The sequence below is a fragment of the Budorcas taxicolor genome, chromosome 14 (assembly GCF_023091745.1).
Source record: "Budorcas taxicolor isolate Tak-1 chromosome 14, Takin1.1, whole genome shotgun sequence".
Lineage (NCBI taxonomy): Eukaryota > Metazoa > Chordata > Mammalia > Artiodactyla > Bovidae > Budorcas > Budorcas taxicolor.
The window spans coordinates 29,758,575-29,830,663 of record NC_068923.1 but is presented as its reverse complement, the minus strand read 5'-3'; the positions used below and the strand labels follow the sequence as shown (position 1 = coordinate 29,830,663).

The 72,089-nt window shown below is 44.0% G+C and overlaps 1 protein-coding gene across 1 annotated transcript; it reads right to left on the bottom strand.

Moving 5' to 3' along the window:
- Positions 1–13,460: 13,460 nt before the first annotated feature.
- On the bottom strand, positions 13,461–50,560 carry FBXO32 (F-box protein 32). Its single transcript, XM_052651664.1, has 9 exons — positions 50,236–50,560; positions 44,071–44,183; positions 43,172–43,221; positions 42,025–42,117; positions 28,381–28,474; positions 27,359–27,543; positions 20,656–20,838; positions 19,477–19,620; positions 13,461–18,798 (listed from the first exon to the last, which is right to left on the bottom strand). The coding sequence occupies exons 1-9, from the start codon at positions 50,349–50,351 to the stop codon at positions 18,709–18,711; spliced, it is 1,068 nt and encodes a 355-aa protein (XP_052507624.1). The 5' UTR covers positions 50,352–50,560; the 3' UTR covers positions 13,461–18,708.
- Between the last annotated feature and the right edge of the window lie 21,529 nt (positions 50,561–72,089).

Here is a 72,089-nt window from a genome sequence, read left to right as displayed (position 1 = left end):
TTCTCACCCTCCACCCTTCAGCCCCTGGCATCTACCAATGTGTTTTCTGACTGTGAATTTTTTTTTTTTTTTGCGAAGAGGATGGGATCTGACTCTATGAATTTGACTATTCTTTGTCATTGTTTTTCCATTGCTAACATGTGTCCGACTCTTTGCGACCCCATGGACTGCAGAATGCCAGGCCTCCCCGTCCTTCATTATTCTAGGTACCTCCTATAAATGGAATCAAACACTGTTTGTTTGTACCTACTATATACTGGAATGCATTTTTAAGGTTAACTTAATATATAGGGGGATTCTCTTTTAATGAGGTGCAGAGAAGATGGCTCAAGCCCAGTTACCTTCTTAGTGTCCACTCCATCCTGGGGAAATGTGCACGCCCTTGTGTGCCTCTGGGCACGTTGCAGGGTGCCTCGCTACCCCTCCCTCTCCCAAGCCAGTGTCGTCTCCAAGTCTGTCTTCCCCTACCCCAGTTAACAGTTGCAAGTAGGGAATGAAATGCCGGTCTTCTAGATCATTGGAATTCCTGGACTTTATGAATGATTCTCCTGGAGTTCCAGTGGGGGAGTGGGGGAGGATATAGGCTCTTCCTATGAACACTGTTCTCCCCTCTCTTCCCTCTTCCTGTTACACTGACTCAGAGGGTGGAGGGGATTCAGTTGACTCTGACCTCTCCATAAGCCCTTTGGGGTGGTGGCTGGCTCCAGCTGTTGAATTTACAGGGTCAGAAGGCTCAGTGCCATTTGTCCTTTGCACTGGCTTTTAGCTCAAGTCCTGGGACTTCATTGCAGCTTCGTTGTTCACAATAGCCAAGACAGGGAAGCAAACTAAGTGTCCATTGGCAGATGAATGGATAAAGAATATGTGATATATAAATATATGCATATATATGTTATATTATATATAATATATAAGTTGAAGCTCCAATACTTTGGCCACCTGATGCAAAGAGCTGACTCATTGGAAAATACCCTGATGGCAGGAAAGATTGAAGGCAAGAAGAGAAGGGGATGACAGAGGATGAGTTGGTTGGATGGCTTCATCGATTCAACGGACACAAGTTTGAGAAAGCTCGGGGAGATGGTGAAGGACAGGGAAGCCTGGCGTGTTGTAGTCCATGGGGTCACAAAATTGGACACAACACAGTGACTGAAAAACAAAATAATATAGATAAATATATATATTATATAAAATATATTTTAATATCCCACATTAAAAATATGTAATGGAATATTATTCAGCCATGAAAAGAAACAGAAAATCTTGCCATTGGTGACAACGCGGATGGACCTTGAGCACATTAACATTATGCTAAGTAAAATAAGTAGACAGAGAAAGACAAATGCTAGATAATCTCACTTATATGTGGAATCTAAAACAGCCAAACTCACAGAAACAGACAGGAGCTGGGAGCTGGAAGAAATGGAGAACTGTCGGGTAAATGATACAGACCCCTAGTTGTAAGATGAATAAGTTCTGGGGTATAGCCTGAGTTAACAATGTATTAGATACTTGAAAGTTGCTCAGAGAGTAAATCTTAACTGTTTTCACCACAGACATTTGAAGTGGTAATCACAGCAGGTGATGAAGGTGTTCAGTTCAGTTCAGTCACTCAGTTATGTCCAACTCTTTGTGACCCCATGGACCAAAGCATGCCAGGGTTCCCTGTCCATCACCAACTCCCGGAGCTTACTCAAACTCATGCCCATCGAGTGAGTGATGCCATCCAACCATCTCATCCTCTGTCATCCCCTTCTCCTCCTGCCTTCAATCTTTCCCAGCTCCAGGGTCTTTTCTAATGAGTCAGTTCTTCGCATCAGATGGGCAAAGTATTGGAGTTTCAGTTTCAGCATCAGTCCTTTCAATGAATATTCAGGACTGATTTCCTTTAGGACTGACTGGTTAGATTTCCTTGCAGTCTGAGGGACTCTCAAGAGTTTTCTCCAATGCCACAGTTCAAAAGCATCAATTCTTCAGCACTCAGCTTTCTTTATAATCCAACTCTCACATCCATATGTGACTACTGGAAAAACCATAGCTTTGACTAGACAGAACTTTGTTGACGAAGTAACATCTCTGCCTTTTAATATGCTGTCTAGGTCATAGCTTTTCTTCCAAAAAGCAAGCATCTTTTAATTTCATGGCTGCAGTCACCATCTGCAGTGATTTTGGAGCCCCCAAAATAAAGTCTGTCACTGTTTCCATTGTTTCCCCATCTATTTGCCATGAAGTGATGGGACCGGATGCCATGAGCTTAGTTTTCTGAATGTTGAGATTTAAGCCAACTTTTTCATGATGATGTTTAAGCCAACTTTTTTTGATGAAGGTGTTAACTAACCTAATGGTGGTATCATGTAACAATATATTGGGTTGGCCAAAAAGTTTGTTAATATTTTTCCATAACGTGTTACAAAAAATCATAACATCCAATGTATCAAATCATTACGTTGTATACTTTAACCTTATGTGACATTGTGTTGTTGTTGTTTAGTCACTAAGTTGTGTCTGACTCTTTGTGACCACATGGATTGTAGCCTGTCAGCCTCCTTGGTCCATGGGATTTCCCAGGCAAGAATACTGGAGTTGGACATGACTAAACAACAACAAGAACCACAGGAAGGAATGAAATATTGCCATTTGCAGCGACATGAGTGGACCTAGAGATGATCATACTAAGTGATGTAAGTTAGACAGAGAATGAGAAATATCACATGATATCACTTACTAACAATGCAACTGAATTTACTTACAAAACAGAAACACAGACATAGAAAATAAGCTTATGGTTATCAAAGGGGGAGCGAGGGGGAAGGATAAATTAGGAGCATGGGGTTAACAGATACACATTCCTATATGTAAAACAGATAACAATAAACATTTACTGAATAGCACAGGGAACTATATATTCAATACGTTTTAATAATCTATAATGGAAAAGAATCTGAAAAATAACACATATTTATATATAACTGAATCCCTTTGTTGTACATCAGAAACTAGCACAATATTATAAATTAATTATAGTTTAAAAATCACTTTCATGTCAAAGCACTTCGCTGTGAAATGCCTGACTAGAAAGAGGGGCAGATGCTGACTGGGAGAGGGGCGGAGGGAGCTGTGTTCACACGTAGGAGGGGAACGGGCACGGGGCTGTACTCTGTGTATAATCTTTTCTCATTACTGGGGCAAGGCTGTGAGCACAAGCCAAGAAGTTTTCCAGTTACTTGTTGGCAAGTCTCCCTCTAAAAGACCATTTGGATGTCAAGGCTAATGAAGGTTTAGCCTAGGGACCCTGGGCACCTGGTACAGGAAATATTTCACAAAGACTCTTCACATGGTACAGTGCTAGGCACTGTGTGGCAAAAGGAGCTTGCAGAGGCATAAAAGGACAGAGGTTTAGGGTCAGAGTTGAGCTTAGAACCTATCTCTGTGGTTTAGGAACGGTGTGACCAAAGTGTGTGATAGTAAATGTTTAAAAGAATCAGCTCTCCAAATAAGAAAAAAAAGTTCTGATTTGTAGTTCTTGCTGATTTCTGAGATGGAAATATTCCCACTATGGTTGATTGTAAGTTACTACATGCTACTGAAGGTGGAGTTGAAAAAAGGTGAAAGCATTCAGCTCAGCTCTTATGAGCCATTTCCAGCCTACCAGACTGTGTGATTTTGGACACATCATCTAATTTCTCTGAGCCTCCCCAGTTTCCACACTTGTGAAGTGAGGATAATATTCAATACTAGTATCTCCCTTACAGGGCTGCTATGACAGTTCAAAAGAATAATACTTTTGAAAGCATTTGGCTAAGAGTAGGATTCAGTTTATTATTGATGTTGTATCTGGGCTTTCTCATTTCTTATTACCTAGGAGTTTATAAAATTGAAAGGATTTTCATCCAAGAAAAATTCTAACTGGTGGAGGGTGTGTAAATGTCTGTTGTGGAAGTTGGAGAGAGGATGGAGGGACCGTTGAAGAAGCAAGAAATAAAACAAAAAGACAAACTAGTTTAATCTGAACTAATAAATGATTTCCTAAAATCACAAAAGGTTATATAAAATAAAAGGGACCTAGAAATAGCTAAACTAACCCATCTTCCTTCCTATTACAGATGAGGAAACTGAGTCAGAGAGTGGAAGTGGCTTCCCTCAGGTTTAGCCCAGCTGTGACGAGCCCCGAGTAGAAGCCGGCTCTGCTGATTGGCTATTCAGGACTCATTTGTGAGTCCACCTCTTTTCAGCTTGTGCTTGTTGGCACGAGCAAAGAGTGATGGAAATCTCAGTCTTCCTTTCATACTATTCAGGAAAAGTGATTTGACTCAATTATCAGAACAGTTCTTTAAACCAGTGGTCTCCAAAGTGAGATCCTGGAAGAAAAAAAGCTAAAAACTACTATTGATTTTTCTATAAAAGAGTGAGACGTCAAGCAATTATCTTCTGCCAGGGAATAATCTTGTGTGGGCAGGATTAAGGGAACACAGAAGATGCTGAGGCCCCCAGAGATGAGCAAAAATGACAATTACTTCTCCCAGGTTTGGAGAGAAGCCTAGGGATGGCTGGAACTGTAAGGAGGAAGGATACAGTTTCTGCCAGGGAACAGGGACCAGGGACCAGGGACCAGCCAGGAGAGAGCAGGCAGGAAGCACACTGAACTCTTTTTCTGCTCTGGTCTCTGCCAGCACCTCCTATTGGACAAACCCAACCAGATGCCAACTGGCAAGAGAGTCTGGGGGGTGTAGGGCCCTTTGCGATTAGCCTCCTAGGGCACTGAGCTGGGCAGAGAAGCGGAGAATGTATCTTCAGAACAACTAGCACAAAAGCCTTAAAGATGTTTAATGTCTGGTTGACAGTGGTCCTTTCCATCCGTCCATCAGACATCATTCAGTACCCAAGGCACTTTGGTCTCAATGGAGTGGAGGCCAGTGGAACCCAAAGTTGATCAGTGTACTGTGACAGACTGCAACTTCTGTATGCCCGACTAAATGGATTTGTGGATTACAGTATCTAGTTTGAAATAAGAAAAATCTCACAAAATGGACAAATGCTTTAAGAAGTTTCCTAGTTTCTTGCAAAGAAACAGCAGAGTGAAGATACTGTTGCAGATACCAAGGAACAAGAGAGTGTGAGCACTGACATTGCTCTTCACTGGCTACATTAGCTCAATGATAAGCTAATGAAATTGAATTGAAAATTGGCCCCAAAATTCATAATGGTCACAGCTATTTGGAATATGGATTTATGTCCATTATTACTAGTAATGAATCTCCTCCTGTGGGTGCATTATGCTTTGAAATATTAATTAATGATAATAGTGCCTGCCAATACTTCATAAATAGATAAATACATGTATTTTGGTTTATGCTTAAAAAATATTTACTGATGAGATGGTTGGAGACCACTGGTTTTAAATAATAAACAAAGGCTAGAATTGCGGGGGTCATTGATTTAGTTATTGTGCTTCTCTTTAGAGACAGTGAAGGCTACGTGGTTTTTCTGCCTAGAAGACATAATACAAAAACAAATAAATAAATAAAAGGGAGAGTGGGCTTGTGAATAATAATAACAAATGTTTATCAGTAAGCTTCTGTGTTAAGCACTGCTTTAACCACACAAAATCCATGTAAAATGCATCAACTCAATTACTCCTCACAGCAATTCCATGATGTAGGTACTGTCATCATTCCCATTTTAGAGATAAGGGGACCGAGGCAGGTCAAGGTTTTAGTACAGTGTTTGGTACAGCCACGAAGAGGTAGGGCGAGGTTTGAACCTGGGAAGTTGACTTCAGATTCTTTGCTCTTGATCTCTAGGCCTTGCTGCCTCTTTGAAGGAAGTAGGGGCTCCATGGAGTAATTTTGAAATGAAGGGAAAAAATTGCAAAGTAAAATCAAAACAATTGAATACAAGTTTTAAAAGTACAGAGACAGGAGAGTCACTCAAATGCGCTTTTGTGGGTTAAGAGTGACTATTTCCTTGTGCTCTTTGGCATCTGCCAAATATGATTTTCAGGATGTGGTGGCTGGCTACCTGCCTCTGGCAGCCACTAGATTCCACTCTCCTCTGGGTTTTCCCTCTTGCCCTCTGAAGCTTTCCTCTAGACTTGCCTTGCCCTTGTTCTCTTTCTAGGAGCTCGTATTTTTTAGGGTTCTCCAGAGGAATAGATAAGAAAGCCTTCCTCAGCGATCAATGCAAAGAAATAGAGGAAAACAACAGAATGGGAAAGACTAGAGATCTCTTCAAGAAAATTAGAGATACCAAGGGAACATTTCAGGCAAGGATGGGCTCGATAAAGGACAGAAATGGTATGGACCTAACAGAAGCAGAAGATATTAAGAAGAGGTGGCAAGAATACACAGAAGAACTGTACAAAAATGATCTTCATGACCCAGATAATCACGATGGTGTCATCACTCACCTAGAGTCAGACATCCTGGAATGTGAAGTCAAGTGGGCCTTAGAAAGCATCACTACAAACAAAGCTAGTGGATGTGATGGAATTCCAGTTGAGCTGTTTCAAATCCTGAAAGATGATGCTGTGAAAGTGCTGCACTCAATATGCCAACAAGTTTGGAAAACTCAGCAGTGGCCACAGGACTGGAAAAGGTCACTTTTCATTTCAATCCTAAAGAAAGGCAATGCCAAAGAATGCTCAAACTACCGCACAATTGCACTCATCTCACATGCTAGAAAAGTAATGCTCAAAATTCTCCAAGCCAGGCTTCAGCAATACGTGAACCGTGAACCTCCTGATGTTCAAGCTGGTTTTAGAAAAGGCAGAGGAACCAGAGATCAAATTGCCGACATTCGCTGGCTCATGGAAAAAGCAAGAGAGTTCCAGAAAAACATCTATTTCTGCTTTCTTGACTATGCCAAAGCCTTTGACTGTGTGGATCACAATAAACTGAGGAAAATTCTGAAAGAGATGGGAATACCAGACCACCTGACCCGCCTCTTGAGAAATCTGTATGCAGGTCAGGAAGCAACAGTTAGAACTGGACATGGAACAACAGACTGGTTCCAAATAGGAAAAGGAGTCCATCAAGGCTGTATATTGTCACCCTGCTTATTTAACTTCTATGCAGAGTACATCATGGGAAATGCTGGGCTGGAAGAAACACAAGCTGGAATCAAGATTGCCAGGAGAAACATCAATAACCTCAGACATGCAGATGACACCACCCTTATGGCAGAAAGTGAAGAGGAACTAAAAAGCCTCTTGATGAAAGTGAGAGTAGAGTGAAAAAGTTGGCTTAAAGCTCAACATTCAGAAAATGAAGATCATGGCATCCGGTCCCATCACTTCATGGGAAATAGATGGGGAAACAGTGGAAACAGTGTCAGACTTTATTTTTCTGGGCTCCAAAATCACTGCAGATGGTGATTGCAGCCATGAAATTAAAAGACACTTACTCCTTGGAAGAAAAGTTATGACCAACCTAGAGAGCATATTCAAAAGCAGAGACATTACTTTGCCAACAAAAGTCCATCTAGTCAAGGCTATGGTTTTTCCAGTGGTCATGTATGGATGTGAGAGTTGGACTGTGAAGGAGGCTGAGCGCCGAAGAATTGATGCTTTTGAACTGTGGTGTTGGAGAAGACTCTTGAGAGTCCCTTGGACTGCAAGGAGATCCAACCAGTCCATTCTGAAGGAGATCAGCCCTGGGTGTTCATTGGAAGGACTAATGCTGAACCTGAAACTCCAGTACTTTGGCCACCTCACGCGAAGAGTTGACTGGAAAATACTCTGATGCTGGGAGGGATTGGGGGCAGGAGGAGAAGGGGACGACCGAGGATGAGATGGCTGGATGGCATCACGGACTCGATGGACGTGAGTCTGAGTGAACTCTGGGAGTTGGTGATGGACAGGGAGGCCTGGCGTGCTACGATTCATGGGGTCACAAAGAGTCGGACATGACTGAGCGACTGAACTGAACCAAACTGAGAGAAATAGGACCAACGGGAGGTATTGGTCTCTCTCTCCATCTCTCTCTAAAGATAGTAACCCCTTCCCCAGATAGATCAATAGATATGTAAAAGATTTTGTTCTTTAAAATCTATCTATACAGATTTACTTTTTCATTTAAAACTTATGTGACCATTGTTTTTTGGTTTTCTTCAAATCAGTCAATCCTAAAGGAAATCAGTCCTGAATAATCATTCAGTTCAGTTCAGTTGCTCAGTTGTGTCTGACTCTTTGCAACCCCATGGACCGCAGCATGCCAGACCTCCCTGTCCATTGCCAACTCCTGGAGTTACTCAAACTCATTTCCAATGAGTCAGTGATGCCATCCAACCATCTCATCCCGTTTCATCCCCTTCTCCTCCTGCTTTTAATCTTTCCCAGCATCAGGGTCTTTTCAAATAAGTCAGTTCTTCACATCAGGTGGCCAAAGTATTGGAGTTTCAGCTTCAGCATTAGACCTTACAATGAATATTCATGATTTGCTTTAGGATGGACTGGTTGGATCTCCTTGCAGTCCAAGGGACTCTCAAGAGTCTTCTCCAACACCACAGTTCAAAAGCATCAATTCTTTGGCTCTCGGCTTTCTTCAGAGTCCAACTCTCACATCCATACATGACTGCTGGAAATACCATAGCTTTGACTAGACAGAGCTTTGTTGACAAAGTAATGTCTCTGCTTTTTAATATGTTATCTAGGTTGGTCATAGCTTATCTTCCAAGGAGTAAGTGTCTTTTTAATTTCATGGCTGCAGTCACCATCTGCAGTTATTTTGGAGCCCAAGAAAATAAAGTCTGACACTGTTTCCACTGTTTCCCCATCTATTTGCCATGAACTGATGTGACCAGATACCATGATCTTAGTTTTCTGAATGTTGAGTTTTAAGCCAACTTTTTCACTGTCATTGGAAGGACTGATGCTGAAACTGAAGCTCATTGGAAAAGACCCTGACGCTGGGAAAGATTGAAGGCAGGAGGAGAAGGGAATGACAGAGGGTGAGATGGTTGGATGGCATCACCGACTCAATGGACATGAGGAGCAAGCTCTGGAAGTGGGTGATGGACAGGGAAGCCTGGTGTGTGGCACTCCACGGATCACCAAGAGTCGGACATGACTGAATGACTGAATTGAATATTTATTTAAAATTTTATTTATTTGGCTGCACCAGGCCTCAGTTGTGGTACACAGGCTCTTTAGTTGTGGTGTGCAGACTCTTAGTTGTAGCATCTAGTTCCCTGACCACCAATGGAACCTGGGCCTCTGCACTGGGAACTCAGAGTCTCAGCCATTGCACAACCAGGGAAGTCCCTGAGCTCACAGTTCTGATGGGCTGCTCCAGTGCCCAGGACACTGCGGCTTCATAAACACAGCTTATTGGAGAGAATTTGAAATGCTGGGTCTCTGTGATGCGTCTTGGGCAGAAGCATGATTGGCGTCAGCCTCAATGAAGCCCATGTAGAGCGGAAAGGAGGCAGCTTCACACCTGCCCCCAGCAGGCGGAGCCATCCGGTCCAGCTTTCGCAGGTTCATGTATCAGGGTGGCCAGAGTGACTGGGTGCTGACTTAGGCTCTGCCTTTCATGGCAGACAGATTCCCCACTCAGCAGGGGACGGGGGACATGGAGCAGAAGGATGAGTGGGAATTTATCTGAAGGGGCAGAGCTAGAGAGTCTGCTCGGTTCTCTGTCTTAGCTTCCTGTGTGGCTGTAACAAGTTACCACAAACTCAGTGGCTTAAGACAACACAAATTTATTAGAAGGCCAGAAGGCTGACACAGGTCTTTCTGGGCCAAGATCAAGGTGTCAGCAGGGCGAGGTTCCCTTCTTTAGGCTCCAGGAAGTGAAGTCGCTCAGTTGTGTCCGACTCTTTGCGAGTCCATGGACTGTAGCCCACCAGGCTTCTCTGTCCATGGGATTTTCCCGGCAAGAGTACTGGAGTGGGTTGCCATTTCCTTCCCCAGGAGATCTTCCTGACCCAGGGATCAAACTCAGGTCTCCCGCACTGTAGGCTTTCCGACTGAGCCGCCAGGGAATTCCATAGGCTCCGGGGGTGGATGCTTAATCCTTACCTTTTCCAGGTTATAGACTGATCTCGTTCCTTGGCTCTGCTGTTAAGCCGCTTCAGTCATGTCTGACTCTGTGCGATCCCATAGACGGCAGCCCACCAGGCTCCGCCGTCCCTGGGATTCTCCAGGCAAGAATACCAGAGTGGGTTGCCAATTCCTTCTCCAATGCATGAAAGAGAAAAGTGAAAGTGAAGTCGCTCAGTCGTGTCCGACTCTTAGCGACCCCATGGACTGCAGCCTACCAGGCTCTTCCGTCCATAGGATTTTCCAGGCAAGAGTACTGGAGTGGTGTGCCATTGCCTTCTCCGATTCCTTGGCTCTTGGGGACCATTATTCTGCCCACCATAGTAGCCTTATGCTTTCCATTTTAAAATAAACTATTGGAGAGGGTGTGGAGAAAAGGGAACCCTCCTACACTGTTGGTGGGAATGCAAACTAGTACAGCCACTATGGAGAACAGTGTGGAGATTCCTTAAAAAATTGCAAATAGAACTACCTTATGACCCAGCAATCCCACTGCTGGGCATACACACCGAGGAAACCAGAATTGAAAGAGACACATGTACCCCAATGTTCATCGCAGCACTGTTTATAATAGCCAGGACATGGAAACAACCTAGATGTCCATCAGCAGATGAATGGATAAGAAAGCTGTGGTACATATACACAATGGAGTATTACTCAGCCATTAAAAAGAATTCATTTGAATCAGTTCTGATGAGATGGATGAAACTGGAGCTGATTATACAGAGTGAAGTAAGCCAGAAAGAAAAACACCAATACAGTATACTAACACATATATATGGAATTTAGAAAGATGGCAATGACGACCCTGTATGCAAGACAGGAAAAAAGACACAGCTGTGTATAATGGACTTTTGGACTCAGAGGGAGAGGGAGAGGGTGGGATGATTTGGGAGAATGGCATTCTATCATGTATACTATCATGTAAGAATTGAATCGCCAGTCTATGTCTGACGCAGGATACAGCATGCTTGGGGCTGGTGCATGGGGATGACCCACAGAGATGTTATGGGGAGGGAGGTGGGAGGGGGGTTCATGTTTGGGAACACATGTAAGAATTAAAGATTTTAAAATTAAAAAAAAAAAAAAGGGAAAAAAATAAACTATTAGTGTAAGATATGATTTTTAATGGAAAGGTATGATAATTTCACTAATTTTATGAATGCTGAAGTTTTTCTTTGAGAGAATTTGAGATATATTTATGTTTAACTTACTAAATTTATGTTATTAATTAACTTGGGAATGTTTTGCTTATTAGGATTGAAGCTTCTGTGAGCAGGTATTTGAAGTGCTTACTTTAAAAAAAAAGCAAATGCATTAGAGTTATAACTGCAGTTTAAAAACATTTAAAAGAATTTTTATCATTTGTCAAAGGGACTTGTTTAGTCTGTTCAATGTGAGTTTCTCAAAGAATAATAAAAGGCCCTCTTATTTCATGTGAAAATTTACTAGATTTCTATTTACTTGAATGTAAACGTTAATGAACACTAGGTCTCCACATTTGTTACTTTTTCAACTACCATTAATTTGTAACCAAGATGCTAGAAATAGGTCTATGCACATAAACTCAGGCTGATACTTATTCTAGTCCAGGGTAAGTCTATGGTCCTAAGTGAGACTTTCAGAAGCATTTTGTGAATGTATGTTTGGATTTATTCATTCATTTGGCCCAGGCACTATGCTAGGTACAAGTAAGATTACAGTATAACAGAAAATATAGTGTTAGTCAGAGTCCTGTCAGACTCTTTGTGACCCCATGGACTGTGGCCCTCCAGGCTCCCCTGTCCATGGACTTCTCCAGGCAAAAATACTGGAGTGGATTGTCATTCCCTTCTCCAGGGGATATTCCTGACCCAGAGGTCAAATCCGTGTCTCCTGCATTGCAGGTGAATTCTTTACCATCTGAACCACCAGGAAAGCCGAAAAAGTGATTCCAGAAGATGAGATTTACTCAGTTGGAGAAAGCTGCAGCTAGGAAATGGCCCTAAGGAGCAATGGATAATTATCAGACAGAGGGGCTGGGAAGAGCATTGTAGGAAGATAGAATGGCCTGAAAGAAGACTGCATGGCATGTGTAGGGGATGGTGAGATTTTGTGATCCTGTTGGGAGTTTTAAAAAAGTTCTAATTATTCTCAGGTGACTTTTATGTCAATTTCTGATGGAGAGTCAGTGTCAGGATCAGGGCATGTTCCAGAGTAAATGTGTTGAGTAAATCAGTCACCCCCGTGATAGTCACCGGAGCAATCACACATAAGTAACTGGGAACACAGTGCAATTCCTAGCCTGATTCTCTTGTTGCTCAGGGAATCATAACTGCTAACATTTATCGAGCTCATATTATGTGCCAAGCTCCAGGCACCTTATAAGCATTAGCTCACTTAACCCTCATAGCCATAAGAAATAGATTTATTATCAACAGAGTTGAGGAAATTGACACAGAGAAGGGTTAAGTGACAAAAGCCACACGGCATGTGAGTGCCAGGACCGTGATGTAAACCTTGCACAGGCTGTTTCCCCTTTCTGGAGTGCTCGTGCCCCCATCTTTTGAAGCCAGCTCTTATCTTTCAATACCACTTTCTCAGATGGCCCATTTCCTCCCCACACCTTGTTATTCTGCACCTGAGTCTCTTGCTTTTTTCCCTTCATAGCACTTATTACAAATTAAATTTGTCCCCTACTTATTTTTTTGTCCCCTACTTGGACTGCAAGATCAAACCAGTCAATCCTAAAGGAAATCAACCCTGAATATTCATTGGAAGGACTGATGCTGAAGCTGAAGCTCCAATACTTTGGCCACCTGATGTGAAGAACTGACTCACTGGAAAAGACCCTGATGCTGAGAAAGATTGAAGGCAGGAGGAGAAGGGGACGACAGAAGATGAGATGGTTGGATGGCATCACTGACTTCAATGGACATAGTTTGAGCAAGCTCAAGGAGATGGTGAGGGCCAGGGAAGCCTGGTGTGCTATGGTCCATGGGGTTACATGGAGCTGGACATGACTGAACGACTGAACAACAACTTGTTTTTTTCTTTCCCACTAGAATCTAAATTCCATTAAGATACAGACTCCATCTGTCTTGTTCACCATCTTATCCCCAGTGCCTTGCACAGAGTCTATCATGGAGTAGCTGCTCAATAGATGTCTGTTGATGAGTAAATTAATACTGACTTTAAAGTTCATTATTCCCTAAGCATTCTATTTTATGAACAGTAAGTAGGAATATCCCATTTAAGCATAATACTGTATTCAAGTTGGTACTCAGCAGCAAGCTTAGTTTTCTGTGTATTCCTAGAAAAATTTACAACAATGTTAAGTTTCTGAGAGAAGGAATATAAGCCTCACTCAGCAAAAGGTAAACAAACTCAGTTTGAAAAAAACCCAACTTGAATTGACATGCACCAAAAATGCACCAGTGTGTGTTGTTGGAAAAACATTTATTGCAATTCAGTGTCAAAAAATTTTTACAAAAATATGCCACCGTCTGGTACAAACAACTATAAAAAAATCAGTTCGTCATGCAAGAAGAGAGTGCAAATAATTTATACAGAAGGACTCAGTTCACACAATATTAAATAAACATCTCTGCATGTAATTGGTCTAACCTTATACTTTTAGTTAAAATGTTCAATCCCCTATAGCATTTTCCATTAAAAAAAGTACTTGAAAGCTCCTAAGCTTAGGATATGGACTTTCACATACACCTCCTCTAGCCAGGATGATTGGCAGTATCGGCAGAATAAAGATGGTGCCAAGTGTTCTCAAGTGCAGAGCACAGCTTGGCACCTTCTGTTTAACAGCCTTGTATATCATTAATTAAATAAACATTTCCATACTCAAAGACAGAAAAAGTCATGTTCAAACTCCGGAAGTAATGTTGCAGCAGATGGAGTTTCAAGCCGTTCAGTGTTTTGAAGCAGCCATCCATTTTTGGCCAAATGGAGCAGGGCCTGAATTTTGAGAGATCTCTCAGAAAACTTTGTTTGCTGAGTTCAAGGATACTTTGAAAAACGTCTGGCAGACAAAGTCATGAATATCCTGGTCCCTTGCTCCTTGCCGCCTCATGGACTAATCCCCCTTTGCTTGTGAGGTTTAGCAGAGAGTGACCTTCCATTGGTAGAAGCTCATTGGGTCTCACAGCAGGTACCAGAGGACCAGGAGATGGAGGGATGGGGTAAATGAACCTCTTAGTCTAAGAAGAGAGGAAACACCTGCTTGGTTACCATCAGAATCTCAGTTTCTAGAAAGCAATCCAGGTGCTCAGCGGTCATCTGTCTCAGGGGCTACCTTTACAATTAAAATCTGAGTACCTAGGGAAAAATTAATTTGTCAACGTAGGCTGGTAACTTTATGGCAAGCAGGTTGTACTCACTAGTATGCCGTACCCACAGCAGAGTCAGAGTTCTATAAAAACGTTAAGAGGCTCCTTAACTTCTCTAGGAAGAATCAGGGACTTCAAATGTTTTTTAAAAGTTAACAGCCAGACACCTAACACTGGACCACCAATGCGGAAGTCTTGAGAGGACTCAGCTCTCGTGTCACGTGTGTCCAGCCACAACAAAAGGTGCTGGGGTACGGGGCACAAAGTCAAGGCTCACAAAGTCCCAAGTTTATACTCAGGACCACTGCTGAGTAACAGCTGGGTTGAGGCATGTCTCCCAAATATTCTGGACCCACTACCTCACCTGGAAAGGCAGAAGGCATGCCAGACTCCATCATCACTAACCTTCCTCCCAGCACTAAAGTCTAGGAGAGGAGTTTCCTTCCTCTGGAAAACCACGAGACGACTCCTTAACAAAACAGAGAAGAAAGTGTCTACAGAAAACGTGGAGTTGAAAGGAATTACGATCTTGTTTGTTGAAGACATCAAGGGCCCAAGCTATATCAAAGAGCCCCATCTCTGCATTTGCCTAGAGGTTCGGGAGTTTCTGAGGTCTGTTTAAACACTAATAGGATTTTAGGCCAGCATCCAGTCAGAGGGATGGTTCACAGACTCTGAGAGTTGGAAACAGATTAAAACAAAAAAAAAACACAAAAAAACAACAGATGTCAACATGGAAAATGATGATAGAGTTTAGTTTAAAAAATTCACACATAAAATTACAGTTAAAAAAATTCACATATAAAATAGTGTTTGCATAGCAAGATGTAATTGCCCTACAGCCTGGCAGAAATATATAAACTCAGGTGCATATTTTATGATAAACATTGTATTGAACACTAAGCATGATATACTGTTGAAATGACTGAACTTCTTGCAAATCACACACTTGTTTAGACAAATCAGATTCCAAGCCCCTTCTCTTTTCCCACATAAAAACAATGGAAACAAGGAGCCTCTGTTAATTGCAAGCTCCCAAACAGTTTTTGGAGAGAGAACTGTGGCAATAAGGTAACCACACTTGTCACCTTCCTTCATCATTGCCAAGTAAACCCCGTTCTTGCGTTGACAGTTTTGCAGTGTAAATCCAGCCCACCTAAAATATCTCCTCTGATCTACTTCAACATAAAATGGATCATGGCTAAACAGAGGTCATCTCACAACTGACCCTTTTCATCTCAAAACTGGAGATGTTTTCACATTGTAGTTTCTGCTGCCATCCTCCCACGTGACTGGTCCATCTGCTAAAAGTAACAGTGTTGAGTCATAACGTGATCTACTTTAAAATGTCTGGATCTTGCTATAAATTGAGTCCCACGTAAGCTTCACATATTCTCCTTTCCTCAAACGCTGTGCCTTCTTCTCAAGAAACTCTAGGGTTGTTGTTCAGAAATGTTTGCATAGAAACAAATCATTACACTCGCGTGGATCAGATTCTACTGTCCTGGACAAAAACTCTTTCCTTCTCTGGAAGTCCAGATTACTCTCATATTCGACATCAGTTTTGAATCCTCTTTTCCAGAGTTGCGGTGGGGATAGGTAGGTACAGCAAAGACAGTAGAGCATTCTATCTTTTCCAGCACTTTCCACTGTCATGTCCCTTCTGGCTTTTTAGGCCAGCAGTTCTGAGACAGAGATTCTTTGTTTTTTGTTTTTTAGGTCAGGTTGTCCTGGGAGGGTTTGCCAAAAGAAATTCTATAGACAATCAGTGCCCAGGGAACAAGCATTTTCTTTTAAACTTTTGGGTTTTACTTATATGAGAGGCTCTGGCCACACTTCAGAGGTACTCCGTGTCACCAGCAGAGATGCTGATACTGCTGTGCTCTTTGTCCCCCCGCCCGCCCCCCGCCCTTGCACAAACCACAGCATCAAAGACACCCCACTTCTGTTCCTTCCCCTCTCCCTCGCCACCTGCCATTTCCTTCCTTATTCTCTTCTTCCAAAGAAAGGGAATCACAAGTATTGGTTTCTTTTTTCTTTTTCCTTAAAAATTTTCCTTGACTCTGTCCACACCACCTCCAGTGATGTCAAAGGAGATGGGGAGAGTTTGGAGTCACGATCTGGGTAAACATTTCAGAAAACTGTAAGTCTGTCCCTTGTGGTAGGGTCATTTTGCGTAGGTGTTCTTGCTGCCTGGGGCATGCGGTGTGGTCTTGAGCACCTCAGACAGTCCGAGTGACACTGGTTCCCCAGTTTCGTGCCGACAGTCAAAGCAGGCGACATTTCTGGAACTGTGACCCTGAAGGTGCTGAGGAGTCTCGGTTTACTCCATCAGCACGAAGGCGCTGAGAACAAGTTGGGGAGAAGATGTGAAAGGCCACGAACGCCCCAAATTGCCAGAGTCAAAGGTTCCAGAGCCCTCACCGCAACAACAATCTCAGCTCTACTCACATCTTTAAGGAGGCTGAGACCTTGGAGAGAACCTGCCTGAATTAGGGCAGGATGAGCCTTTGATTCCATAGTCTGGACCTGCATTCTTCATGTGACCTTGACTGGGGTGGGCGGGATCCTGTGAGGTGTCACAGTGGTTTGTGACCCTCCAAAGCTCAACCTTAACCAACATGATCTTATTCTTTAATATCTACTTTCCCTCAAAATTGAAATACAGTTTACCTTTTTCTTCTTAGGGGGGATGATGATGAAAAAAGATATTGAGAAACCCATAGGCACACACCTTGTACAGTGAGGAACCTCAACTAGTGCTCAAGCTCTTTTCCAGATACTGGTACTTGGGTTGTGCTTTGAGAGAAGGGCACGAAGGGGCCCCTCGTCACTAGCTGGTCCCTTGGCTTGTTTCTGTACGTTCTTAACCATCTATCCCCATTTCAGGTCACCCCCAAATAAATCCCTAAAAATGCACTGTTGCTCAACATAGATGTGGACCGAGTTCCTATTTCTGCTTCACTCATTGGCCAAGATCATGGAGGGTGCCCACTTTACATACAAAAAAAAAAAAGGAAAGCAAATACAATTGCAAAAATATATACACTGTTGTAGAAAAGCAAAGTTCTATAAAAGGTAAAAAACAAAAACATTCCCCACTCCCCCCCAGGAATATTGACTGCTTAAGTCCTGAGATTTCCTTCTTCCACATATAACTACCTGTTGGTATTTGTCTAGCAGGTTCCCCTGGGGTTGAACTCAAAGTACCCCCATCCACTCCCTGTCTGGCTAGAACACCAGGCTTTATCAACCTCGTAAGAAGCCCTAGCTCAGGTTGACTAAATTTCGGTGCTGGATGTAAAGAAAACTCATCACCCATCAAGAAGAACAGCAGCTGATATGTAAAACCTGTTCTACAAGTCTTTATCAGGCCTCTGGCTCCAAACAGTCCCCAGAGACAGGCTTATCCATCAATATACCCTAGGAAGCCCAGACAAGCCAAGAGGTTAAACAGGAATAAGAAAATCTTCATGGCTATTGGGTGACTCATTCCATCTTTCCTGCAGCAGGATTTCCTCTGGGACTGCTTTTAATTGGCCTTATGTTGCACGAAATAAGCTACAACGTGAAAGGGAAAAAGGCATACGTGCTTTGGGGTTTGTTCTCAAAGAGAAGAAACCTCAAAGAGTGTCCCATTCATCTAAAAGGGAAGCCTGAAGCATGAGGAAGGATGCCTCCAATCTCTCTTCCCGTTTCACTTTTGATGAAGACGTAAAACAGACAGAGACCCGTCTACTGGGCCGTGCGGTTTGTCAGAGCGAGCGCTGCAGCTTTCCGAGGTAGACTATTGTGCGGTGTCTTCGGAAGATAAGGCCCTATCTATACCCATGTGGGTTTAAGATGAGTGGTGCTTCCATTGCCTTTGCCAAACAAACCCCAAATCAAAACCCAAAGCCCAGGGGTTTCTCACATGTAGTTTTTCTTCTTCTTTTTTTTTTCCCCAACAAATCTTCACATTGTAAACAAAGAGCGTTCTATTTTGTATTCGAGTTTTGCCCTCTCTTCCACAACTCTACGCAACTATCAAGGAGTTGCAATGAACTTCAAGAGGATTCCATTTTCACCGATGAAATAGAATTCCTGCCTTATAGTCTTGCTGGCAAATTGTTAGGAAAAAAAGTTTATTTACAGGATTTCTGTTTTCCATACCAATTCTAATGAGAAGTCCATATGCTTAAACTTCCAGCCAGCAGCTGTATCTCTCCTCTCCAGTGTCCCTTATCTCAGAAGTTTTGAGCCAATGTTTAACATGTACACTATTTACAAATGAAGTGTCCAAACTCTGGATTCCCAACCATCCTTTCATTAGGGGAACCCTTCTGAAGTGCTGTCATGTGCTGGGATTCAGAACTTGAACAAGTTGATAAAGTCCTGGGGTGAAAGTGAAATGGAACAGCTCTCTGGGTTATTGGCTGTGCACGGGTGATCGGTGCCCTGGAAAGGAACATCAAGGTTAGGTGGGCATTCTCCACAGCATCCCATTGGCTTGTGGTATCCTAAGGAATTGCTGCTGCCACTGTTCAGTCACTCAGTTGTGTCTGACTCTTTCGCGACCCCGTGGACTATAGCCTATCAGGCTCCTTTGTCCATGGGATTCTCCAGGCAAGAATACAGGAGTGGGTTGCCATTTCCTTCTCCAGGGGATCTTCCTGACCCAGGGATCGAACTCATGTCTCATGCATTGGCAGGTGGATTCTCTACCACTGAGCCGCCAGGGAAGTCCTATCCTAAGGCATTGCCCAACCTTAAAACAACATTCCTCTCTCAAGAACACCCTGTGTTATGCAAAAACTACAGAATGGGGGGTGGGGTGGGGTGCGTGCGTGTGTGTGTGTGTGTGTGTGTGTGTGTGTGTGTGTGTGTGTGTGTGTGTGTGTGTGAGTGTGTATGAGAATTTGGGGGCACTGCAGGGAAAGTTGACACAATGGGGTAAAGGAAATGAAAGTCTTTGAAAGTTTCTCTCCCCAGGGCCTGCATCAGTCTTACCTTCACCTTCACCTGGGAGCTACAATAGTGAAAGAGCAGGAGAGCATTTGGCAACTCCGTGTGGGCGTCACTGGCTCTTACGGGCTGGGCTTGGGGGTGTGTGGCCACCACCTCTGAGACACATACCTTCCAGGAAAGAATGTGGCAGTGTCTGCAGAGCTGAAGGGTGTCTCCATACTGCTCTTTCCGTGGGTAGCATCGCACAAGTTTAAAATACATCTTCTTCCAATCCAGCTGTCCTTTGTCGGACAAGATTAATCGCTTGCGGATCTAAGTATCAAACACATAAAAGTTGTTCTGAAAAGTTCTGCTCCTGCCCCCTTTCCCCACCTTTTTCATCTATACCCTGATGATAGCCAGGGAAAGAGTAGCAGAGAGATAAAAATGTCGCTTCTGATCTCTACCCCGTGAAAGAAACAATAGCTTTTAACCAGTCTTAAAAGAAACAGGTGGCTGGTGACACCTTCTGGTGTTGAAAGTTTAGGTGATCTCCATAAACAACTTCAATCTTTTCTCTGCTACAGACTTGAGTGATTATTTCCAGGGAGATGCGGTGACTGTTTGGCACAGTGGCTCTATTTTATATCTAAATATTACTGGCTTCGTGAACAGACCCTGTTGAACTCACACTTCTATATAAAGAAGTTGGGGGAAAAAAATCTGAGCCAGTGTGCGGAGGGGAAAAAGGCCTTGAGCTGGTATCTGAAGACCCAAATTCAAATCCAAGGCCATTTCCCTCACCTGGAGAGCATGCCACTAATTTGGATATGTCATTTAGCCACTTGTGGCTTCAGTCCCTCCGTCTGTTTAAAGCGGGCATAATAGGCTCAGTTGCTCAGTCATGTCCAACTCGCTGCAACCCCATGGACTTGCGGCCCGCCAGGCTCCTCTGTCTGTGGGATTTCCCAGGTGAGAATACTGGAGTGGGGTTGCCATTTCCAACTCCAGGGCTACCTTTCCCTGCGTTATCAGCATAAAATGAAATAACATCAGGAAAATCCTTTAGCTGTAAAATGTCATAAAAATGTAAGTTACTTTGTTATAGAAAAGAAGGGCGATTGCCAATTTATGAATTGTTTTCAGAGCAAGCTGTATAATAGGAATGGGTTAAAAATATGTTTTTTTTTTTCCTTCTTGAATCACATAAAAGAAATCTCACAAGTATTATTTAGAAACTCCTCGGACTGCTTTCTAGTCAAACTAGGGAGCCCCTCAGGGTGGGTTTGAAAAAGATGCCAAGGAAGCTTGGCAGGGTGGTGGGCAGAGTGGGAGAGAAGGAAGGAACGGCCGCTGGGCCACACCGACCTGCCGCTCGGAGAAGTGGTACTGGCAGAGCTTCTTCCATAAGAGCCGGTCCTCGCTGAGCACGTGCAGGTCAGGGGCCACCTGGCCCAGGCTGACCAGGTCTCGCCCGTCGCTCAGCCTTTGCATGATATTCAGTTGTAAGCACAAAGGCAGGTCTGTGAAGGTGAGGCCCCTGAGGGCAGGCTGCGGGGAGAAGGACGGTGTTAAGTTGTAGAGCAGGCACCAGGCAACACCCTCCAAGGATGCAGCTGTCCCCTTGCCCTCCAGCCTCAAGCTGGTTTATTGATCAGAGCAGCCATTCTCCCTGCCCTGAGTACAACACAGGACCCATGGCCGAGATGCACGAAGAACCGCCTGGAGCAGCTCCGGCCAATGGTGCCAGAGAAATTTTCCTAAGTTGCACAAAACTTTATGCTTAAAAAATAAAAGGAAATGTAGTTGACATACATATCCTGTTAGTTTCAGGTGTACTGCAGAGTGATTTGATATTTGCATATGTTATGAAATGACCATCCAGTGAGTCTAGTAACCGTGTGTCCCCATATAAAGCTATTGCAATATGATTGACCATATTCCTTATATTGTATATTACAGCCCCAGTGGCTCATTTGTTTTATAACTGGAGGCTTGTACCATTAATTTCCTTCACTGATTTACACTTTTACTGTGAAGTGCTAAGTTGCTTCAGTTGTATCTACCTCTTTGCAACTCTAAGGACTGTAGCTCACCAGGCTCTTCTGTCCATGAGATTCTCAAGGCAAGAATACTGGAGTGGGTTGCCATACCCTTCTCCAGGGATGGAAGCTGAATCTCTAATATCTCCTGCATTGGCAGCCGGGTTCATTACCACTAGCACTGCCTGGAAAGAATCTCCTAATAGCAAGAGTTGGATTCCTGTGCTTTTCTTAATTACTATTGTCCTGAAGGACTCACTGCCCCAGTAGGGCACCCCTCAGCCTTAGATCTCACGGCCTGCCTCCTTGTGACCACCGATCCCCCAACACAGGCTTTCTCACTGGCCCCCAAACACTGCACACAAGGCTGTCACTCTGTCCAGGCCTCTGCTCGTCTACAAGTGACTCTTTTCAGATCAAGTTTAAATCCATGCATGCCAAGTCACTTCAGTCATGTCCAATTCTTTGCAACCCTATAGACTGTAGCCCACTGTCCAGAGGAGCCCATGTAGGCTCCTCTGTCCATGGGGATTCTCCAGGCAAGAATACTGGAGTATGTTGCCATTCCCTCCTCCTTCAGGGGATCTTCCCGACCCAGGGATCAAACCTGTGTCTCTGAAGTCCTCCTGAATTGGCAGTTTTTTTTTTTTTTAAAAACCAGTAGCCCACCTGGGAAGCCCCTGTTCAAACTCACCTCCTCTGAAAACTGCTTTTGTGTCTCCCTCAAGTCTTAGGCACTGCATCTTTCTAGAATTCCTATGACCTCTTTCAGATACCATTGTCTTTTTTGGCTGCACCAAAGGGCATGCAGGATCTTAGTTTCCTGACCAGGGATGGAACCGAAGTCCCCTACACGGGGTATGTGGAGTCTTAACCACTGGAACACCAAGGAAATCCCTTCTTTCAGAAACCATCTCTAAAAGAAAGCTTAATGGAACATTCCTGCTAGGATATAAGCTCCACAGAGGCAGAAATTTTTGTGTTCTTTCATTGCTATGTCTAGAAGAGTCTAGAAGTGTGCTAGCTTATAGTAGGCACTCAATAAATATTTGTGGAATGATGAAAATAAAATAAATAGGTAAAAACAACCACAACAGAAAGACTCTGTACTTGTGTGTGTGTGTGTGTGTGTGTGTGTGTGTGTGTGTGTGTATATACATGTATGCAACTTTGGGAAGGGCTGGTCAAGAATCTTTCAGTCTAAAGATCCATCTGTTCGGGAATCTCTATTGAACCTTAGGCTCCATGGAACATTTTGAAAACTACTGATCTGTGGAGAACACATTGGTAATTAATCGTGAGCTTCTCCAGAAGCTTTTTCTATTATATCCTTGCATTTATATTTAAGCCCTTTATTGTTTAAATTTGGATGAGCTTATGTTAGCCTATCCAGACCTAGATTCTTGAAGCCAAGGTCTAAGCTTGTAACGCTTGCAGATCTAGCATAAAAACCCTCTTCTGGCACTGGAGTTGCTGCAGGGGCGAAAGACCCAGAAACGTAAGCAAATCATTGGAGAACAAAGGTTAAATGCCACCAAGCAGACAAGCACCAAGTGCTATGGGAACTATCTGTCCAGAAGGTACTCAGTAGTACTGGTTGCTATTTCTTGAACAGCAACTAGCTTCTGCCATCTGGATAAGAAGTCAGCACAAATCGCTCGAGACCAAGACTGTGGTTCTTTGTCCTTCCCATGCTAGTCCTGCGTGAGCTCTTGAACTTGAAATAGTGACATTTTTAGCTCAGTGTTCTATCACCTCTGGAGGTCACAAGAGGAAAAACACACACACACACACACACACACACACACACACACACACAAACAGGATGAAGAAACTTTCCTTAGCTCAGGGGAAAATATCCTGGGAATGGGTATTGAGTTCCCTCCTTGAAATTTTAGCTAACTAAACTCTGTATGAGGCATGTCAAGGCTGGAACACATAGAATTCCAGGGGAACACACAGTGGCAGCAGTCTCCCCGCACTCCCTCGCCCTGCCGTCTTTGCAAAGCAGGACAGGCGTGTAGAGGGAAGGTGGGCAGTCACAGGGTGCCTTGGGACGCTGGATGATGGAGGAGAACAGGAGGTGGCGTGGGAGGACCATGGGTTGGAGAAGCAGCAGATCGAGATCCCATGGGAAATCTGGGTCTCAATTTCTGTGTCTGGTAAAGGAACTGCCTGCAATGCAGGAGACACAGGTTCAGTCCCTGGGTGGGGAAGATCCCCTGGAGAAGAGAATAGCAACCCACTCCATGGCCTGGAGAATTCCATGGACAGAGGAGCCTGGCAGGCTATAGTCCATGGAGTTGCAAAGGCTCAGACACGACTGAGCGACTAACACTTCCTTTCATACTTCCTTCGTGTCCAAAATGGGCAGGCTTAGAAGTCTCTGAGGACCCCCTCCAGCTCCAACCATCTCATACTTGGAGTAGCATCAGCTTCCTAACCTGTCAGAAGTGTCTCTGACTTGACAATTTATACTGTTCAGGCTGATGGGCTGAACTTTCAATTGTTTGCAGAATTCAGGACTTTGCTGGACTGCAGAAGGTCCTAGACCCATTTGTCATTTATCATCTGCGGCTGATCATATGAGCCAATAAAACTGCCATGAGATTTTCTTTTTGTTTCCAGCACTTCAAAGCATCTACTTTTTTGGTTAAAACTCCCAGGCCAATTATTACATGAACTCCTATTAAAGTCCACTTGGCAAATTCACTCTCAAATTTTCAAACCTGAACTTTTCCAAAATCCTTGCCCAGACCCCATGCTGAGCCTTTACTCCTGATAAATGATTAACTGCTTGCGTACCTTCTTCTATTTGAATATAAACATATTAAAGAAAAAGAAGTCACTCTTGCTCCCCCTATCAAGTATTTGGCTAAAAATCCTTTTATATTCACCCTGCTCCTCTATGCTTCCAAACTCTGCCTTGCTCACAGCACACTGTGATTCTGTGTGATTCCCCCCAGCCCCAAGCCAGTTCTCTTCATTTTTCTCCCTTTTATTATTTATTATATTAATTATTTTGCCAATAAAAATTGGCTCCATAGAATGAGATAGGAAATTCTGAAAGAAAACAAGATCATGTGCTGGGGAGATACTGATAGAACTTTGGCAAACAGAAAACAATGACTGTAAATGTCACCTTAACATTTTCATGTAATAAATAACATTCTTCTCTTTGGTCCAAACTGTTAAAAAGTTTTAAAATACAGTCCACACTGAAGTAATTAAGTCCCTTGGGCTTCCCTGGTGGTTCAGATGGTAAAGAATCTGCCTGCAACGCAGGAGACCCGGGTTTGATCCCTGGGTCAGGAAGAGCCTCTGGAGAAGGGAATGGCAACCCACTCCATTATTCTTGCCTGGGAACTCCATGAACAGAGGAGGCTGGTGGGTTACAGTCCTTGGGGCCGCAGAGTCGGACACAACTGAGAGACTTTTTTTTCTGCCCATCCCCACTTTCTCTCTCTCTGTCCATTTTTCTTTCCTCTGGAGACGTGGGCATTTCTGTGAAAAGCACTTCAGAGCTCCATGGGTTCCCAGCACTGCTATCAAAATAATGTAGCTCAGAGCCGTGGAGGGTTAGGAAGGAGGGCCTGAGGGAGCAGAGACTGATGGGTATCTTAAGCCTCTGCAGACAGGCCTGGGTTCAGCCCACATCTTACTGGTGGGGAGGCCCTGGCCAGATTATTCTTAACCACTCAGTCTGATTTTTCTCATGAGACAATGCCTAGAAGTACTGAGCACAGCGGCCAGTTAATATTAATTTTATAGTGACCCCTCCTTACAATTAGTCACTAGATGAGTTAATTAATACATTAGAGGACTTTGAAGAGTGCCACAGAGTGAGCCCCTCAAAACAATAATAGCTGATGCATTTACAATACTACATGTCAGGCTCTGCTCTATTAACTTATTAAATCTCATACCAGGGCTATGAGATAGGCATGACTGCTCCTATTTCCCAAATGAGAAAAGTGAGGCACAGAGATGTTGAATACCCAGCCCCAGATCTTGCAGTTGGTAAATCTTCATCCTCATCTGTAATACAGGGCAGTATTTTGCAACTGTATTCCTCTGAACACTGAGCAAGTTCTTTAGGTAGGTGTAGGGAGGAGAGTTGCCTTCAGTCATTCATTCATTCAACTAATGTCTACTGACTGCCATCTGCTTTGGTCCAGGGACAGGAAACAGAGCAGGGAGCCAGATGGTACTCTCCTTTCTTTGTGGATTTTATAAGCCAGTGGATGAATATACGTATCAGATAATTTCAGTTCATCATAGTGGCTCTGAGGACAGTAAGATGACAGAGGCTTCAACAGACTGGATGGTCAGAAGCAGCAGCTATCTTCAAAGCCCCAAGGTAGGACCAAGCTGAGAATAGCTTGGCCTGGCTGGGGTGCCATGAGCAGAGGGGAGACTGAGATGAATTTCAGGGTCTGATCCATCCTGTGTGAGATTTCATTGGATTTAAAAGGTTTGCAAAAAGCTGAATCACTGAATACATAGTTGGAAGAAAGCTGGATTGAAAAAATTTTGGAAACCACTGATGCTAAAAAGCTTTGCCATTTTAGGAATAAGAAGCTCAGGGTTCTGACCTCAGCTCTGGCCTGACTGCTGTGTTACTTGGGAAAGTCACTGGGCTTCTCTGATCCCTCCTCGGCCCTCACTCCATGCAGGGTAATAGCAACTACAGTGGGTCCCAAGAGAGTCTGTAGATCAACTAAGGAGGGCTTTGGGGACAGTAGACGCATGAAAGAGGGCAGATGTGGCCAAGGGAGGGGGCGGCTCCTGTGAGGGAAACAGAGAGAACAGAGGCAAGTTCCGGGCAAGTGGGACCATCTAAATGGGTGTTCCAAGTTATTGGAGGGAAGATGCCCTTGAGACTAATGGGATTTGCTCATTTATATCATTGACTAGGTATCACTGGTATTATGTAGTGTGTGTGTGTGTGTTCATTGATTAGGTATCACTGGTATCTATGTAGTGTGTGTGTAGTGTAGCCTACGTAATTCTAAGGAAGTCATAGAACTCTGAGGTTTCTAATTATTCCCTCTGTTTCTGAGTTAAAAAAAAAACCCAAGACACAGAGAGGTTATTAACTGTAAAGTCAAGGACACTGCATTTTGCAAGCTTCATATAGTGAAACACTTAAAAGAGGTCAAAGAAGTTTTTTTTTTTTTTTATGTTTCATTCTCAAGAGACAAGGCAGACCCTAACTTTATCAGCCTGGGTCCCGGAACCACTTAAAACAGCCGTGGTGAGTGATTAGATAAGTCAGCCAAGTGCTACGTGAGCAGCCTAAGTGTGTCTGTCCATTAGGGAGCCTTGAGAGATTACACCAACATCTTTCTCCCATTTTTCGTGTGTCTTGGTCCTTCTGCTCACTCTCAAGAGGACAAGAGCAAGGGGGCCAGCTTATGTTTTAAAAGACAGAAGAAACTACTGGTAGTAGTTAAGCTGGAAATGTGGTGGGGGGTTTGATTTATTTGTTTGCCTTGAGTGAGACTTGCCCATCTCTTTCCCCACCTGTATGCTTACAGTCTTTACTCAAAGGCTTCCTTTCCTTCCAGTTAATAACTGGAACTAGAGTTTTAAAAGGCTGGTACCACCAGCTCTCCAAGCCACCGCCATCATAGCTCCTTTGTATTCCAGGCAGCATCTTAAAGCTATAAACGAACTTGTACTTGAAGAGGAAACGGGCAGAAATCTCCAGATCCCACTGAAGATTTCAGTGGTATAGCCAACATCTGATCCAAAGGTCAAGTTTCCAGTTTTTCCCACCTTTCCATTGGTTGTCATCCTCTGTCTGCTTTGATCCTGCTCTGCCAGGTTCTTCCCACCCTCCCTTTATCAGCAAGTCCCCAGCCCACCCTCGGCACCCAAGACACAGTACGCGAGCAGAGCCGTCTAGACTCTTCCATCACCAGAGCGGGTTTAAAGTCCTGGTGAGGCTGCCCAGCATCTCGGCAGAGGAACTGACTGCAGAGGGGTTGTTCCTGTTGGGAAGAAGCCGGGGGCTCCCTGCTTACCCTGGTGATTTGGATGTTGTTCAGCTGCTGCTGCCAGTGCAGGATCGTCTCCATCCGATACACCCACATGTTGATGTTCCCCACCAGCACAGACTTGCCGACTCTTTGGACCAGGGTACATAAGGACGTGTAGAGGGTCTGCAGGAGCTCCCTTATTAGTCTAATGTTTTGCTGGTCTTCAAGGACTTGAGTGGGGGGAGAAAAACAGTAGGAAGAGTTTGTGAGACTAGAACACTCCATAATTTTACAAGTGGTCCTTTCTTCTGCTCTATTGTGCTTGTGTTACCCGGGTACACCCACGGGGGATATGGTCTTTTCTCACTGGTGTTTATCCTACACTTGGCTAAGCGTCTGCATCCGAGGGTATGGGGTAGAGTTTCCATTATCTAGGTCCCTCTTTGTTCTGTCCGTTTTCTAAGACTGTTTCTCTTTTCACTGGTCCCGCCAGCACCATGGGCTCACCTGATCTGAAAGCAGTGTCTCTTGCCCAGCAGTGATGTGTCTTTCTGATGATCAGTGGTAGAAGCATGGGTCTAGGGGTCAGGAACTTGGATTCCCATCCAGTCTGGCTGCGTCTTTGTGTGACTGTGGATAAACCACTCTTTCTCTCATGTATACAATGAGTCAGTTGAGCCAGAGACGTCAGGTTTTTTCTAGCTCAGAGAGTCTGTGAATCTATCCTGCCTTGCACCCTGCTCACTTTTCTAGGAATGTGGAATCTAGAGGTTTGGTAGCCAAGGTTGGGACATGTGCCTCCACTGAGAAGCCTGAGAGGCAGACAGCAGGACAAATGGATGATTCCAATACAAGGACAGGATGGTGATCATCTCACCCTTTGTCATGTGCACGAATGGCCCTCCTTTCTCAACTGGAATCTGGCACCCATGAAATGCATCTGGAGTCATTCATTTCCATCCACTCACTATTCCCTTAAATCCAGTGACATGTCCACTGCATTGGAAAAATCCATCTGTCTGGCCCCAGGCCTATAAAAAGGGGTGAGAGAGTGGGAAAGAGCTCACCTTTCAGTACCACTTTTTCCAAAATGTTCATGAAGTTCTTCTGGGCAATGCCACTCAGGGATGTGAGCTGTGACTTCGCTATCAGTTCCAACAGCTGTGGATAAAAATAGAAGTTGCCAGGCTTAGACTACAGAGATATTTTTCTCCTCTAATCTTCACTTTTGAGTCATGTGACACATAGATACGGATTGACGGGGAGAGATAAATGGCAGACAGGGCCACAATGCAATAAAAAGCAGATGCTCTGAGTGAAAGACAAATGGGGGTAATCCAAAACCTCGGCATCAAGCTGAATATTTAATTGCTTTTTTTCTTTTAAATAGAAAGAGCTTGGCTTCAGTCAGGGCTAATTCATTCTACTTGTCCTACTTCAACAAGTGAAGCTGAGGTTTTCCAAGGGGAACAAACCCTCCCATGACCTGTGATGTTGGAGTTCTATATAATCACTCCCAGAGGGAGTTCTTCTACCCTGACTTGAACTTCTCCCCATTGGCTGGGACTGCTCTCAAGGCACCAAAAGCTCAAGTTCAGCAGTGATGTGCACTTTTCAAGGAAGGGGCAATTCTTATCCAGATATTTCCTGCTTATGCAGTTGTTCAATAAACATGTCCATTAATTAGAATCTTTCATCATGCTTAATCTTTGTAGAAAGATGCCAATGCATGACTGAATCCCTTTGCCGTCCACCTGAAACTATCACAATATTGTTAATTGGCTACGTGTGTATGTATGCTAAGTTGCTTCAGTTGTGTCTGACTCTTGGTTGACTCTATGGACTGAAGCCCACCAGGCTCCTCTGTCAATGGGATGCTCCAGGCAGGAATACTGGAGTGGGTTGTCATGCCCTTTTCCAGGGGATCTTCCTGACCTAGGGATTAAACACACATCTCCTGAGGCTCTTGCATTGCAAGCGGATTCTTTACCACTGAGCTACTGGGGAAGCCCCCAATTGGCTATACTCCAATATAAAATAAAAAAAACAATATATGATATAATAAAATTCTAATAAAAACTTGTAGAGTGAAAAAAAAGAGAGAAGCTAATAATAGGAAAAGAGACCTTTAGGGATGTATAGTGTATACATCTCTTTCTACCTAGAGGTTAGGATCCTTGTAGTTCTTAAAAGTATGTGCAAGTCTTGCTTTGACTACTTATTAACTCTGTGACTCTGGGCAATTTCCTGGATTTCTTGGTGCCCCAAGTTTCTTTATCTGTACTTGTAATACTAGAGTCTTCAGGACTGGTGAGAGTGGTAAATGAGGAAACACACATAAAGCCATTAGCAGAGCACATGGCATAAATTAGGTAGAAAATAGAGGTTGGTTGGTTTATTGTGGGAGTTTGGTCCATTCCCACCACCCATGTTATCACTAAACAAAAAGGAATAAAGATAATAATTTAAGTTGATGCACCCTTAGCATAATCATTCTTTCCCTCAAAAGCAAAATTCTTACAGATATGGCAAGATTTTTTTTTTAATCAAAAATTTTGTCATTGAAAAAATGAAAATTTAGACTGAAATGCGGTCTTAGTGATCATACAGTTCAACCCAGTTAACAAATGAGCAAAAGGAGGCTCATGAGACTAAACTTCACCAACTACACCACAAAGAGTGAAAGGGATCATCAGGATCTTCTTAACACACTTCATGCTTTCACAGTTATTGAACAAAAGAGGTTGACATAAAGGGAAACCCAGAACCCCACCAGGCAAAGGAAAACTGACTAGTCTCACAGCCACTCAATTACATTTAGAGAACCAAGACTCCCCTTTATGTTAAAGCTTGAGTCTCTGCTCCTAGGGAACTTTCCAAAGAAGTTTCATCTCCTGGGCCAGGCCCCAGCCCAACTTCACTTCAGGTCAGTAATCACCAAGTATGACACTGTGCTGGGTGCTGGAATCCAGGCTCAGGGAACTAGCAAAGTGACATTTGAAAAATTGGGCTGTAGAGAAGAATTGAAACTTTTGGATCAAAACCCCAGGCAATTCAAAGAACCTCTGCTTCCAAGGCATTTGTTTAAAAATTTTGTCCCCATGAAGCTCCTTAGGAGCCTGTCGAACCCTGCACAGACTTTTAATTTCCTGAAAATAATTTTGCTCGAAGTTAAAAATATGCTCGGGCCACCTGATGCTAAGAGCCAACTCAGTGGAAAAGACCTTGATCATGGGAAAGACTGAAGGCAAAAGGAGAGGAGGGCAGCAGAGGATGAGCTGGTTGGATGGCATCACCGACTCAATGGACATGAACTTGGGTGAACTCCAGGAGGTGGTGAGGAACAGGGAGGCCTGGTGTGCTGTAGTCCATGGCGTCATAAAGAGTCAGACACGACTTGGTGACTGAACAACAACAACAAGACCCCCAATCCTTCCCTGCCTGGCTTAGGTATCTCTCACACATGCTGGGAGAGATGCCGTCTTTGGGCTAGGGAAGGATGGTGAAGAAAGGCTGGTTTGCTAAGATCAGTACTGGGGATCCAAGGTTGGATGTCAGAACTGACCAAATGCCCATGAGGAGAGGAAAGAAGTCAACACATCAGCAGAGGCCGCATCCCGGGGGGTGGGGGGTGATCAGACTGGATGTCCTCTGCATGTCCAGTTCAGCTCTGTCACCAACCAACACGTGACAGTCAAGAGAGGAGTGAAAAATGGCACAAAGGGACTGGCCAAACTTTTCATTTATCTCCCTGACCAACAACAAGACTCAGAAGGCCAAGACCACAGTCTATTAATACCCTGAGCCTCACATGACCAGCACAAAGCAAGATGAAAGAAAACAACAGTCTTGAGGTGGCTCTGGGAAGGGCAGTCGGCTGTGAGCCATGACTCATCACGGGGTAGGAGGTGGGGCAGGAGGAGGGTAGACAGAACTCTGCCTGAAATCCATCCAAAAGCCCCATTCCATGTGACTGCCATCTCACGAGGGCGTCAGCTTCAATCTTGTCTAAAATTGCACCAATCCTAAGAACACAAAAATTCTCAAGGCTATGACTGTGCATTTAAGGGGAAACAAGAAAAACCCTTTGGCCTGACTGAGATGATCGTTGACTAAGGAAGAGCAGCAAGATAGAGCAGCAAAAATCAGTCAATTGGCAGAAGAATAACATGTCAACCACCCTCTGTTTATTCCTGTGTCAAAAGAAAGTCCTTCCCTTCACTGCCAGGCAGCCTCGGGGTCACGAGAGAACCCTGGAACAGGAGGAGACCGGATGCTCTAGCTGGGTGACCTTTGCAGCTGTCAATCACTTAGCAAGTGTTTTCTGCAGGTCAATTCTGTTCTAGTGTTGTGGTAGGTGACATGGATTAAGACACACGATCCCTAGACTCAGGGGGGTTACCATCCAGTCTGTGATGTAAATCATTTTCCCTTCCAGAACCTCAGTTTCTTCATTTCTGAAGTGGACATTAAAAAAAAAAAAAAAAAAAGACTGCCTGGGACTTCCCTGGTGGCCCAGCGGTTAAGAATCTGCCTGCCAATGTAGGGGACACGGGTTCGATCCCTGGTTCAGGAAGATCCCACATGCCTCAGAGCAACTAAGCCCATGTGCCCCAACTACTGAAGCCCCGGAGCCTGGGGTCTGTGCTCTGCAACAAGAGAAGCCACCACAGTGAGAAGCCTGCACACTGCAACTAGAGAGCAGGCCCACTTTCCGCAACTAGAGAAAGCTTGTATGCAGCAACGAAGACCCAGTGCAGCCAAAGACAAGTAAACAACTTAAAAAAAAGACTATCTACTTCACAGGTTGTAATGAGAATTAAATGAGATCAGTATATAGAAACCAAATACAGGGCATCGTTACAATAAGGTATTCTTTCTTTTCCTTCCAAATCCCAATCTTTTAGTGAAGTTTAAAGTTGATTATCAAGGGTTATCATTTCCATAAAGCTTTTTCTGTAAAAGGCTAGATAGTAAATATTTTTGCCTTTGAAAGCCATAAAGTCTCTATTGCAACTACTTACCTCAGCAATGGTAGTACAAAAGCAGCCCTGGACAGTATATAAATGAACAGGTGTGGCTGTGTTCCAATAAAACTTTATTTATAAAAACAGACATGGGGGGCAGATTCGGCTCCTGGGCTACAGTCTGTCAATTTCTGATAGAGTATGGAATTTGATATATATATTTATCACAGTTCAAGAGTGAGGGCAGAGCCAAACTGCCAGCCTCTGTTTCCCTAGCTTAAAATGTACATGGTAACAGCACCTACTTTAGAATTGTTGTGAAGATTAAATGCATCCATAAAGCACATAGAACAGTGCCTGATACCAAAAATATACTCAATAAATTATATTTGTTTTTTATCATAGCACAGAGAATATTACTAGGTAAAATTATTGCCAGGGAAGGCATAGTGAATTAGTAGGGTAAAATAGAGCTGGTTTAAAGACCTTTAGAATCGTTGTATTTCAACTTTATATATTGTCAACCAAATGCTTAAATTCTTTCAACTTCTCATATTCCTTTCTATCATTTTTATTATAGTTCTGATACATTTAATAGCTTCTTGTCTGATGATAAAAGTTAATGTTGATACATTCTGTGACTCACATAGTTGCATCTACCGTGAAGTCTCATTTTGTTAACACTAACTGGTGGTTGCCAAATGCCAGTGACTGTGCTCAGTACTTTACATGTGTGATCTTATTTCACCTTCAACGGCAACCCAATGAAGTGGGTTCTCCACTAGTCAAAAGAGGACTGTGGCCTCATCTGAAGACATACAGCTGTAGCAAGTGGAGGAGCCAGGACTTGGGCCCAGATATGTCTAACAGAGAACATATTTATTTATTTATTTATTTTAACTTTTTGGCTATGCCAGGTGTCATGTGGGATCTTAGTTCCCCGACTAGGGACTGAATCTGTGCCTCTTGCAGTGGAAGCACTGAGTCTTAACCATTGGCCCACCAGGGAAGTCCTGAGAACAGGTTTTTCTGATAGCTTAAGGACTTCAGTTTCTCAAGGCTAATCAAAATTGCATCTAGGGCCAAACTTTGAAAATAGTAGTAATATCATGTATTGCTATGTTCTAGGAAACAGTCTGAAAACCTTATATCAATATTACCCTGTGATAGGTAATCAGCTTGTAACATTAAGGAAGAAATAATATCCAGAAAGGGTTAATAACATGTTTGTGTGTGTGTGTGTGTGTGTGTCTGTGTGTGTGTGTGTGTGTGTGTGTGTGAGTTGCTTTGTCATGTCTGACTCTTTGTGACCCCATGGACAGCAGCCCGCCAGGCTCCTCCGTCCATGTGATTCTCCAGGCAAGAATACTGGAGTGAGTTGCCACGCCCTTCTCCAAACAACACATTTGTATGTGTGTTAGTTGCTCAGTTGTGATGAGGCAATGTGTGTGTGTGAAAGTTTCCCAGTTGTGTCTGACTCTTTGTGACCCCATGGGCTATACAGGCCATGGAATTCTCCAGGCAAGAATACTGGAGTGGGTAGCCCTTCCCTTCTCCAGGAGATCTTCCCAACCCAGGGATCAAACCCAGGTCTCCCACATTGCTGGCAGATTCTTTACCAGCTGAGCCACAAGGGAAGCCCAAGAATACTGGAGTGGGTAGCCTATCCCTTCCCCAGCGGATCTTCCTGACCCAGGAATCAAACCGGGGTCTCCTGCATCGCAGGTGGATTCTTTACCAACTGAGCTATCAGGGAAGCCAATAGCTTTAGGTAAATCACGTAGGTCTGCTTTCCACATCAGTATAATTCTACAGATCCAGAACCAGTACTGTATGAAACTAGTAGCAAGGAGGACAGAATTGATTAATTTTACTTGTGTCAAGGGAGCGTGTGCCTAGGGGTGTAGAGCTGTATCTAGCAATTTATTTACCAAGATGACTTAGCCAGTTAGATTCTTTGCCTCTGGCCACAAGAGAAAAAGCAGAGGAAAACGGACTATTTGCAAATGGCTGTTTGTTTTCTGCTGGGCAAATTTTAGTCCAGGTGCCAGTAATTTGTGGCTATGTTTAAAGAGGCGGGGGCGGGGTGGGGGTGAGAAGAGGGTTCTCATTCCAGGGTATCATTACTGCTGGGCTGCCTGGGGATCCAGTAGGATCCTCAGTGACTAGCTGTGGAGTAACAGGACCGGTTCTGGGTTCCCGGAGGAAGGGCTGGTGGTCACTGCGTGCCGAAACCACATCCTGCCCTTTGGTTTGACTCCTGCTACTCTTAGACACACTGAGAAGAAAAATCTAGTTGCAAGCAACATCCTACAGCCAATCTCGGAATGGATGCCAACCACAGCTTGAAGGGGTGTGGGGAAGATGAATGGGCAGAAAAGAGACTGCCCTCATATCTCACTTTGCCTGCAGAAAAAGTAGGTTTCTATCGTCTCTTCCGTTCAGTTCATCATAGCATTCAGACTTTTTTTTTTTTTTTAGCATTCAGACTTTTAAAAATAAATTTGCTCGAGTCACTTCTCTGCTTGAAACCCTCAAATGCCTTCCCTTAGCCCTTAGAAAAAAATTCAGCCTCCTGACCATGACTGGCTAGGTCCTCCCTGACCTGGTCTTCACTCCCTGTCCAGCCTCATTGTGCCCAGTCCTTCCCCAGCTCACTCCGCTCTGGCTCCACAGCCTGCCTCTGGTTCCCTGAACCACCTTCTAGCTCATTGCCACCTCCCAGGCTTTGTCCCGGGCACATCTTCATGGGCAGCTCCATTCAGGTCTCGGTTTCAATGTTGCCTGCTGAGAGCTCAGAGAGCCCTTTCTGGACTATCCTAGATCTTACTATGGTTTCATTGTTCTTCATCATTTCATTTGTACATGTCTGAAATGATCTTGTTTACTTGCTTGCTGACGGTCTAATTGGAATAGAAACCTCCAGACAGAAAGGGTTGTTTTGTTTACCACTCTATCCCAACCTGCTGGAGAAGACTCTTGAGAGTCCCTTGGATGGCAAGGAGATCAAACCAGTCAATCCTAAAGAAAATCAACCCTGAATATTCATTGGAAGGACTGATACTGAAGTTCCAATACTTTGCCACCTCATAACGAAGAGTTGACTCATTGGAAAAGACCCTGATGCTAGGAAGGATTGAGGGCAAAAGGAGAAGGGGGCAACAGAGGATGAGATGGTTGGATGGCATCACTGACTCAATGGACATGAGTTTGAGCAAACACATGGAGATAGTGAAGGACAGGGAAGCCTGGGGTGCTATAGTTATTGGGTTGCAGGGAGTTGGACACAACTTAGTGACTGAACAACAACAACTACCCCAACCTGGCACATGGCAGGCACTCAACTATATATATATATTTAACACATCTGTCTTTTAGACTCAAGGAGTAGTATAGCTAGAGGGGGCCTGGATAACAGTTTATGCATATTCCCTCCTGCTTTAGAAGAGGTGGCTCAGGGGGGTCAAATGACATAATCAACAGTAGATGGTATGGACTGTCAGGCTGGTATTCATATGGGGTCTGTTTCCAGATTGATACATTACTTTTAATGCAAATACATCATTAACGCTTTCCAGGAAGGCAAGCAGCTGAGATTTAAAGGAACACCAGGCACCAGGCACAAACAGAAAGAGCAGCTACTCGCCTTGTTGGTTCGAGGTTAGCCACGCAGCATGCATACCCAAACATACTCTGTCTTGCATAGAATATTGTTAAAAATGTAGTTCATCCCTAAATTCCTCCTTTTCCTACGACAGTAGGCTCTGAGGTTTAAAGGACATGCATGTCTGGTTAGAAAACATGCCAAAGGATTCTCAAAGGTAGGAAAAAACTTTAAGAAGCTTGGAGAAGCCCCTGCCGTTTCTCCCATGCTCAGTACCCAAGCTAGGTGCCCACAGGAAAATTATGTCTTCTGCAATAAACCTTTGGTTATATTCGGCAGTGCCTCTGTGTACTTCCAAGACCCTTATTTATTCAATAGACAACCTAGATTAGAACCTGGAAAGTTTTGTCCTGACTTTGAGCCTGAACACTGACAGGTTGGAAGAGGGAGCATTTTGGCTACATTAATAAGCTCCAGGCATGTCAAGATTGGGTAAATATTATTTGCAAGTGAAACATCTCTCTAACTGAGGGCCAAGTTTATACAAATCAATTGTATTCTCAGCCGAGAGCAACTTGCCTCTCTGTCTTCTATCCATCCCAGAAAATTCTGAACTTAAGAGTGATGCCCTGTTCCCTGTTGCATCGACCTGAGCAGCTCTGTTTGCCACAATGAGCCTGCTGAAATCAGGCTCCCTGTCTACGCAGCCTCTTTACTGCTTGTACCAGGTTCACTGTCACACTGCCCTCGGCCCCTGGCCCACCATTGCTCTCTATTTCTCTTTTTTCCATCTCCAGTTTGGGGCTCATGCCATTTGTCTCTGCAAAGCCTTCTACTGTCTCTCCACCTGGCCAAATCCTGGCCTTCCTTCAAGGAAGGAGACTCTCAGGTTCAACCTCTTCCAAGAATCCGCCTCCAGTGTTTCTCCATCTCCAAAGTGGGATGTGAAAGAAAATCAGGTAGGAAAATCAGAAAAAAGACAATCTCTATATTTTATTTCATCTTTAATTTCTATTTTCATGTATTTTCTAATGCCTAATTACCACCCTAAAGATGACAATAGTTACAGCAACAATGGATGTACTGTTCAAAGGCATTTCAAGGGATTAAATTCAGTTTAATTTTGTAGCAGCAGGACAGTAGTTACCATTATTAGCACCTTTTAGAGGTATATGGGGCTTCCCAGGTGGCTCAGTGGATAAAGAATCCACCTGCAATGCAGGAGATGCAGGAGACATGGGTTCACTCCCTGGGCTGGGAAAATCCCCAGGAGGAAGGCATGGCAATCCACTCCAGTATTCTTGCCAGGAGAATCCCATGAACAGAGGAGCTTGGTGGGCTATAGTCCACAGGGGAGCAAAGAATTGGACATGACTGAAGCAACTGAGCACGCATGGATGCATCTGTATATGATTTACAAATGATTTATGAATATATATGGAGAATATGTGCTTAAATTATTAATGCACTGTCAGGTGTCCATGGTCAAAAACACCACTGTTCTGGTCTTTCAGCCTTCCTCCATTTTTGGGGGTGCCCCCACTTCGGTGGGTACCCCCTACTTCTGCAAGTATACTCTGTTACTTCTGTCATTGTGTGGGCACCCCCATTTCTTCAGGTAGCCCCCTACTTCTGCATGTACTCCTCCAATTCCGTGGTCATACCCTCAAGGTCTGTGAATGTCCCCCACTTCTGAGGGCACCTAGAAATTGCACGATCTCCTTGCCTACATGCTTAGGACGACTGAGAAAGCTAGGAATTCTGAGATGCAGCACTGCTTGGTAAAATCGCCAGCACCCTAATCAGCATTCACTTTAAGCCTAGCTCGGGACCCTCACTGCTAATACCCTACAGTGGATTCTCCCAGTTCCCAACCACTTCTGCCATCATTTTCAAATGGGCTTAGGGCTCTGCTCCTTTGATTTTGTTGCCATTGGGAGGGCTGGCCTCCTTCCCTCCATCTCTGTTTCTCAGTCTCGAAGGAAAAAGATACCACCAGTTTTAAGACCCAGGGGGCAGGACTCGAACTTTAAGCAAAGGAAGGCTGTGCACCACCGGATTAATCCAAGGTCACTTGGGCAGAGGGACCCGGTGCAGGGCCCAGCTGCCCGCACACATCATGACCCACCAGGGGCTTGGCAACAGCACGCCCTTTAATTGAAGGCATTGGGTTTAAATTTGAGTCATCATCGTGCCATATTTCAGAGTTTTGTTTGCCAAACCGCCAGTCAACTTAAACTAAAACATGTTTTTGGAAAAAGATTTTTAGGGGGTGGTAAGAAGTCAGTAACTTGCTGGAAACATTCAAATGGACTTAGGGCTGTAATGCAGAAAAAAATAAAAATGTGCATCGGTTCAGGTTGTGGATGTTCTCTGTGGCAGAGGAACAGAGAGAGTGCGGTTGCAAACTTTTTGTTTGTCCTTCCCCAACTGTTGCACACCAGGGTCAATTCATTAAGGTCACGTGTGTGTGCATGCTAAAATGCTTCAGTTGTGTCCTACTCTGTGCGTCCCTATGGACTGTAGCCTGCCAGGCCCCTCTGTCCATGGGATCCTCCAGGCAAGAATACTGGCATGGGTTGCCATGCCTCCTCCAGGGGATCTTTCCAACCCAGGGACTGAACCTGCATTTCTTATGTCTCCTGCGTTGTCAGGTGGGTTCTTTACCACTAGCGCCACTGCAACGTGGGAATCCCCTTCATCAAGGTCAGGAAATTGCTACTCAAGGTTCTTCCTGGTCTAAAGGCAGCATCTAGAGTTACCAGGTACTTGGCCACATTCTCATGCCATAGAGAGAGCTGGGAGGACCAAAGATCATTCTGGCATTAAAGTGTTAAAGTCCTCTCTTGCACTCATGTCTCAGTGTGTCTTGTTTAAAAACTTATTATGCAAAATATAAGCTGGGCTCCCAGGTGGTTTCTGGGCTGGTTGGCAAACTTGAAAACACACTAGCATCAACTGGTGGATAAACTTAAGTAGCAATGCCAGGGTACCACCTTCAGCTGATGAACTCGAATGTGCTAGAGGTGGGCTTTCTAAAGAAAAAAGTTTCACAGGTGATTCTAATGTGCAACTGTGTGTCTTCTGGAGACCTACTTTGCTGGCCTCTCTGTGCCCTGGATGGGTTAGTCAGCACTTGTGTTTGCCTGGTTACAGTTCTAACCCCACCACTGGCCCATCTCCTGGAATCTTCACCGGCTCCCCAGGGGAATTTCCAAAATGTGTTGGTCTTGAGGCATGGTGTAAACCCATTTTTGAAAAAGTGACCTTTCATAAGTGGGTAAGTTGCTGCTTTTAGAGATTTTAAATCATCTTTAAAAACCACAGTTAAAACTGTGTTTAAGCCATTGGTGGTATGGAGAGAAGTGGGGAGAGGCAATGAGTGTAGCCTAAAGCCAATTAAACAAAGGTACAAACGTTATACAAAAACCCTCCAATTTATCATCAACTTTCTGAGTCTAAAAGTTCCACAAAATTTTCATGCTATCTGATAAAAATCATAACATTGAGATAGGAGTGTTGGCCATCTTTTTCATTCTCTCTGCCTGTCTCTTTTACGGGGATTGATAGCTAGTATGAACATGATCCATTTTTAAAAATGTACTTTGTCTTTAAAGAGGTTAAACAAATTTGAAGGCTTCAAAGTTGATTCTTCTGGTACTGAGGAATCATTGTAGTATTAAGAAATCATTAGGCCAAAGCAGTAAGATGAGGATAAAACACTGGCAAGCTACTCTGCAAAGTTGCTTTAAGGATAAGAAGACTATTTGAGAACAACTTAAGTGTCTTAAGTTCCTTAGAAGAAAACCCTCAAAATGTGGTGCCTATCATTAAAATGTTTAAGCTCTTTATAAAAATAACATTTCTCAAATTACAGAGGACTCTAACAGTGAAGAGGAAAAAAAGATTATTCTTTCCAAAATAGATATTTTCCCCCTCTTTCTGAACCTAATAACAGAAAGCATTCAACAGTTTCTTTAACTTAAAGATTAGGAGATTGTGCCCATACTGTTAGACACAAGTTCTTCATGCTGAGTTTTAATCAAGAGCAAAGGACATGATTCTCCAGATATTTTTTTTAAGTAGAAAAACATTTTTTTTATCAACCAAACTGCAAAGGTCTTTCAGGGAGAATAAACAAAGAAGATTTAATAGTCAACTAGTCTAAAAATTAAGTCTGGAAAAGCTTACCAATTATAAAATCTTGTCATTATAATCAAAAATATTAATTGAATTCCCAGAAATAAAACTGCCTTGTGTGATCAAATTAGTTGACTCTTATAAACAGTAATTTTGATAGGTAGGTAATAACAAATATTAGTAGCTGACTTTGACTAACATATTCCAGTCTGCAGAAAATTTCCATGTACGTTACTGAGTTTCACAGCTACTCTGTGAAGTTAGGTTATTCTAAGTCCTTCTTACACTTGGGAGTGTGAGGGTGAAACAACGTGAAAGCAGTGGAGCTGAGATCTGACCGCAGGCCATTTTACTTTCAGTCCTTTGCTTATATGGAGCTCCTCCTTGTAGCAGCTTAAGAGTGCGGACTTTAACTGCTGGTTTCAGATTTGGGTATCTTTGCTTATGCAGCTTTGTGACCTTGGACAGGTTATTTTGCTTCTCTATACCTCTCTATTTATGTAAACAGAGAATAAAAGTACCCACACTTTACACGGTTAATGGAAGGCCAAGAGGTATTAGTGCACACAATTGCTTGAAATAGATCTCCACAATTCAACTCCTTTGTTCCTGTGCTTTATCTTATTTCTTGGGGAAAGGAGAACAGGTAGAAAGGAGAACCATCTAAAAATTAACCATATGCTGATCAGTTTGGGATCAAGACATCAGATCTGGGAGACTGGAAACTATTCACTTTCCTAGCGACAAGTTCCAGGTCTTCCTGGGCCTGACTCCAACCAGCCTGCACTGAGTTGTGGGCCGAAATGACCTCCCAGAGTCAGCAGAGTCACACTGAATGACATGAACATTTCATCAGGAAGGTCTCTGATTGTTATCCCTTTTGGTCTGGAATAAGGGTTCATCTGAAGAGCAGACAGATCTGATTATGGGCTCAGCTCAGAGCTTCTAACCTACAAGAGGCCTGGGTTTGTGTGTGTGTGCGTGTGCGTGTGTTTTAAAATCAGGTCAGTTGGGACAGCCAGGCCTGTATCTGCCCAGATGACAGGTGAACGATCCAGGCCTCAAGGGGGCTTGAATGTCATCGCTCTGGCTGGGTCTTTGCAATCATCTGACTCATTGACATGGCACTGAGAAGCACAGCAACCCAGGAAAAAGAAAATAAAAACCCGACCGACCAACACCCATAATGGGTAAACTGCCTCCTACTTCTGATCCTAAAACCCAAACAGCTGCTACCTCCTGGATGGAACCGCTGACAACAACACGCAAGGGAGCTCAGGGGAAAAACAGCCACCGAGCAATTAAAAAGAATCAGTGACTTGAAGGTCATGGTTAGGCTTAACTTGTTTTACTACCTTCATCATTAATATTTTGCTAAAGCTCATTAATTTTTTTTTTTTCCCCAATGCAGGGTTTAAATAGGAAGCAACTGACCCAAGCAGGTAGTTTCAGGCTTGCAGTGAACCTGGGACTGAATATTGTCCTCACGTGGTGGTGGAGGGGTGGGAGAAGGGAGTCAGGGAAACAAGGTTTCAACATGCCTGAACACCCAGCTTTGAGGCTTAAACCAAAAATGTCTTAAGTTCACCCAGAGTCAGCTAAAGTTGGGCAAGGAGGAAGGCCAGTGAGAACGACCAGAGGGGCATAAAATTTTTAAAACAACCCAAGGTGCTTTACAACTTGTTTTCTGCTAAATTCTCTCTGGCTAATGTTGCTGCCAGAGCCCATGCTGCCTGCCCTGTGGCTCACGTGAGGGATTATGACGGTCCCTGTCTGGGGGTGCCAATCACAGGGACATCCTAACAGGATCCATACGGAACCGCAAGTCCATCTGGGGAGGGGGAAGTTGAGGAGTCCATTTTCTGCTTTCCTCAAGATGCCCAGGGTCCTAAAGAGTTACTTTTATTCTTATCATGCAGGGGTGGGGGTGCCTTGTCTACTTCAAGACAAGCTAAAGAGACACTTCAACTTGAGAATCTGGGTAATCTACAGAGACTTACCCTTACGACATAGTTAAATCTTCTGGAATCCAGAATGGCAGTTGAGAAGTCCAGCCTGTTGAAAGCTTCCCCCAGAGTGCAGTACCCATGGCGCTGAATGTGAAAACAGGGGGTGCAGAGGTCAAGTTCTAGAATGATCTGCTGGGACTCTGCCGACTAGCTGGGTGGCTGTCTAAGGTAACCTGCTGCTTCCCTGCACCATGATCAGCTCTTTCTGGGAAACTCCACCCCCCTACCCCTCAACCCCGTGAGCCACAAAGATGGGTGGTTCAGCAGGCAGTTGCTTTAGTCAGTGACTGAAGTCATGACGTGTACCCTGTGGGCCCTTGTCCTCCACAGGCCCTTGCTTGTTGAGGAACAGTTGGGAGATGGATATGTGATATATGTTGATCATAGGAACATACTTCTGGGGGGAGAATTAACCCTGCGTGTGTTAGCTCTGTCTGCCACCCTGCCTCACGTCTCAGGGCTTTTCTCACTGTGATCATCAGAAGCGTTTTTAAGGCTTCACGAAGAAGCCAGGAAGTTTTGATCTTTCCCCTGTGAATGCACAAGGCACCGAGGGTGGAAACCCCTGACTCACAGCCCCAGCTCTACTCCTGGTACCTGGGTGGTCTCGGGTATATCGCTGTCTCCCTCTCAGGGCCTCAAATCACAGAGGGAACTAGTTCTCCGAGGTCCCTGACAGTGATAGAAATTCTATCAATCTGCCATGCAAATTTAGATATTACAACGTCGTGTTCTCTTTTGCATCTTGTTTGTGCAGTGTTGCAACAGGCAGGCAAAAAAACGTCTGCTGTATTTAGTAAGTAGACCTCCAGGGCTAAAATGAACCGAGTTGAAGTCTAAAACTGATGTTAGAACAAAAGGGAAGCACTGTCCTGAGGGAAAGGCTGGAACTTTATAACATTACTTTTGAGATGGGAATATTCATCTCCATAAAGCACTTTTACAGTCATCATCTCACTGAACAACTGGGGAGTCCACCTAGTGACTTTTGCCTCTATCTCTGCAGCCCCAAACTCTGATGGTTGGCTAGGTAGTGGGCTGCAAGCTACCACCACCCACACCCAAGGGGACAGTCCTATATTCTCCTAGGGCAGGTATAAAACTAAGCATTCTCCTTAACAAACAGATGAGTGCTCACCTCTTTAGTACTTCCTTTGTGAACATAGATCCATTTTTCCTGGTGGAAATCTAAAAAAGACAAACAAAAAACCTGATAGCTTTAAAATTTACAACATGCCCAAGATTTTGCATTTATTTTTCATTTATTCCAAAGCGTTAACAAGTTTTGACAGAAAATACAAAGACTCTGCTGACAGTCTAAGGGGATGCAAAAGCCTAATTTCTGCAGTGTATAAATACCAGAGTTATAATTTACTTTGTTGAAGGCATTTCAAGTCTTTGATACTCAGATCGAGTATACCAAAGCTCCAAATTAAAGAAAAAAATCTAATATCCAAGTACAAGTTTGTGTTAAATGCCAAGCCTACAAGTTAAACAGTAGAAATAAAACAGATAACATGAAGAAGCCAAGCAGTACAGATGGAATCAACCAAAGATCTGTAATTCCTGCTTATTAACAGAAATTTAGACTCTCTGTTCATACATCCAGCATCTAGAACTGTTACTAGTATTTATACAAGGAAAGAGGGGGAAAAAATTTACATTCAAAGCTTCAAAACCCAGTTCCAGATGAAAGCACACACTGGTAGTTCAGCTGACCATATCACTGAATAATAACTAAACTATGTCAAATATAAGTGACAAGCCGGGGGAAAAAACACCCCAACTAGCAACTGACTTATAAACACAACTATAAAGAATACATTAATCTCACTCATAAAATGCACAACCAGGTTTCTGAGTGCAAAGATCCTGGTAACCTCTGTCAATGACACAGTCAATGTGAAAACCAGTGCCAACCACGTGAGGTGTGATTCCCGCCCCCCACCGCCCCCGACAGCCCCCGCCCCACCCCAAGAACCAATCAAAACGATCTATAGACAGCTTTCTTTCTTAAGTTCAAAACAAACAGCTTACACTGAGTTTTGGTTTTGCTATTCAGCATGTCCTTCTTTCTCTTCTTGGCTGCAACGTCATAGTTCAGGCTGTTGAAAAGATTCTCCTTATTGTATACTTCCTTGCTGCAGTAACTAGGAATAACAAGACCAGAGGGGATGAGCTGTAACAGTTACACTTTAACATGAGCTGTTTCTATAAATAACTCACTGCAGTTATAAAACTCAATCATATGTGCTCCTCAAACAAAGCAATAAAATAATCACTCAAAAGTGATTGGGGTTGCACAGGCCCAAACTTGCCTCTTTTAGGAAGAAAATAGTGTCAGATCTCTATGGAAGACAGGGATGGGGACTTCTATTCGTTTTGAATGCCCAACAGTGTTTGCCATTGTATTAGATACATAGTTCTGCACTCTTTAAGAGCCACCCAGGGTACAGCAACATTATTTTAAGCAAAAATCATGAATGGGTGGGGAGGGAGGAAGAGGAAGGGCTACTGGTATCACTATAATATACAATATTTTCATTTTGCAAAAATCATCTACCTCAAGCTGCTTAAAAAAATAGCTTTATGGAGATATGATTCACATACCGTATCTTTGACCTTTATTTATTTTTAGTTGAAGGATAATTGCTTTACAGAATTTTGTTGTTTTCTGTCAAACATCAACATGAATCAGCCATAGGTGTACATGTGTCCCCTCCCTCTTGAACCTTCCTCCCATCTCCCTCTCCATCCCAAGCTGCTTTTAACTAGCATGCTCCCCTCAGGTCTTTAAAACATTTACAGAAGTCTGACTTATAGACTGTATTTCTAGGAGGTATTCAGTGTATAGTGTTAGTTATGTTTCGTATCTTTCCTTGACTAATACTAGGCATCATGTTGTGAGGTGAAGACCTTGAATCCTAAATGAAACAAGCTGAATTTACAATTCACACATCTATTAGGGCTGAAAAGACAGAACTGGCCAATTCACAGGTCACTAAGCAATGTACAGTTTCAACTTGGGTTGGGGCATGTTTCCTTCAGTAAGCTTAGCTGTTTTTGGGGGGCTGATGGAGTTCTATTATGTAATGGGACTTGAGAGTAAATCTCCAAAGAGTTTCCACAGAAGAAATGCAGGAGAAATATTGAGAAGATACAATGAAAAGATCCCCTTACCCCTACCTCCCAACCCCCATGGGGTATGCATATGCCAGGCAAGATTTTAATTTTTTCAGGCAAGATTTGTAATGTCAACCAGTAAAACATCAACTAGGTTTTTTTTTTTTTTCTTACATCAACCATATATTAGAGCCCTTTAACTTTCTGAATTCTTTTGCTGAATTTAAAATATGATTTGATTTATATCTTGTTTGGACCAACATCTGTTGGATAAGATGAGGCACGCCTGCACTTCTCCATGTTATAAGTATTATGTAAAAGAGAAAAGAGGGCTTGAAAAACAATCTCCAGGATCCTATTACTATCAATACAATGATCTCTCCAGTACTTCAATAAGTACAATAAGTATCTTGCTAACATGCTTACACGTGACAGCACCAACAATATACTCAGTGTTTCTGGACCCAGAGGGATAGGCTTGATGGATAATCAGTCATTTGTTAATCTTCCCTCAGGAGGCCAAGCTTAATACCATTTATTGAACTTCCTAATATCATTAGCCCTCTCCTTCTCATCCCGGGATACAGGATACTTTGAGGTTTCAGCGGGTTTACTGTAGAAATGCCCCGTCTTAGGGAACACTAAGTCTTACTGAGCCCAGGGTGAATGTTTTGGGCCTGGCTTTGTATCACACGTGAGTGTATATTTGCTTGCACAGCTTTAGGGGCACAAAACCACTGAACAGCCAGCTGCCCAGTGCCAAGTTCAGCGGGATAAGAGGGGCAGAAGAAACAGAGAGCGGAATTCAGAGTCCTTAGAGCTAATTTAAGAAATTTCTGTCAACGCTGAGGAGAAGGGAGGAAAATGGAAAGTCACTTGACTGGTCCATGATGTACCAAAGCTGAGAACAGCTTTAGAAAACAAAGTTGAGGCCATTTTGTGTAAAAATATCACACGAAGACTTATTTTTAAAGGAAACACACACTGGCACCATGAGCAGACACCTACAGCCTGAATTCCACATAGAGAGCACCGCAAAATGAAGCTGTCTTATTCTCAATCACACATTTAAGGTTTAGCAGAGCATTTTTGGAGCCTGGGCCATAGATTGTGACCATTCCTTAGCAATGTTAAATATTTATCTTTCATCTTATTCTTTTCTAATTGAAAACATTCCTCAAAGGAATTTGAGCATTTGCTTTCCTCACAGAAATAACAATAACCTGCTTTAAGCCCGAGTGACTCATTTCCAAAGCTAGTTTAAGAAGAATTTGACATAATTGATGACGCTCTCCCACTGGAGAATGTAGAAAAGCTTTAACCAAAGAGAAACCCTGCACTTTTCACTTAGGTTTTGGACATCAGAGGTAGGGCCTGGAAGGAAGGACTACGGGGTTTATTTCTGTTGCCTGCTTATATGTTTTCTTTTAAGCAATAATATATTCAGTTAGAGGCTATTTTGAGAGTTCAATTATGTCCATTTCAAGAAAACGCAAAGCCAATGGAAAATTACAACTGAAATTTTGAACAAGAAAAGCCATCATCATTTAGGAATCATGACTTTTTTTTTCTTAATAAGCAAAACCATTTAAAGAAGCTGTCTTCATTAAATGCAACAGTAACCAGTAACTTGCTATTTTATAGTCAGTTCTAATAATAATCTTGATTTTTATAGGCACAGGCCTAGAATAAGAAAAAAAAAGACCTCTTCCAGCCCTGTACTGTCATCACACACATACCAAGATACTTAAAGACAACTTTAGAAAAAATGAAAGATTTCAAAATAAGTGCATTTGGCAGCAGAGACAAAGGGAGGGAAGAAGAAAAAAAAAGAAGTCCTATTTCTCATTTCATTTGTAATAGACCATTTGAAGAAAGCTGTGGCCTACTCCTAAGGGCTTAGTTGTAGATTAAGGCCAATGAGAGTTCTAGGCTAATTTGCTCCAATACATACCCAAATTGTCAGACTCACAGGGCGAGAACCCCATTGTTGTGGCAAAACAAACAGCCTAGTGTAAGAAGCCCTGAGAACACTGCCTTGCACACAGTAAGTGCTCATAAAAATCTTAACCATTATTTTATTTGCTTATTCACTATTTTATTTGCTTGTTTCCATTTGTGCATCCAGGGCACCGGGGTAAACGTCCTGCTTCCTGGTTCAGCCTCAGCTGTACTTTTGGAGTTTTCAGAGGCACCACTGCAGGCTTGCAGAAGAGTGGCCCAGGCTCAGGGAGCTGAGATTACTCATCTGGGGGGGTGGGGCAGGGCAGGGCTGGGGGTTATTGGTGAGCAGGACTGCTTGTGAGGTGGCTCAACCACCAGTTCCTTGAAGCCTTCTTGGATCACCCTAATTCCTGCTAAACTCTTTCCTTGAATTTTCTTCATCTGCCCAAATGTAACACTTGCCATTCCTCTTAGGTAGTTTCAACTTTTTTACAGGGCGCCTCCTTGAAGCTTATCTGAAATCCTCCCTTGATCTCAGTTCAGGGCACTTAGCTGTGATGGGGTTTTGGAACATTCTGCTGCTGGAAGAAGACAGGGCCCGGGACACAGAGAGAATGGCCAGCAGGGTCCAGAGAAGGTGCTCTGGGCAGAGAAGCTGTGGTCCACACATAAAAAACACCATGGTCCCCAGGCTGCAACACATCAAGGGCACCCTCACCCCCCGCTGCCCACCCCCCCTACTCTTGTCCAGGCAGCTCACAGAATGGGAGGTGCAATCAGACTAAGAGCCTGAGGCCTCTTTCGCAGGCCTCTGTTGCACATCCACCCCCCTTCCCTCTCTTTCAAAAGGGCCTGCCTTTTGTTTTCTCCTAACAGGAGAGGCATTCAGCTTCACCTGAGTAGGCAGACTGGCAACCCAAACCTGACATCACAGGGCAACATCACCAGGACTGAAAACAGGAGGGATATTTGAGCCTGTAAACCCGGGTTTCAGAAGGCCAACGGCTTTGAAGAAATTGGCAGACTTCTCATGTGAAGTAGGGAAGGGATTGTTTACAATTGCTGGGAGGAAAAAAATACTCTGCAAACAAACAGGCAGCTGCTTTGCTAGAAGCTACCAAATGAGTCCTCAAATCTGACTCATCCAAGAGCCCCAAGTGGTCACTAAATGGATCACCATTTGTGATGATAGTGGTAGGCTGGCAGTTCTAGCTAAGATGGCCTGAAAAGGGAGGAAAGAAAGGAGGTTCAGGATGGGGAGAGAGAGGGGTAAACTTTCGTGGTTAAGGTAAACCTGTCTCCAGGTCTCCCCTACTATGGAGAGAGAGGCACCGCTATTCTAAATAGGAGTGACACCAGCTTATCTCCCAGAGCAGATTCAGTGTGAATGTGTATGCCAAGCAGAGCCTCTGATTTGGAAACTCTCCTGCTGAACCCACTGGTCTGTCTCCCACTAAGGAACATCCTACGCTTGTACATGCGTGAGCTGCTGGGACACAGCTAAGCAGACCATGGCTGCACCTCCCTAGGAAGAATCCAAACTGCTACCTCAAAATGAAGTCCACAACATTAGATCCTCACTTCTTAGGAATAAGGAGGAAGGAAGGAAGGAAGAAAGGAAAGAAGAAGCTTCCATTCTACTATACTAAAAAAGAAGCTTTTAGTCCAGGGAGAAAAATTTAGGCCAAATAGGCAACCAGAGTCCCTAAAAGAGTCTAGAGACAGCAGTTGGTCTTTTCATTTTTCTGTAAATTTTCTGAGTTTCCATAAGTAAGATTTCTTTAGAGTGCTTCCCAAACTCCCTAGGGACGACCTCAAAGTATCTTTAAAGTAAAGGTCAATGTGCTCTTGTCTTCCCTGGCAGACCCCCAAGATGAATTACTTTTATTTTTTTCCACTGGAAAACAAAAAGTGATGCTTCACAAATCACAAACAGGTGCAGGGCCCTGGAGGTCAGGACGCTGAAATAACCATATTTCCTTGATAGTTTTTGTAAAATGGAGTGCCAGGGGCTCAGCCACACAACCACTGGTAAATCTGAGTGGGAAGCTGGCCCTTGTACAGGATTCTCCACTGAAGTCAGTGTAAGGGCTGGGGGGTGGGGAGCAGTGGTTTTCACCAAAGGCCACGGGTAAAGTCAACCAAGGGTGAGCAGGTTGCACTGATCCCCTCTGGGCCAAATGGCAGCGATGTGGATGCCAACTGTGGTGATGAGGGCTGACAGACTCCAGGCCGTCTAACTCCTTAGTCGCTGCTTCTGTGTTACTAAACGGGGTGGGGGTGGGGCTTCAGGCTCCTCGGAAACTCAGATTTTCCACCACACTGACAGCTCAGGTGGAACTTGACTCCAGAGGCTCACCCAAGCCAGGCGGACTCTGCAGGGGATGGGCATCACTTGAAATGGGGGCGCACTCACTATACAAAGAAAACGACCGAAAGGGCCACTGAGGAAACAGGTGCAAAGACTCTGTCCTCCCACAGGCCGAGGGCTTGGGTTTTCAGCCCGCCTCCCTCCCCTCCTTCACAGCTCTGCCTCCTCGGGTCTTTACCGACGCTCCGCCAGCACGGATGCCCCAGGGACCATCTGGTCGCCCCTTCCTGGTTACTCATCCTCCCTGCCCACTCTGTGGTCGTCTGTGCGTGGGAAGAGCCTGGAGGCGCGGCGGGCGGGACCCGCGTCCAATCCTGTCTCAGACTTGTGCTCAGAGCCCCGCCACCCCAGGGTCCACCCCAGGGTCCCCCCCAGGTGAAGGTCATGCGGCCCACTCGCCGGCGTTCACTCCCACCCCCACCCCCCACGCAAATCGCACGACGCTGGTGTCCTTTAAGGCAGTGGACCCCTTAAGTTGAGTCTAAGTTTTAGCGTTTGGGGATAAGATCAGTTTCTCAGAGGGACCAGGATTCTGTAAGAAGTGCCCACTTGGAGACGCTGACCTTGAACAATAAGAGAAACCAAACACCCGTGCTCTGGCGACATCTCTGCAGAAACCCAGGATAATTCACTTCCATCCTTCTGGTCCGGGGCTCCCTCCTCACCCTGTTCCGGCCTGTCTGCGTCCCATTCACCCGCCCCCCACCCCGAGAGGCCAGCCCGGGTCTGTCCACCGCAGCTGAAGTTGGTGGCGACCCGCTCACCTGCCGAGGTCGCTCACGAAGCTGCCGCTCTTCTCGTCCAGGAAGCGTTTCCAGCCATCCGCCGTCTTCACCCAGCTCTGCCCGGGCGACCGCCAGTCCTGCCCGAGGAATGGCATGGCACCGCCGAGGGATGCGACGGATGGACGCGACGGACTGATGGACTGGGACCTGCCCGGCGGCCTCGGGGGCGCGCCTGCCCTGGGCGGCTGCTTGGGGTGCTTGGGGGCCGGTGAGGGAGCGGCTGCGGGATCGGGGTGCGGAACGAGGTGCGGGCGCTCGCGGAACGCACGGTGGAGGGTCGCGGGGCGCGCGAGGCTCGCTGCAGTGCAGCGCTGCGGTCTGGGCCGCCGTATTTATCATGGGCCGCCGGCCGCGGCTCTTTGTTGCCGGAAGAGCCTCCTGCTCTTAGCCCGGCCCCCCCAGCCCGGAGGCCACGTGGCTTTGTTTATAGGCTCGACTTGTTTTCCGAGGCGCCCGCGGCTCCAGCTCTTCTGGCTGTTGCACAACTGCTCGCCGATGGAAACTTGAAGCCGTGCTGCGGGGCCGAGGCTCCCACTGTCCCCTCCGCCCCGGGCCCCTCTGCCTCCCTTCCCGCACGCAAACCGCGCAGCTGCTGCGGCTCGAGCGCGAGGCCGGGCGCTCGGGGAAACTGCACCGAGTCCTCCTGCAGCTCCCGGCCTGGCGAGGTGCGGGGAGGACTAGGCCCGGGCGGCGTCTGGATCGCTGCGGAGCGGGGGTGGGGTGAAAGGAGGCTCCCCGCCTCCCTGCCCCGAGCTGTCACTGTCGAGCCCCGCGGTTCCGAGCGGCCTTGCGGGAGCCGACCCGGCACTGCGCAGCCCGGAGCCGGGTAGCGGGGCGCAGCCTCCTGGCCTCTCTCACTGCCTAGACCTCGATCTCCTCGGCGGAGGAAGGGATCCGCCGCGAGGCGCGGATGGGGAGGAGGGACTCCTCCCTCTGCCCTCGAACTGTTGAAGAGTCTGCTGTCAGACCTGTCCCCCGGGTGGCAAAGGAAGGAGGAGGAGGCCGGGATTCGGCTGGTCCCCGGGCGGTGGGAGTGGAGAGCAGGGACCGTCCCCTATCCCACTCTGCGCGCCCTAAGCGAGCGGCGCTGGCTGCTGCGGCGCCCAGCCCCGCACAGCGCAGTCGGGGAGCAGGTTAGGCATGTTCTAGCTCCGCTCACTGCCCGAGCCTCCGTCTAGAGCTCCGGGGCCTGGGCTTTTGTTCTGAAGAACCGCTAAGCCCCTTCCCCTTCCTTGGTGTTTGGTATCCTCTGGGCTATTAGGCCCTTCTTCGGGAAAAATCAGGCCAGGAGTTTTGTTTTTGTTTTGGTTAGAGTTTCCAGAAAGCCCCTCCGCCCGACTGATGGGTACTGAACGAAGTTCGGTCAAAGCCCACAGGGAGGAGGCAATGCCTCCTGAGTCCTAGACCCTCACAGACCTCAGTTTATTCATCTAATCCTCCTAACGGCGAGCAGGGGGTCCAGTCTGGCATCGATCCAGCCCCTGAGAAAGGTTAAGCCTGCGACTTAGCCAGGGTCACAAGGCTTGTTTCTTCACAACCCACTGTACAATCTGAAATCACCCTGTTTGCTCTTTGGTAATAAGCTACCACTCTTGCAGAATGTAACCTCGGGGGGAGCTCCAGCGTCTTGTTTGGGGAGCATCCCAGCTCCAGCACTTTGCCAGGCTTGGAGAAGGCCTTCCATAACTATTTGTCTATGAGTAGGTGAAGGCATATGGGAGGCTGCTGACCTCAGGCTATCATCTTGCTCTTCATGACTTCTAGCTATGGTGCTTTATGATCTGTTCCGATTGGTGACTGGATTGCAAAGAGTGGTCACAGCAGAGTAAAATCTCCATGCTCAAGAGTTAGCTTCCGCTTGATTCCTTGATTCCTCCCCAATCCCTCCCCTGCAGCCACCAACTCTGCCATCTATAAGGCTCAGAGTAGACAGATTGTGTCTTGAGAGGGGTACGTGTAGGAGGGGAAAGGAGATGTTTTTAATAAAGTCTGTTTTCAAGTAGCCAGAGTTTTCTGATTCAGGTTTTCCACCATAAATAATTTATTAGTGTAGTAATAGTAAAAATAGCTTGTAAAAACACTGCAGAAGGTCCCAAACAAATGATAGTCACTATGATCCGGCTCATAGATGAGATAGTGTTGGGTCTGGCCTGTGTTGGAGAGAGCTGATACCTGCAAGGGAGCATAATTAAGGGATGTGATTATTAAAGATGCACGCTAGCTACACGTCAGCAAGCTATAGCTCTGTAGAAACTACAGAAGGCAGAAGATTTGAATTCTAATTCTGCTAGAGCAACATATTGTCTGTCTGACCTGGATGAATGACAGATTCTGGAGGCCCAGGTTTCTCAGCTGTCAGGAAAGAACAGAGTCTATAAATGTCTACCTTTCAGGATTGTTTAGAAAGTATTTTAAATGGGATTATTGTTACCGGTTCTTTTCCCTTTGGTTGTGTAATGCCCTCACGTGGCACATGGCCTCTTAGTAATATGTAATTCCCTGATTCTTTTTTAAAAGTTGAAATATCGTTGACTTATAATATTATATTAGTTTCAGGTGTAGAGCATAATGATTCAGTATTTTTATAGATTATACTCCACTTAAAGTTATTACAAAATAATGGCTATAGTTCCCTGTGCTGTACAATATATCCTTGTTGCATATCTATTTTGTACATGGTAGTTTCTATCTCTTAATCCTCTACTCCTATCTTGCCCCTCCCCCCACTATTATCCATTACTTTGTTCCCTCTGTTTTGTCTGTTTCTGTTTTGCTATAGATATTCATTTTTATTTTTTAGATTCCACATATAAATGATAAAATATTTGTCTTTCTCTGACTAATTTCACTAAGCGTACTATTTTTTAGGTTCATCCACATAGCTGCACATGGCAGATTTTTGTTCCTTTTCAATGACTGAGTAGTATTCCATTGTGTATATACACCACACCTTCTTTATCCATTTGTCTGCTGATGGAGACTTCTGTTGCTTCCATATCTTGACTATTGTAAATAGGGCTGCTATGAACATTGGGGTGCATGTATGTTTTTGAATTAGTGTTTTCATTTATTTTGGATGTATTGCCAGGAGTGGGATTGCTGGATCATATGGTAACTCTTATTTTTAGTGTTTTGAGGAACTTCCATACTGTTTTCCACAGTGGCTGTACTAGTTTACACCCCCACTAACAGTGTACGTCCATATCGTCATCAACATTTGTTATTTTAGACTCTTTGATATTAGCCGTTCTGATAGGTGTGAGTGATATCTTATTTTTGTTATTTGCATTTCTCTAATAATTAGTGATGTTGAGTATCTTTTCATGTGCGTGTTAACTATCTGTACATCTTCTTCGGAAAAATGTCTACTCAGATCTTCTGCCTGTTTTTTTTTTTTTAATCACATTGTTTGTTTTTCTGATATTTGAGTTGTATAAACTGTTTACATAATTTGGGTATTAACTCCTTGTCAATAGTATCATTTGCAAATATTTTCTCTTGTTCAGTAGGTTGTCTTTTCATTTTGTTGATTTTCTTTGCTGGGAAAAAGTTTTTAAGTTTAATTAGGTCTCATTTGTTTATTTTTGCTTTTATTTCTTTTGCCTTAGGAGATAGATACAAACAATCTTGCTACCATTTATGTCAAAGAGTGTTCTGTCCATGCTCCCTTCTAGGAGTTTCATGGTTTCAGAATTTACATTCATGTCTCTAATTTTGAACTTGTTTTTGTGTATGGTGTGAGAAAATGTTCTAATCTCTTCCTTTTACATGCGGCTATCCAGTTGTCCCAGCACCACTTATTATTGAGACTCTCTTTTTTCCAGTGTATATTATTGCTGCCTGCGTTTGTAGCTCAATTGACCATAGGTGCATAGGTTTATTTCTGGGCTCTCTATACTGTTCCATCGATTTGTGTGTCTGTTACTGCACTACTATCATGCCGTTTTGATTATTGTAGCTTTGTAGTATAAGCTCAGTACTTCCCTTATTCTTAACACTGACTTTGGCCATGTAGCTTGCTTTGGCCAATGGGATGCCAGTGGATGTGATGTGAGCAGAGGATATCATGTGTGTGTTTGTCTGACTGGGCTTGTCTTCTTGTACTTCTACCAAAACCATGGCAAGAAAATATTCAAGTAGCCACTGCTTCTCAAGCCTTGGTCCTAGGATGCAACACATGAAGCAGACACCCCACTTGTCCCACAGATATGGTAGCAAGAAATAAATATTTATTTTTGAATGCCACTCTGATTATTGTGGTCTTTTATTACACAGAATTCTTGTGTCAGTTGCTGACTAGGTTTGAGTAGATAAAACTCTATGGAAGTTTTAACTTAAAAAATTTAAGCACAAGTAGGAAATCACAATTTTGAAGTCCTTGACTTTTTGGCTAAGAACTGATCTCAGGAAGCTTCAGTGTTTGTCTCTAGTCCTTTGGCTTTCTCCTTCTGTGACTGTCATATCTTAGCTCTGCCATTACTAATGTCTGAGTGACTGCTTTAGATTTCCCACACCATTAAAAATCCAACTTGACACTTTTTCCAACACATAGTTTCTAACCAGGAAGCCTCGTAATGCTGAGTCCTTCAGTATAAAGAATGTACTCGGCCATGTCTAGACCAATTACCTTGACTCTGCAAAGGCTGTGAAGTTGGAATCCTTATCATGACTGAGCAGTTGAGAACCACAAAGACAAAATGTTAGTGTGATGCCTGTGGACTCAAGATATAGAAGCAGAAGGATACTCTGAGAATTTCCCAAGGCCCAGTCTGGGGAGGAGCATGGCCTAGGGGCTTGAGCAGTTCACACAATGCAGGTACTGTGGCTGAGTTCCACTGCACAGATATTGAGCCTCTGCCTCTGCTGAACAGCTTTGTGCAACAGACTGACCAGATCGCATACTGAGTATTCGGTTATTCATCTGTGTTTCTCCCCTATGGGCTGGGAGCTCCTTGTTGGCAGGGCTATGTCATCACAGTGCCTAGCATAGTGCTTGGTACATAACAGATTAACCATAAATAACACAGTGAATGTTGAGCTAACCCTGGGATGCTGGTAGTGCCGTGTCTTTACCTACTGACACCTTATTATTTCTAAGCACATGCAGAATAGGGAGGTAGGAGAGTAACGTTCCCTAGTCCTGCCCTGCATATCTGAATTTTCCAACAATGATGCCTTACCAGTTGATGAGGCAAATAGAGAAGGTGGTGGCTTCCCTCAAAATGATGTTTTCATGTGCTTGTTACCTTGATGGCAGATACTAGCCATACTGAAGATAGTGTGCCAAGAGCTTTGCAAATGTAATCCTGCTTAACAATCCTCACAAAAGCCTGTGAGCTAGGTACCATTATTCCCATTTTATAGACAAGGAAACTGAGGCTCAGAAGAGTTAAATAGCCTGCCTGGGATAAACCAGCTAGTATGTGGTGGAACCCAGGCTGGTACCCAGATCTAACTTCAATTCCAGCTGGAGCCAGATTGACTGGATTCAAATCATAGTTCCCTCCTGAAATGGCTGTGTGACCTTCGGCAAATTACTTAACCTCTTTGTGCTACTCTTTCCTCAATTGTGAAATGGGAATGATGGCAGTACCTACCTCAGAGGGTATTGTGAGGATTTATTGAAGTAATGTGTAAAAATAACATATAATAGTGCTAACATCAGTAGTAGTTATTATTTTCATGCAAAATTTGCTTAAGTCCATTTATGCCATTTCCCCACCAAATTTTAAGTGTTGAGGACATGGAGCACAGCTCACTTAGCTATTTTCCAGATATGATTCAATGTGTCTATTGGAGCAAACTGTACAATGAAATGATAGTTTACATATTGTTAGTAATTATTTATTGCACTTGAACTCTGGAAGTGGGCCTTATTCTGTTCCAAAGACTACATTTTCAAAGTTAAACCTGGCACAGTTGTAGCCTGATTACTACCATGTAAGGCTGTTTAGAGAAACCGTTTGTAGAGAGAACTGTGAAAAACTTGGTAAGTATAATAAATATGATAAATATGTTTCTAATTCAAAATGACATATTTTTATAGCTTTGGCTGAGGGACTGACTTCTTCTCCCTGAAATGTAATGATATTTTGATTTTTCATAGTTTCTCTTTCTAAAAGGGTGTTTTTTTCTGTGTGTGAAAAATACTTATCAGCAGTAATTGTGAGTTAAAAATAGCTTGTTGGGTTGGGCGGGGGCTGGAATCAACAAGTTTGTTGGCTCAGCCTGTTCAAGTTAGTGTAAATTCTATAAAGGAGGAGTTAGTGTGTTTTCAGCCTGCTAGTGTTGTCACGAGGAATGTATGTTTAATGCTACAGAAATTTGCATATGACCTTGTGCCTTGGCTGTCTAGGGTAGGGCATCCTTGAAACAGTGTGAAATATGTCTACTAGGTGTGTTTGAGCAGGAACTGCCAGCTGTGTGTTATTTCTGGGTCTCTGGCTGCCAGGAGTCCTGCCAACAAAATTAAAGTTGGTCAGACACATGTCACTGCAAATATTCTCATTACTTTAATGAGAATCATTTGCTGTTCTTCAAATGGGGGTTTGGTTCTGTTTCTGAGAGAGGGTCAAGGACATTTTGCTATAATCCTTCTTTTATAGGTCAACTTTAATGGAAAAAAAAATTTTTTTTCTCTTGATAAGTAGCAGAAAGGATTTGGAGACAAAACTACTAACTTTTGTATAATATAGGGAAATAAATGAAACTGCAACATTTATACCAATAGCCCAGACTTCTAGTGTCTTTTTAAAAAATCCACAGATTTAAAATATGTGAATGTTAAATTTTGTTATATTAAAGTTTTATGTTACATTTGTAATGGATATAAAGCTTTAAGTACAGTATGAGTGCTTGAAATTGGTTAAAACTGTCTATAATTCTTCAAATAGTATCTTGAATGGTTGAGTAGCAAATCTGAGTTCTGAGATTTCTCCTATGCAAAAGTAGCTCAAACTAAAGTTTGCCTAGGCTTTGTGTCTGTGGTTCACTTACTTATCAGCACTCATGTTCACATAACTTTGTGAGGTATGTGATTTATTCTGTGAATCCAGATGAAGGTGAAGAAACTAATGACCCAGATGAAGAGACTAATGCTCGGGTATGTTAACCACTTGCTTGAAAGTCTGCTTATAAAAATCAGAACCAACTTTTAGAGGTTACCTAGTCCACTTCCAAAGGAAAGAAACTCACTCAGGAACACAGAACTAGTTAGTAGCAGTCCTGGGAACTGAGAAACATGATACCAAGCCAATAGGGTTAGAATATTCCATTAACCTTTACGTACTGACCACTGTCCCTGAGAAAAGTAAAATTTGAAATAAAATTCAAATCTTTGCTTTGCACATTCCAATGATTGGATTTTATCAAGAGTTTCATCAGTGAGTTTGGTCCAAAGAATAGAAGAAAAATGGTCACAGGTATTTGAACCCTTAAAGAGACTCCTCTTCAAAGTTAGGCTCCTGAAGAAACAGCACATTTGAGAAATCAAGTGCCTTGTAAGTCATTACTTCAGCATCAGATTGAATGCAGATGTATAGCTTGTTATATTTTGACAAATCGTAATCACTGCAGGTTTGGGCTTGTCAACCCTAGTGATTGGAGAGAGGGTTTATGAATTATAGAGAGTGTGTTTCCTCATATGAGTCAGCTACTGATTTGTCAAGTCCTGGAGAAGTCACTTAACCTGTTTGGTGTTCAGTTTTCACATTTGTGTACACATGCATGGAACAGACTTGGTTATACAATTCTATGACATCATTGGTTGAAGGGTGATCAATAACAATCATTATAAATTTTCATTGGGAAATAGGAAAACAATTCTCTGCTGTGCTTTTTCTTGGGTCAGTTGTCTATCTTGTCTATCTCTGTCTGTCTTAGCCATGGTTTTCCCCAGAGTCTATAAGTGAATTTTCTTCTCTGATGTGTGCCCAATGCCTGGTGCATAGGAGGTCTCTGTGTATGTACAATTGAATTTCTAAGTCATAGTCTAGAACTGTGGTCTCTGAACTGAAAACCATTTTACTGTTTGCCTCAGGTGATTCAATGAACCCATGATTTCTTTTAAACAACAGTACATTCATTTCAGGAAGAAGAAGGTAATTTTAAAAGAAGTACAGAATGTTCATCTTTCCCATTTTGATTACTGCCTGAGAAATTCAGTCCCTTAAGAGACATAATATTTTCAACCAAGATTTACTGTTGATAGTAATTTAAGAAATAATTTAGTCTTTTAAACACCTGCTTTGCTAAAAATGGTATTCCATAAAAGCTTTTGCTAAATGTCTTCAAATGGTGTGTTTATTAAAGAGATGGTACGTAAATTAGATTGTTTCTTCTATCAACCAAGTAAAAGGAGTGGTTATCTTTCTTCTGTTTTTTGATCATCTTACAGGCTGTAGAATTTATGATAGAATGTCATTCATTCATTGTCTCAGCAAGGATACATCACACCTTTGCTATGTTCCTGGTCCTTTTCTATCTAAAGCAGCTTAGAGGACACAGAGATAACCATTTACTCTCAGAGGGTGTATAGGCCATAGGGAAAGAGAGACACATAAAAATACACTCCTAAAACTGTGTGATATGTGCAGTGATTGAGGTTTACATGGAAGTCATTGGGACATCCACAGGGAGGGATAAATCACTGAAGCCAACCTAGGACAGTCAGGCGAGGCTTCCTGGAGTTGCTCCTGGGGTGAGTCTTAAAAGATGAGTAAGAACTGATGTGGGAATTCCCTAGTGGCTCAGTGGTAAAGAATCCACTTGCCAGTGCAGGAGATGCAAGTTGATCCCTGGGTTGGGAAGATCCCCTGCAGAAGGGAATGGCAACCCACTCCAGTATTCTTGCCTGGGAATTCCCATGGACAGGAACCTGCTGGGCTATAGCCCTTGGGGTCACCAAAGAGTTGGACATGACTTAGCAACTAAACAACAACAAAGAGCTGATGAAGCAAAAGGAGATAAAGATGGGAGTGGGGTGGCTACATAGGTAGGGGAGACAGACCAATGACAAGAGGAGGGGAATGGCACTGGGTGCAGCAGAGTTCAGACTGTGAAGCAGGGACTGAGGAGATCTGGTGATGGAGAGCTTGGGGTGGGGGTGGGGGGGCATGGCAGAGAGCTCAGTGAGGATTGTTGGAAAGCCTGGGCTTATTGCTCTAAGTGGTGGGAGCCAGGGAAGAGCTGTCAGCAGGGGAATCTCATGGTTGATGGTGCTGTAGGTACGTATCTCTTGGGTGTCAGAGGGATTAATGGAGAAGCATGTGGACAGGAGACAGGGGACAAGTTAGGAGGATGTCTCCAGGCAGCAGCTGATGAGCATCAGAGCCAGGAGAGAGGCAGCTGGGGCGATGAGGAGGGGATGGACTTGAGAAGTGTGTAGGAGGTAAACACTGCAGGATTTGGGAATCGATTAGATGCAAAGGATGAAGACGGAAGTGCTGAGGAGGGCTTTCAAGATTCTAGCCTAGGTGAAAGGAAAAGTGAATGCTTGGATGGGAGGCTGAAGACTAGAGTCTCATTGTTTGAATGAGGCCTCACTTTCACTGGTTTAAAGTCGAGAACAGAACAAACTCTGTGTTTTCTTTGTCTGGGGGTGGGTAGGGGAGATTGCCTGTGTTGCTGGAAGGACCTTTTCCTACTTGCCCAGACCTGCCCAGAAGGAGGCAGGAACTCTCTTTGAAACAGCATCCAGAGGGGCTCTTCTCTTTTGCCCTCCCCTAGCTATCTGGTCCATATGAGATGGCTCTTCTCTGCCAGTGGTTGCAGCACACAGCCTTGAACCATAAAATGAAAAGCTCCCTTTTCACAGGCTGTGAAAAATGTTACAAATATATATAGCGCTATTTCTCACTGCAAATAAGTTCTAACAAACTTTCTTTTAAACAAATAAGCCAAGAATTATAAAATGCCTAAAACCAAGTGAATGCATGTGTGTTGAAAATTTGTTGTGTGTATGTGTTTACCATCTGGTTAGTAGCACCCTACTGCTAGCATCCTGATTTAGGGGGGGATACCCCACTGTGTCTTGGTGGGAGGTAGTGCTTATTTCCAAATATAGGACCTGAGGGGACCAGATTTTCTTGCTCCCTGCTGTGGTCGGGCCAGGGGCAGACATGTGGCTTAGACTTGACTGATTACAAACACTCCCAGGAGAACGATGGAAGGAAGTTGGTGGCTTCTTGTTGGAAGACATTCCTGGCCAGCATCACTGGAGGGGTGCTGCAGCAGCTTTGCCGTAGTCCTTGGGCTCTCTCGGTTCCCACCTATTTTCCACACCTGTTTCTTCTGTCTCTTGCTGATGCTATGGACCCTGATAGTCTTCCAATAAAATCTTCGTGCCCAAGAGAAATCAACAGGGTTGATTTCTGTTGCTTGCAAACAACAATCTTGACAGTATGGAACTCCCATGTAGGAAAGGTATTCAAACACTGGGTCTCACAGACACACACACACCCTCCCCCCACCCTGCACTCCTTTAAGCCCTGTAGTCTCATGTGCTTACGTGTAAACTGGGGCCAAGGGTTGAGTTAGACCAGAGAATGATTTGTAAGTATTAGGGCTTACCAAAAGAAATCATCTGCTGAGAAAACTGGACTCAGGCCCAGACAGGGGATTTTGGTTTGCACAAAACTGGCAGATTTAGAAACATTGAGACAGAGAAGAATGCTGAGCTTGCCGTGTGTGAAAGAAAAAGATGAAGAATTGAAACGCCAAAAGCTGTAGGTTTTTCTTGTAAATCCATGCCATGTGCATCATCAGGGCAGCAAGACCGAGGCAGAGAAAATTCAGTGGGTGATATAAGTTTCCTTAAGGTATACATTTTGTTATAAACAACTTCTAAAATTGATGTTTCAGGTAGGGGATTTAGCTTGAAGACAGAAGAGAGGGAGGTGTGTGCCTGACTTTTAATCTACATTAGTTTATTTAATTCACCCTGAAAATTGCAAAGTAACTGTACTATCCTGATTTTATTCACCAAGAAACTGTACAGTTAGACTTGCACAGCTTATAAGAGGCTGAGTTGGGATCTGAATCTGGGTCTTTGACCCCAAAACTTATGCTCTTCCTATGAAACCTTTCTGCCTTCTGAAGTTTACGTGAAACCAACAGGGAGAATAAAACAGAGAGTAGGATACTAGACCTCAGGAAGAAAATTCTTCCATGTAAAGGAGAGTTGAGACCATAGCTGACTGGTTTGTAACACAGCTGCCACGTGGACTTGGGGAGGGGGCCTCAATTGTCTTGGTGTCCCATACCATCTCACCCCTAAATAACCAAGAAACTCACTTTACAGCAGAGGAAATATAGCACTGGCCTCTTGTTGACAAAATTAGCTGATATGACTGTGTGGCCCATCACTCAGAAGCTTGATAGAATCATAGAATGACCTAAAGACCGCTGGGAAATAATGTCCTTTGAGTCTCCTGTCCTAAGAAATAGAGTAAATATAGTGTTTTGACAGATTCAGAATACAAGGTCTTGGAACCCAGGGGGAGGTGGTGGTACCTTCATCTTGTTTTTAGATTATTACACCTAACAACACACTTAGAGTGTTTTGGGGCTTTCCATCCCTGAGATCTTGGGTTGGTAGGTTTGGAGGTCCTGGTTTTACCAGGGACCACAGACATAGTTCCATTAGAGCTGAAGCTGAAAGTGTGCCTGGCCATCTGAGGCTCCTCACCGACTTCCCAGGTGGTGCTCATGGTAAAGAATTTGCCTGCCAAAGCAGGAGAGGTGGGTTTGATTCCTGGGTTGGGAAGATCCCCTGGAGGAGGGCATTCCAACCCTCTCCAGTATTCTTGCCTAGAGAGTTCCATGGACAGAGGAGCCCGGCGGGCTAGCCCAGCGGGGTATAGCACACGTGGTCACAAGAGTCAGACATGACTTAACAAATAAACCATGGTCGCAAGAGTCAGACATGACTTAACGACTAAACCATCACCACCATGCCACTGGACCAACAAGCAGTCGGAAGGCTACTGTGTTGTCTAGAGAGATTGATTGATCCTCATTATCAAGAAAAATTAGGTTACTGCCACCCAACAAAGCCAAGAAAAAAACCACATCCAGAGCCCAGAAGACTCATTGGGTCACTTCTTAGTGCTCTCACATACAGTAATAATGGTTAGTGAAAAACCATGACAACCCAGTAAATATTGGGTCACTAAGGGCTCCAAACCTATGGAAATAAAAGGTTGACTCATCTGTCAAGTAAACAAAACTCCAGTCCTCTGCAGTGCTGAGAGTGGGGAGAAGGTGGATTGGGTGGAAAAAGGAAGTTTGGTTGTTGATTTCGGTTCCTTGATCAGCAGCTGAGGAGTGGATGGTAGTTGCTGTAGGTGTCTTATCTAATCAAGTACAGTTTCCTTTTTCTGCTTGTCTTTCTGCTACCTCTAGTAAAGGGTGTGTTACCAGTTAGGTTCCAGGTGAGAATGTGACCGTTCTGAGATCTTTTTTCCATGACAAGGCAGTTTGTGAGACTTGGTGTCTCAATAATGTTGGGGATGAGAGTTTCTTCATCTGAGTGAAGGACAAGATGGATGCTGAGTGGATGCAACATGGTGGCCCAGGCTGGTGACTCTCAGCCTCTCTCCCTTTCTCTTCCCCACAATCATTTTCTAGACCTTCTCTAGACTTAGGGGCTTCCCAGCTGGCGTTAGTGGTAAAGAACCCACATGCAAATGCAGGAGACATAAGAGACCCAGGTTCGATCCCTGGGTCAGGAAGATCCCCTGGAGGAGGACATGGCAACCTACTCCAGTACTTTTGCCTGGAGAATCCCATGGACAGAGGAGCCTGGCGGGCTGCAGTCCATAGGGTTGTGAAGAGCTGGACACGACTTGGGTGACTTAGAATGCATGTACACACTTTAGACTTAGGGCTGAGCCCAACAGACCACCTCATCTGGGCTCTCTTGCCCTCTGGTTTCCATTTGGGTTTGGTCAATGGGAGTTACAGGCAAAAAAATTAGAGAGTGGGAGGAGAGAGGTCAGAATATTTCTTTCTCTTTGCTTCAGCATCTTTGGCCCAAGTCTTCTATGACTTTGGTTCCTGCCAGGCAGCTCCTCTGCCCTAATTTCAGTTCTCATTGGATTCTGCAGAATTGCTTTTCTCCCCTTGCCCTGGAAGACCCAGAGGTAACAACAGCTTCCTGCTGTCCTTGTCTCTTGAAAGCTCCCTTAACTCTATCCACACCTCCGTAACTTATGCCTTCATTAAAACCGCTTATGTTAAACCACTGGAGCAGAGTTTTGTAACCTGCTGGGCCCATGTGTGATACAAATTGGGAGCTGATTTCATTTCATTGAAGCAGAATGTTTTCATTTTATTGAAGCAATCTTCATTTTCCCAGTAGTATTTCTTGAAAAAGAGTTTCTACGATATTTAAATCAATTTGATCTACAAATGTTTGATTTACATGCAGCCATGCCAGGAATCATACAAAATAAGAGGAGGAGGAGGGCTAATTTAAAAGTCTCTTTTACCTAAGAAAATTAGGCAGATATGTTTTCTTTCTTTTAAGTTTTATTTTTTAAATTGAAGTATAGTTGATTTACAGTGTTTGCCAGTCTCCACTGTTCAGCAGTGATTCAGTTATACACACATAGACGTTCATTTTTAAAATATTCTTTTCCATTATGGTTTATTGGAGGATACTGAATATGGTTCCTTGTGCTAGGCAGTATTCCTTGTTGCTTATTCATTCTATTATAAATGTAATAGTTTACATAGACTAATCCCAAACTGCCAACCTTCCCTCCTCTCCTCCCTTCCCCTTGGCAACCACGAGTCTGTTCACTACATAGATGTACGTATTTTCTTCCTAGTGTTTTTCATGGTGAGTTACATCATTTCTATGTCATAAACGAGAAAGTTGATTTCTATAGACTTGTGGTAGAATTTAGCTGTTACTCTACTTTTTTTGATTTGCTGTCATCAAGTTATAATCCTATGGGATATGCAGTAACCAAACATTCATTTATTCCTTCTCCAAGGTTTTATGGGGTACTTATTGAATGCCCCTTAAAGTCCTGACACTGATGAAAAAAGATGAATGAGGGATTGTCCTCAATCACCAGCACAGTTGGGCACAGTGAGAGAGCCATGGGCAAGTTCAATCAAGTCTTTGCTTTTGAGTGTCCTTATTGGTGAAAGTGATACTAACATTTATTCATTTAAAAATTATTTGTTGCTACGTGCCAATGCTAGGCACTGGAAGAATAAGACCGAAAAAGTGCCCAGAAAAGAAACAAATGCTCCAAAGCATACAAAACAAAAGCAAAAGCAAGCTGAAATTAAAAAACCCCGAAGCCAAACAAAAACCCCCCAAACATATACTCAGATGATCTCTGCGGTAATAACACTTGTAGTCTAGGGACCCATGTGGAGTTCTTGTGAAAGTTAAAGGAGACGTTTGTGGTGCACCAAGCACATAGTTGATGCTTAATAAATGTTTGAGATTATGATCATCATTTGGGGAGACAGATCCATTGTAATAAAATGTCATATATGGTACATGTGTGCAAAATAGTCGTGGGGCACAGTTGGAGGAAGGAACGTATTCTTTTATGGGGAAATCATGGATGGTTCCATAAAAGAGGTAACATTTGAAGGGCAAACCTCACTTCACTGGACAAAGTAAAGTCAGTCATATCCTGATTCTTTGCAACCCCATGGACTGTGGCCCACCAGGCTCCTCTGTCCATGGGATTCTCCAGGCAAGAATACTGGAGTGGGTTGCCATTTCCTCCTCCAGGGGGATCTTCCCAACTCAGGGATCGAACTTGCGGCTCCTGCATGGCAGGCAGATTCTTTACCACTGAGCCACCAGGGAGGTGAAGCCCTTTATTCCTTGAGCAAGTCTTATTCTATTGTGGAAACGTTATAATCTAGTTCACTGACCCCCCGTCGGCAGCTGGTTTCCAGTCCTCTGCTCTGACCATGTCATGGTAATTAACCTGGATACACACCTTTTCCCGACTTACCAAAATATTTGTTGGTTAGGTTCCTGGGATGATTATTTCCAAATCAAAGAGTGTAGGAATTTTAAATTTGACAGGGATTGTCCAACTGCCATCCAGAGAGGCTTAATCAGTGTGCACCCCATCAGTAATGTGCCAGGGTGTGGGGCCATTATTAAGTGAAATAAGTGTCAGCGGAACACGGGCATGCAATACCATGACAGTCGATCTGACGATACCCAGACGGCTACTTGGGAACTAAGGGATGGGATATGCTGGATAAAGGAATGATTCACCTCCCAGGCGGAATGGAGCAGGATGGTGCAAGATTTCATAGTTGGCCTTTTTACCTGCAGTTCTACCCGCCCAGTTCAAACCTGTGTTGTTCAAGAGTCAACTGTATTATGACCCGTGATTTGTTGCCTCCACCTGTAACATTCTCCCTCAGGTATGGATTTTATCTCACTAGTTGCTACTCATTCTTTAGGTCTTAACTGTGTCTAGGGAGGTTTATCTGGCACCAAAAGAACAGACTTGGTTTCTGTAGTGATCATGGTGAAGCAGGACAGATTGTCAAGCATACCATCCCATCCCCACCTCTTTCGGTAACAGTTACTGCTTTCCTTTGGGGGAAGACGTCCCCTTTTATGTGGGTTCTGGTGGGGCTGATTAACAGAGCCCACCTCCCACCACAGGAGTTGCCAGGTAACCAGGTTGAGCCAGTCATAGTCCTTACTGATACCTCCCCCCACCCCCAGTGACTAGCCTATCCATGGTCATGTGACCTAAGCAGAGCCCATCAAGGTCTTTCAAGAACTGATTTCAAGAAACCTGGAGAGAGCGAGGGCATTTGTTTCTGATGGGGCTGCTAAGCTAGAAGCCTGTGCATCTAGGAATACTAGAGGCTTGTCTTTCTCAATGGTTGAGAAAAACTATCTGCATTTGGAGAGAAAAGGATAGGGGACAAAGGGAAGACAGAGATGAGGAGTAGAATAAGAGTGAGAGCCCTCTTTAGAGATTAGTTCACCTACTCTAAAATTCACCCTTTTGAACTACACAATTCAGTAGTTCTTAGTAGAGTCACAGACTTGTGCAACCATCACCACTGATAATCTGTATAATTCTGGAACATTTTTATCACCCCAAATGAAAACTGTCACCTTTTATAATCACCCTCGATCTCCCCTCCTGGATCCCCAGCCCCTGGAGACCAACAATCTACTTTCTGCCTATTCTGGTTGTTTCATAGAAATGAAATCACACAATATGTAGTCTTTTGTAGCTTGCCTTATTTCATTTAGGATAATGTTTTCAAAGTTTACCCATGTTTTGGTGTATATCAATACTTCAGTTCTTTCATGGCTGAATAATATTCCATTGTATGGATATGCCACATTCTGTTTCTCCATTCACGAGTTGACATACATTTGGCTTGTTTGGGGGCTTTTATAAATTATGCTTCCATGAATTTTTCATAAAATCTTCCACAACAGTAATAAATTATTTCTGTTAATTTATTAGATTAACAAGAAAACTTGTTAATCTCGATCTTTCCCATCAGACTCTTAAGTTTATGAGTATAGGAAAGCTAGACAGTGCCTAAATCCTAGCAGGTTTTCAATAATTACATATTTGCTGAGTGAATAAATGAAAGACATAGGAGTATGATCCCTATTTTACAGATAGGAAAGCTGAAGGTCTGAGATTAAGTAACTTGTCCAAGTCACATAACTAGTACATCCATCAGAGTTCCTAATTATAAACAACAGAAATCAACTCTGGCTGATTTGAGAAGAAAAACAGTTTATTGGCAGACTATTGGGGAGCTCATAGAATTATAGGAAGACCCAGGCTTAGAAAATGAGATGGAACAAAGGGAGGCAGCCAAGACTAAGGCCAAAATCATGCCTGAGAAGCAGCCTAGTAAGAACACTGCTGAGACCTCCCCTGAGCAGAGCATATTCCCCGTGCACTGCAGTCACCATCACTGTCACTGGATATCAGACACTACTGCTCTGCTGCTGGCCTCACCAGAATGCCTTTCTCTTAACCCTACTTCTTTGCACCACCAGTTTCTGATTGAAAGCTCATGGACCCAGCTGATTGAATGTGACTTAGCTGCAAGGGAAGCTGGGAAAGTGAGTATCTTTTAGGCTTCTATAGTGAAGATGGGCTCTGTCTCACCCTGGAACTCTCAGTGGGGAATTCTCTAGGACAGGAAGATTCAGAATTGGATAGAAAAAACATATTAAAAAAATTCCTATAGGAGATGGAAAGCTAGGTCTCTCCAAATTGAGTACATTGTAGTTGTTTGATAGCTTCTGACAAAATGCCCAGTTCTCTGAACTTTTTGAGTCAGTGAAAAGCTTACTGTGTTATTTCTCATCTACTCCGCACTCTCCAAATGTCAGGTGTCAAAACTTTGACAGGTCATCATGTACTCAAGAGGTCTGTTAATTTCTTATCTATTCCCTACCTTTTATTTTAAAAGCAAATCCTGCCAGAATACAGTGCCCTTTTAAATGTAAACTGAAGCGAGTGGGGTGCCTTAAGAAAAGAAGAAAACCAAACAAAAATACCCAGAAAAACACTTGGGCTTCAGCTTCTGATCTTGCCATGTGATCGGGGAGTTCCCCTGCTGCTTTGACCTTGAGAGGAGTGGCCTGGTGGCTGTGTCTCCCATATGGCTCTTCCCTGGGGTGATGTCCCCAGGACTTTTCATGGATGAACTCCCTATGTCATTTCCTCAACATCACATCAGGGGAAGCCAGCCCCAGACCATCCATCAGATGTTCATTAAACAGAATTGTGACAAGATCCTAGAGGCTTCAGGCTGAGTGAAGCAGGATTTGATTAGTTGTTCAGTTGCTCAGTCGTGTCTAACTCTTTGTGACCCCATGGACTGCAGTATGCCAGGCTTCCCTGTCCTTCACTATCTCCTGGAGTTTGTTCAAAGTCATGCCCATTTAGTCAGTGATGCCATCCAACCATCTCTTTCTCTGTCACACCCTTCTCCTCATGCCCTCAATCTTTTCCAGCATCAAGGTCTTTTCTCATGAGTTGGCCAAACTACTGGAACTTCAGCTTCAGCATCAGTCCTTCCAATGAATATTCAGGGTTGATTTCCTTTAGGATGGACTGGTTTGATCTCCTTGTTGTTTAAGGGACTGTCCAGAGTCTTCTCCAACACCACAGTTCAAAAGCATCAATTCTTCGGTGCTCAGCCTTCTTGGGCTTTGATTAGATCAGTGTAAAAATGCGCTCCCTCTCCTCTGCCCTTGGGCACACGGATAATTAAGCCACATAGTTGCTCACAACCACTGTGGAGATGCCAACCTCCCTGTATTAAAGCCAAGAGACTTCAGCCTTGCCAGACGTAGGGGAAGTACATTCCAGAGAACAAGGCCACTTCTCTTTATCACCTTGTATATTCCAGCTGGGGGTTGGAGCAGGGAGAGTTCAGAGAGAGTTTGGTTCACCCTGACCATTTTACAGAAATTAGGCTGGAAGAGGTACAGTGCTTGCTTGAGCTTACATAGCTCAAAAGTGGTAGGGCCAACACAAACTTCAGTTCTCCATCTCTAAAATGGAAGTGATAAAAATAAGAAAATATTTGGGACTCTCCTGGCCATCCAGTGGTTAGGACTCTATGTTTCCATGCCAGGGGGCCCGGGTCTGATCCCTAGGTGAGGAACTAAAATCCCACAAGCCATGCGGTGTGACAAAAAACAAATTAATTAAAAATTAAAATAAATGAAATGTTTGCGAATCAGAAGTTTGCTATGGCATCAAATCAGAAAATATATGTGGAAGCAGTTTTATACAAATAGTACATAAATTCAGCACACCTTGAACTAGTGTTTAATCTCTTTGTACCTCAGTCTCCTCACTTGTGAAATGGGAGTAACATCATCAGTCCCAGGTCACCCCCTGGGACACCAAGTGCTAACCACTGGGCTACCAGGGGAGTCCCTGTGCCATCTTTGAGAACATGCAGCCTCAGGGTACTGTCCTGAAGGCTGGACTTGTTTTACACCCTGGCTCTGTTGGTGCCTACAGGCTGGCTGGGTGCCTACAGGTTTCCTTTTTTGGGGGACATCCATTTCCTTGATTGTAAAAACAGGGGGGCAATGGGCTCTTTTTAGTTTTAGTAGGAGGTGTAGATTTTGGAACTGAATTTACTCATTTCCTAGAGTAGCTAAGCTTGTGGATTCTAGAATCAGAGTCCTGGGTTCGAGGGCAGTCTTGTGTGACTGGGCAAGTACTTTAACCATGCTGAGCCTCAGCTTTCTATCTGTAAAATGGGGATGAAGAGGGTACTTCTTCAAGGGTTGTTGTGAGGATGGAATTAGACAGTACGTGTGCACTACTTAGCCTGGTATCTGGCACCGTGTGAGCTCCTGGTAAGTACTGGCTATAATATTAATGTTAATCGCTCAGTTGTGTCTGACTCTTTGCAGACCTGTGGACTGGGGCCTGCCGGGCTGCTCTGTCCATGGGATTTCCCAGGCAAGAATACTGTAGTCGGTTGCCATTTCCTTCTCCAGATAGTATGAGTAGTAATAATATAATATTAGTAATCACAGCTATTGGAATGGGATTTCTTTTCTGATGTGGACCATTTAAAAAGTCTTTATTGAATTTGATACAATATTATTTGTTTTACGTTTTGTTTTTTTGGCCATGAGTCAGGGATCCCTGACCTGGGATCAAAACTTCACCACCTGCGTTGCAAGGCAAAGTCTTAACCCCTGGACCGGCAGGGAAGTGCCATGGAAGGGGGTTGTTTCTAAAGCTAACTCTCTAGTATTAGATTCTTTCCTCCACATTCTTAGTCTTTTCCTTTGAAGTCAAGTTCAAAGTTTTGGTTAACCAAGAGTTCCAGTTGATTGAATACTGGTTAATCGAGTTGGCTTCCCTCTCGTTTGGTGGTTTATGCCTATTTATGGATAGAATTTGTAAGGAGCTTGCTGGGCATCACGAGGTGCTTGTCTCAAGCACATTTGTTCTGAGAGAAGGAAATAGGTGTATGTTCCCACGCAGGGAGAACCACCCTGAAACCATGAAGGCAAGCGGCCTCTGAGAGATTCAGGTTAGACAATCTCTTACCAGAAGTAGAAGCAACTTCTTCTGAAAAAGAAAAAATATATCTAATATCATGTTCTGTCTGAGTGCCACAATGAATGCATTTTTCTTGGAGATAAATAAAAAAGCAGCAACTGCCCTGTCCACACAAAAGTAATAAATGGCAATAAAATCTCCTTTGAACAGCCACTTCCTAGAAACCTGGACCCAGAAATGTGGGCTCAAAGTCAAGGGGTAGATAGATATTAGATGCACTGCATAAAAACACAAAGAACGTGGAGAACTGGTTATAGATTTACGGCATGTTTATGAAGCTGAATATTTGCTTTTTAAAAGTCTCCTTCCCATGGCTTTGCAGAGAGAGAGGAGGCTCTGGGGAGTGTTTCCACTCAGCCTCCGGGAGAGCGATTTGGGGAAGAGGTAGGGGGAGACAGAGGGGCTGTTTATCTGTTGATGGAAGAGCAAGTGAGCACGTGAAATTTCTCAAGGCTCCACCCCTTTGCACAGGAAGTCGATTCAAGGGTCTTGGTTTTACTCAGCATCTAGACAAGTGGTCCTTCTGGAAGGGAGGTCCTGTGGGGGTTCTGCCTCCAGCCAGCTCTTGGGCTCCAGGCCATGGCGTCCTTGGCACGGTGGCAGTGGAGCTGTTTGTCTTCTGTGGCACTAACTTCTCGCACAGTTTCTGGTCCACTCTGCAACCTCTCTGTCCCTTGCACCTTGCTGTCTGGTGACTTCTGTCCCACTGGCCATCTGACCACTTTCAGCCCCCTCTCCTGGGCCTTCTTTCAGTGGGTTCTCTGCTCTCACCATCCTCCCATTCATCAAGCCCATCACTGCTCCAGATCAACCAATTATAGTACCTAACTACTAATAAAACCAGGCACTTTCTTTGCACTCGTTGTGAGGCACTTTACAAATATCTCAAATCCCTACACAACCCCAGAGAGATAGGTATTCTGAGCTCCATTTTTCATGTGGGCAAACTGAAGCTCAGCTTGGTGAGTTAGCTTATTCAAAGGTGCATAGTTAGTTAAGTGGCAGAGCCAGAATTTAATCCCCGACCTTCTTTCTCTTGAAGAACTGGGTCTTTCTAAAACTCCAGTGGTCTTCAATTGATGTGCTCCCATGTGACTTTTCTTGGAACCAAGTCACACGGAAGAATATAAAGAAAGGCAGTGCTCCATGGGGAGCGGGGCTGAACACACCTGTCGGAGGTTGACAGCTGTTCAAGTTCATTGCTCAGTAAATTTTATTAATTAATTCATTGGAATTGAGCTCTTCTGGGGCACATACCTTCTTGTAAGCAAGTTCCTGGGCAACTAACTTGTGAACTGGGGATAATAAACCTCCTGGTAGGTCGTCATTAGGGTTAGTGGAGTGTCTGGTGCACGGGAAGCAATGATTGTGGCAGTGATTATGATGACTTCACATGCAATTTTAGTCAAAGTACAAGTCAAGATTATGAGGATTAAATTCTCATTTAATGGATGACCTAGGAGGGTGCTGATTTCTTTAACGACACCAGAACCCAGATGGATCTGATAACTCTCCTGTCCCATCTACCTGGGGAAAAGTAAGGAGGGCTGGTATTAACAGATGTTTAAACCTGGCAGGGGATGCTCACGGCTGCTCCAATGAGCCAACCAGGCACACCACTGGCAGGGAATTTTGAAATGAGACACTTACAATAGCAAAGCAGTTCCACAGGTGCTTTGTAAACCTCTTCAGTTCCCTTGCTCCTTGTGGCAACTCAGAAGGGCTCTAATTCTGGCCTCCGCTGGC

Bases quoted from the DNA above. Each gene is read 5' to 3' on its own strand.
- FBXO32 (XM_052651664.1), bottom strand. From the start codon at position 50,351: ATGCCATTCCTCGGGCAGGACTGGCGGTCGCCCGGGCAGAGCTGGGTG. The intron at 42,118-43,171 runs GTGAGCACTCAT...TTTCACATTCAG, and splicing joins ACAAAGGAAGTACTAAAGAG to CGCCATGGGTACTGCACTCT. The intron at 28,475-42,024 runs GTAAGTCTCTGT...TTTTATCCACAG, and splicing joins GATTTAACTATGTCGTAAGG to CTGTTGGAACTGATAGCGAA.